This window comes from Taudactylus pleione, unplaced genomic scaffold (assembly GCF_031769625.1).
Source record: "Taudactylus pleione unplaced genomic scaffold, aTauple2 ptg000302l, whole genome shotgun sequence".
In the NCBI taxonomy this organism is placed as follows: Eukaryota; Metazoa; Chordata; class Amphibia; order Anura; family Myobatrachidae; genus Taudactylus; species Taudactylus pleione.
In genome coordinates this window covers 8,689,187-8,761,275 of record NW_028284703.1, presented here as the reverse complement: position 1 = coordinate 8,761,275, position 72,089 = coordinate 8,689,187, and positions in this window count along the sequence as shown.

Below are 72,089 nucleotides of genomic sequence, written 5' to 3'. Positions count from 1 at the left end.
CAACCTGAATATAACTGTTCTATCCCAGAAGCTTTTGGCTGAAGGCCTGTTTAGTGCCTCCGTGGGATTTTACCTGAAAACGTGTGCTTTGTGTATTTCTCGTTTCTGGAGTAACTTTCGCCAGCATGTTTATCTTGCGTGAGGCAAACACTTTCTGAGTTTGATATGATGTTACTTTTAATAAGCAAAGGCAATATAAATTTGAAAGAAAACATTACTCTGTGGCATTACTTCCTTTAAAGTGCCAGGGTACATTACAGCTGTGCCATCCTTCTCACGGCTTATCGAAGCAGGAAGTCTCAGGCCTATTCATGAACACTAAAATTAAGTTTTTAAGGACATTTTCCTTAAATAACGTTATTTTGGTATTCATGAACAGACTTAACACAGGAGATATCACAGATATCTCCTTGCTAAGTTCCCCTGCGTTAATTTCCACACTCCCCATACATTAGTACATTAGTATGGGGATATGGAAATTATGGTATTCATCAAATTCCGAAAATTATCAATTTTCGGAATTTGATGCAGTTACTATTCGCCACTGTGAGGTGGCGAATAGCAGAATCCACTAACCTGTATCAGCGTGTGCAGGTCCCCCGACGAGTCCCTCCGGCGCTCTGCTCCGTCCTCAGGCTCCGGAGGCTGGTCTGTCATGTGTGCTCCCCAGCAGAGCACAAGAAAGTTTAGAAAAACAAAAGAATTTTTTTTTTTTTTTTCTAATCTGTCATGTGGTCTGCTGGGAAACCACATGACAGACCAGCAGGACGGAGCCGGAGGCTGCTGCACGGACAGGTAAGTCGGGGGGGGGGGGAAGGTGAGCGGAGGGGGGAGAGGGGTGGGGGGGGATCAGGGGGGGTACGAAACTTAACGCATCTGTAGCCAGTGCTGCGCATGCGCTGGTTTTACAGATGTAACAGCGCATGCGCAGCACTTTTTCCAGATGCGATAAGGTAGTGTAGGCAGGGAAAAGTATCTATTTCCCGAAAAGCTGTCATCGCAAAAATGACAGCTTTTTGGAATAGATACGTATGGAGAGGTGGAATGATGAATTCCACCTATAATTAGCTAGAACTCCATGAGAGTTCTAAAGCTAATTATCTCCATTGAATTTTTATGTTTAATGAATAGGCCCCTGAGGGTCTATTTACTGAGCAGTGTTAAGAGACAGAGTGAAAAGTGATAAGGTGCCAGCCAATCAGCTCCCAACTGCCATCTCACAGGCTGTGTTTGAAAAATGACAGTTGGGAGCTGACTGGCTGGCACCTTATCACTTTCTTATCACTTTTCACTCTGTCTCCTAACACTGCTTAGTAAATAGTCCTGTTTAAACATTAAACATATTGGGGGACATGTATTATGTGGGTGGCTGCGGGCGGTACTTGTCTGGTCCCGCTTCACTGCTGGATCACAGTGAAGCGTGTGCTGCTACAGCTGTATTAATCTGGTATTTTTCAAAAAGTGAGAGCACTAAATCACCTGTGTGGTGAACCGCGCCCTCCCACGGGCGACTCCTCCTTGGCATTTAACTTTGTTCTGCTGTTTGTCTCTCAGCAGCCCCATCGCCTGTGTGCTCGCGCATGCGCAGTTAACTGGAGAGATGCCTGGACAGGAGAAAGTGTAATTGTGCGGCTGCTTCTTTCCTCCTGGACGGCTCCACTTGGCATAGCGCGATGTCATTTACCACACATCCCAACAGTAAGACGTCGGGGAGAAGTGGTATCAGCACACATAACATGCGCAAATACCACTCCTCCCCCATTTCATTCCTTCATACATCTCCCCCATTGTACTCAAATGAACACATTTTTATTTAAATGACAATTTTCCTTTAATCACTTGCCTGGCATGGTCACATCAGATGCGACCAGTCCTAAATGCCCAATAGGTGGCTGCCGGAAGATAATCTTCCAGCAGCCTCCTATGTCAGAGGGACATGCTGGTACACCCTTGGATTCCCTTCCACTGTGTCCCTACTTTAATAGAAGTAGCAGCTGCGGCTGCTGCTGTGCCCAGATTACTGTGGCCACAGTGATTGGGCAGGCTGAGGGAACTCCCTCCTGGTGTAGGCAGCGCGGCTGTGGCTGCTGTAGAAGCAGGCAGCAGATGCGGATGCTGCTCAGGGGAGCCGGAGGCTCTCCCACCCCCTCCATCCCTGGCGCGGCTGCCTACCCACCTGTGATATGTACAGAAGCAGAACCTGCGGCTACCAGAGCCGCGGGTGCAACACTATACGAGCCGGCGGCGCACGCACCCCCTCCTCTCCCGGCGCGACTGCAAGCACTGCAGCCGCGCCAGCTCCTTCTCCACCCGGAGCCCCCAGCCGCGCCAGCTACTTGAGCCGGCAGCACTCGCACTCTTTCCGCCCCAGCCGCGCCGGCTACTGCTCAACCCCTCCTCCCCCGGATGCTCTGTCCCCCCGAGGCCCTCTTCTCCCCCGGCCAGGCTACTCAGGCCAGTGCTGTCCACAGCCCCTCCTCCCGGCTACAGCTCCACCTCTACTTGTACCCCCGTGTCCCGATCACCGCTGGACACAGTGATCGGGCATTGTGCATGAATACAGTAGCGGCTCCAGGCACGGGCAAGCCGGTCCGTCGCCCGGAGCGCTACTGTTTCCGGAGGGAGCAGGAACCACCCACCCGGCGGTATAGGACATATTTAAGCACAGGGGTGAGGGATCCGAGGAGGGAAGGGGCGGCAACACAGGATGGCGCTGGGGCCGGCCCTGCATGAATATATATATATACACACAAACATAGCGGCGGCACTCGCAGACTCATAGAACTTTGGTCACAACGACCTTTAAGTTTGGAACTTAAACTTGAAGGTTGTTGAGACCAAAGTTCTATGAGTCTGCGAGAACCACCTCTACGTTTATATATTTTCCTGACGGAATTGGAAGGCACCCAGCAATATTAGAGACAGAGCAGCGTTCGGGAGTGCCGAGGGTTATGTCTTTATATATATATTAGGGATGTGCAGGCTCGGATAACTTCGAGTTTGCACGGCGAGTTCGGATTTTTCCCTCCAAAAAAACGGAACTCAGAAAGAGGCAAAACGTCATCATTCCTGGACTTTATATATATATATATATATTTATATATATATATATTATATATACATGTATATATATATGAGAAAGAAAAGGGGGAACAAAGAAAAGCGCCTGATAGTGTAGTAGTTAATTACACCGTGGAAAATGTATATAAATATTATTATGCGCATACCGTGAATATACTTGTATATTAAGCATATAGAAACAATCCTTTAGAATGCAGTCATAGGATCCCACATCGGATATAGCCTGCAGCTTTTGTCTCTCCACCCCACAATAGCCAGGAAATCACTGACCGGACTGTTATAACCTTTTTGGAACAGAATAATTTGCTTCCATAGTGTGGTATGTTTAATAAATTTTTAATTTTAATTTAACAAAATACACATATCACACATAATACAAAGAAAGGTAGCTTATCTTATGGGTCATAAAAGGTCTGTTCCTGTTGGGGTACCTCCAGATGACATCAGTATAAGTCCTCTCAAAGGGCCTGATTCAGAGACGGATGCTCTGAAAGAGCGCTCACTCTGAATCAGGGCGGTTTTTTTTGCGAACATTAGCAAAATGGCTGCACGTTTTTGTACGGCCTCCTGGCCGCTCGCTTAGCTGTGGGTGACCACCAATTTCCAGATTGGGGATACTTTTGCACATCCCCACACAGGTAAATTGATTAAAATACATCATGTATTAACGTGCTCTAGTCGCTTTGTAATCTATATTCTTAGATGTCCTTGTGGATTGATCTATGTGGGCAAAACCACAAGACAATTCAAGGAGCGAATGGCCTTACACCGTTCGGCCATCCGCCAAGCACTAGAAGGGAAAAATAATGATCAGCCCGTTGCACGTCATTTTAAAGCATGTAATCATAATTTAGCCACTGTCTGGTATAAAATGATTGACCATGTAAGGGCATCTCCCAGAGGAGGAGACAGAGAGAAGGCTCTCTTGCGGTTGGAGGCCAGGTGGATTCATCGTTTGAACACGGTGCATCCCTCTGGTCTCAATGAACAATTGTCATTTTCCTGTTTTTTGTAAATTGTGCAGTCATTTTTTTATATTGTCTGATTAGTTACTGTGCACTAAGGCCCTGATTCAGAGCCGGACGCTCTGACCAGAGCGCTCGCTCTGAATCAGGGCCCACCTCCATAACTATGGAGCGTCCTCCTGGACGCTCGTATAGCTGTGGATCACCACCCACAGCCTATACGAGCGTGCAGGATGATGGTCGCGATGGTCTTGACCATCGCGACCATCGCCAGTGCGAACAGAAGCCTGCGGTTGAGTTTTTCAACCACAAGGCCAGGAGTGATTTTGGCTCTATCAGAGCCAAAATCACTCCCACTGACATCACTAGCGATGTCAGTGGGGCCGGCCTCTGACGGTAGGCGTTCCCTTGGGAACGCCTCCATCTGGCAGGCACGCCCACCAAAGGGGGCGTGCTGTCAATCAACATCGACAGCACGCCCCCTTTGATCAGACACAACGAGCGAAGGAAAGTCCTTCGCTCGTCGCGTCTCGCGCATGTGCACGACGGAGCTCCCTCCGTCGTGCGCATGCGCAGTGCACACCATCGACCCACTTGCGAGCGGACAGCCGCTCGCGAGTGGGTCTGAATCAGGCCCTAAGTTATACTTCAGCTGTATCTCCCTGCTGCCATTCTATATCTGATGACTCTGGATCGCTATCTTCTTATTTTGGTGGTGGTATGCTTTATTTTCACTATTTCCTTGTTTGTTTTCAGTTCCTATGGCAACCCCAGCCGGGACGGACACGTCATCACTAGGACGCATTGACATGATGTCAGTGGCAGGCGCCGATCCCGGAAATGGACTGCCTTTCCTCATTCTGCACCGGTGGTGTCTCTTCTATTTAAGGTAATTTCATTTTTGTATTTGCTAAGTCCTTGACAAAGGTATTAAACCGAAACGTTGGACTAACTGCGTGTGGTAGCAGTTCTTTACATGGATTACAAGACCCGGAGTGCCATCCGATATTTCCTCTATATTATACGATCATTTTCGTTTGGAAGGGCACCCAGGCAACCTATATACTATACACCTGAGTGCTGGTTCTGGCTGCTGACATATATATATGTATATATGTGTGTATATATATATATATATATATATATATGTGTGTGCATATATGTATATATATATATATATATATAGTATATATGTGTATAAAATATATACATGCGTGGCGGTCCGGTATCATTGTGGGGTCCGACCTGCGTTTTGGGTGTCCAGCAGCGTCTGTGGCAAGGTGTAGGGTGGGTCCAGCAGCTGGGTGCATGGGGTCCGGCAGGGGTGCGGGAGGGTCCACTGGCGTCCGCAGGGAGCTCCAGCACTGTCGAGGAGAAGTAGCCGGTGAGAGAATGGCTGCAAAGCCACTCCCACGCCGGCAGTCATTGGATACAGTAGATATACAGTAAATTAGGGATGGCCACCGACCACCGATGGTTTGCCCCCAACCAATGTTAATGAAACATTGTTGGCTGTGGTCTCAAACAATGGTACAGCTGTCAACGGCCATCAGTACAGTATACCATAAAAATTGCTATTTTTATGGTATACAGTGTTTTTTTAAAAAAAAAACTATATAAAATCGCATTGGATAAGTTTTAAGAAGATGTTCTTGTCCTAATTCAGTCATAAAAAAAAACCCGACAATTTCTGAGCGGTTCTTGGAAAAAAAATTAGTCAGTTAAGTGGTTAAGAAAACCAAAAAACTTGCTTCAGTATAATGTGTCCATCTTACACAAGTACCCTGAGGGTCTCGGCTGACAGTATGAGCCATCATTAGAGGATTTCTCCATTTAATGGATAACAAACTGACCAATATAGAAATGCTGAACAGCGTGATTCCATCAATTAGTAATGGATGTCACATCCTGCCTGGTGCCTTAGGCAACTTGCCTTCTTTTTCTTAGTATGTATAAAATATAAATAGCATGCATTTAGATTCAGTTCTCAGAAAAACATGGCCACCAAGAGCTCCACCACTTCTGGGGAAAGCTTAGAAATATTCTCTTTGGGAGTGAGGTCAGGTGTCAGGGCTTAGGTCACCTATGGTACGTCAACAGGAAAATCAAGAAGTGTTGGAGTTCCACAGATTGTCTTTTTCTGCATAATATAACAAATATGTTTTACAGTCTTATAATATGAGAAATAAATTAAAGATGGGCAAGGATATACATATTGTGATAGAAGCGCTGGTGAAGTGCTAAATGGAGTATACATTTGTCCCAGATTCCTATCCTATGTGCTTTAAAATCCTCAGTAAATGCCTGTGCTTGTGCTTAAGAGAGTTGGGCTTTGAGTTAAAGCCGGATAATGGGTCCTGGGGGTGTGGATGTGAGAGAGAAGGGAGGGCTCCATCCATGGGGCCATTTCAGGAGTTTGGGCCTTTCAGCCTGAGAGCAGGCTTAGTGATTGCACCTGGAAGAGGCTCATATAAGCTGTGTCAGGGTATAGCTCAGGGTCTCACACCTGGGGAAAACAAGCAGGCAGGCTTGTTCAGAGACACTGTGTTATACTTATTGTAAGTACTGTGCATATGCCTATGTTTCTGTGGAGGGCAATAGGCCCTACCATTTTTGAGAGCGGGGATCTGTTGTGTAGTTAGTGCCCAGACGGGCTAGGATTTATTTTTATTTATTTCTGTTTTTATACTGCACAATAAAAACTAGCTGCGGCTAGCTTGCATGAAAACCTGGACTGGTGTGCTGTTTCCTGGCTGCTGTGTGTTAGGAGGTGTCTATTTACCCCATGAAAGGGACCTCCTACCCTGATCTTATTACAATATATTATCATCTTTTATTTGTAAGGTGCCATACATAGTAGTTGAACAGAGAACACATGAAATAGTATCGAACAATGCATAGACACAACAAATAATATATTTCCACAATATAAAATTATACAATAAGCACACAGCAACAAAGTGACTAAGGAGAAACAGAACATAAAATTGCAGATCCAACTATTGACAAGACAGAAACATCAGTGATAAGTTTCCCCAGCATGAGAATAATCATATTTATAAAGGGTGCAGTTTGTGTGGTGCACACGTGCCCCGCACTGCACATCTTGCACCCATAATACACTTACTTTGTGCCAGCAAGTGGGTCCCTTCACCTCTACAGTGCCGGAAGATGGCGCCGCGCAGGGAAAGCAAAGACTCTGGCACAGTGCCAGAGCCTTTACCCTCTGGTGCGCATACACCATCTTCCCGAATATCACTGGGAAGATGGTGGCGTGGGGGACGAGGGACCCGCTTGGCGGCACAAGGTAAGAAGAGAGGCTTTGGGGAGGACCACTGCTCAGAGGAGGAGATCCCTCGGGCGTTAATACTCACCTGAGCATGAGCAATACCTGACTAAGGTATCCAGCCACCATAGACTACTACACTTGTAGCGCCCCAATATCACATCCATCATTACAATGTAACGTTCTGCACTGTGTCATACCCTACATTATGTGTCTCCCCTGCTTGTGTCAGACAATGCGCTTTGGGGGAAGGGGGGGACAAATCTCCAAACTTTTAGTAGAAATCGAGACAGAAATATCATCGTCACAAACCCCGCATTGGATGCTGACAATCACACATTCCTTTATTGAGGATCTTGCACATGGCGATCATGCAGGATTTTCTGGAAGAAAAAAAACCCAATAGTGACACAGACAAGCACAGCACCATTATCCTAAAGCACAAGCATCAGCTCCAATAAGTCTGTGGGACACTAATGACCACTGCTCAACATTTCTGTATCTGGAGACCTCAATGTGACAATACACCAAGTGGCCAAATCATTATTAGCATCAGGAGTAGCTATTCTGCAGATGGTGCTGATGTAGGAGAATCTGTAGAAGAACAGAAAGGTGAAGGTACAGTATGTAGAGACTAATGAAGTGTAGCGCTCATGAATTAATGAGTAAACAATGCGATCTGATGGACTTTGAACGTGGGATGATTGTTGGTGCACGCAGCAGCGGTGCGAACATTAGCAAAATGGCTGCACGGGCAATTTGTTCTAAGGTGGCAGTTGTGTTCTAAGGTGGCAGTTGTTATAGTGTACCGGGGACGTGCAGTCAGGGTGGGCAGAGCCTCCCCTGTCATACTCCCTGTCAGACTGCAGAGTTTTGACTATAAAAATGATTAGAATAATACTAAGAAGATATATATAACGTATAAATATTCCTTTGTAATATTCTGATCATTTCTATAGGCAAAACTAACCAAACTTGCAGCACTCCCTGGGAGGGATGAGAGAGTAAAGAGCTCAGCTTCTCCTCTGTTTGCTCAAACACTGCCTGGAGCTGGGGACTGGACCACAAAGCAGCTACTAAGAAAAAGCAACATTGAGGCATGGGTGCAGTGTAAGGAAAGAAAACACAAGAAAGAGGACCCAGCTAGAGAGAAGGGATAGATAAAAAAACATTGGCACATAGTGCGGAGTAGAGATGGAATTTAAGGCAGAATAGTTAGACTTGAATAAAGTGGTAGGTTTTGAGGACACGGTTGAAGACTTGGAGACCAGTGGATAATATAATAGGATGTTGGACTGTGATTCATTGGTCAGGACCAGCACGGGCATATACTGCAGGTGACAGTGCGGCGAGGTAATCGCGTGGTAGTGAATTGGTAGTCATTGGGAGAGCAGATGGGGTGGGAGGGAGTGTAGATAGAAAGGACCTAGAGGTTTTAAAACTGGAAGGTGGCCATGTCTTTCCCCCCTGTGTGCATGCACAGAACATCATAAGATTCTGGCAATGTGCCTGTTTCTTCTGTGCAGACACCATATTTCTGTTCATTACTTCAGCAATATGGTGCCAGTGACATATTTCCAAAAATGGAATAATGGTGCAGGCAGCAGCAGGATGGGCAGGAGGTAAATAACTGAATTATAGCTACACCACTACAAATGAGGTTGGAGATGTAGGCAGAATAGGAGTGACTGAGGGTTGTGTAGGTCAGAGTGAGGAGCTTGAATTTGCTCCTCACTCTGTCAGTGTAACAAATGGCAGAGAGGGTCAGTTGAGGTAGATCGCAGAGAGAGGAACATAAGGTGGGGAATGTCATGTAGGATGGTTTGAATAGGGCCGAGGTGGGACTTGGGAAGACCTGAGAGAAGGAAATGACATTAATACAAAGCGAGAGATAATGAGGGAGTGAATGAGAGTTTTAGTTGCTTCCAGTGATGAAGGACTGGATCCTGGAAATGTTGCGAAGGTGGAATCATTAGGAATGAGAGAGGGACTCAATGTAATGAAGGAAAGGTAGGTGCTGAGGGTGAACCCCATGCATCATTTTTGAGACAGAGTATTGCCCTTAAAGGACAGGAAGAGTAAGGGAGGTGAAGGGATTTGAAAGGGAGAGAATTATTTCAGTTTGAGACCTTTTGAGCATCTGAAAAAGATAACTGAACACATGAAACAGGAGGCAGGGAGAGAGATCAAGAAAGGAGAATTAAATTTGGGGGTCATCAGCGTACAGGTTATACTGGAGGCCAGAAGAGCTAATGCCATCACCAAGGGAGGAGATGTAGAGAAAAAAGGAGAGGGGACTAAGAACACATCCTCGAGGGACTCCAATAGGCAAGGAAGAGGGGGGGGAGTAAAGAAAAGAAGGAGGTTGGATAGGTAGTAGGTAAACAGGAGAGGACAGAATGATAAAGGCCAATGGAATGGTGAAAGGTAATTTACCTACAGTTAACTGGGTAAGAGCAGGGAGGCAGAGGGGCTTGAGTCTTACTCTGTTTTAACAGATATTAGAAGGATCTAAACATTACATTTATAGTTTATATAATGAATTATGGAATGTTAGCACAACTTGGAAACAACAGAAATGCCAAGAAAATCACTGACAAAAATCTAATATTAATTCACTGAACAATGAGAAAAGGAAACACCCAGAGGGGATTGTATTGCAGATACAGAAATACTGCATGAGAAACTGAGCATGGAAAATTACATGTTTTAATTATTTAATAAATCTATATTTAGAGGGGGTGAAAAAACTTATCGATCCATCTAGTAGCTGGTTCCCCTCCCCCTGAAGTATCCCTCAGAATATCTGGTGCACTTTCTATTGAGAGTGATCCCTCAATCCAAGCTTTTATACTTTTGCTCCACGGGAGGGTTCCGTCCTCTCTGAGCTCGCCCTAGGACACCTGCGTTATGGTTTGACAGTTGTACCGCCCCAGTCAAATGTTTGTGATTTACAGTAACACGTTGGCATTGTGGTTTTGTTTTCAAGTTTAAACACACGGATTTGGGGATGATTGGGAAAAGTCGGGCAGAACACGTTTAGTTCAGGTTCATTGTACAAGTGCGCTTAAGTGGAAAGACAGGACTTTACATTGTGAGCTTGGATTAATTAAGTTACTTTTATGGGAATGCATACTGTCTTTCCCACTCACAAAACTTGACAATTGGATTTCCTAGCTAGTCAGAGGTGCCACAAACCCAACGATGTCCCATGAGACTAATTTTGCACACTCTATCAGAAATGCGTATTTCTAAATGTGCTTCAGCTAATGTAAGAAACAATCAAACAGTCATACAGACATATACTGCATATGATAAAGACTGTCCTGACCTCTCCTGACTTTCATGATAAGTTTAAGAAATAAACGAGGCAAAACCACATCACACTTTTGCATAAAAACACAAAACTATAAATAAAAAATGGGGCGTTCATAAAATAAAAGTGAGGCTTATGATGTTTCTATAATGTACATTATATAGACCATGCACCTAACTTTACAGACGTGGGTTACATGAAAAAACAGGGACATGAGCAAACAATTAGGTGCACTTGCGCAAACAAACAAGCCATGATCATCCCCAATTTCTCAGTTCATAAATGTCCATATACTGTATGACATATAAATAATAAACTAAAATCATGCATTATGCTTTTGGACAACACTCTTGGAATATTTTTGAATGCTAAACTTGGAAAGTCTAGCACTTGTAAGTCCATTAGTAAAAGGGTTGCCTATTATTTGTTATAATCAGATTATAGTCTTAAAAACAGGGGAATCCAGGGCAGAAAACAATACCAGGTCCTTCAACAATCGGATTATGCCACTTAATATATAATACATCATATCTGCCGTACAAAAGTACTTGCACTAAAGACACACAAAAATATGATAGAAAAAGGTTGGTGAAGAAACAATTAGGATGAAGATAACATACAGCTAGAGATGTGCGGGTTCGTTTCACAGAGAACCGACAATATTCATTTAGAGGGGAGTTCGAGTGCGGAATCACTTTGGGGTACTGAGCTGAACCAAGTCCTGGGTTCGGATCTTCCCATGGTCCAGAACTCGGATTTTAAAATGGAACTAAATTTTTTTTTTTTTTTTTTTTTTAATTAAATCGAAAACCAAACCCAAAACACTTGAGTGTGGGTTTTACAAAACCAAAACAGAAAGAGGAAGCTGAATCCAAAACCAAAAAACGGGGGTCTGCACACATCTCTGCATACCACCAATGAATTATATCTCTTAGAGTAGGGCATTTTAGTAGTCCAATTTAAATAGTTTAGACACTGATAAGTTTAGGAAATGGTTGGTTGTTTTAAGGCAAATTAATGCTAAAAAGTAATGTGATAAATCACATCGTTTTATCTGAGCCTTATGTCAAAGTTATTCTTTTTTTAAACATTTTTATCAAACTTCGAGCTCCATGTTTTTCAGTCTGGTGAATGAAAGAACTGTCGTTGACTTTGGATGATTGTATAGATTGCCATATTAGCAGCCAATTATATTTACAACTTCTATTTTATAATTGTTTTGGAAATGTCTTTGATCAGAGCCATGACAACTGTCTTTGAGAAAGATCATCTCATCCGTGAGTCATCGATGGCTGTTGGAAAGCCAACATTACGTTATCCATTGCACATTTCCAATAGTATAAATAAATGGCAATTACATGGTGCTTTGATATACTGTATGTATTATATTTTCATTTGGGTATGTTTATGTACTTCTTAGGAAACAGATGAAAGGTTAGCAAGTGCATTATCTAGGCCCTGATCTTGCTTTTTTTTAACCATTATTTCTTCATTTATTAGCATCAGGAATTGTTTGCAAACAATCCTCGGATAGAATGGATGCAAAAAATGTAACAAAAATCTCTTCTGATACTTAATTCACACACATAGTTATCCTCCAATGACCATAACGGGTTTGGTATAAAAGATAGACAGTAGTTAGATAGACAGGCAATAGGTAGACAGGGAAAAAATGTCAACACAGAAAAGGTCGCCATGGATAAAGGTCAACAGGTTCAAAATGTCGACACAAAAAGTGGTCGACATAATTTTGTAGAAAAAATTTCAAGCCCTAATCTTCACACTAACCCTAACCCTTTCCTTGGTGCATAACCTTAACCCTCCATCCTGGTGCCTAACTGTAACCGTCGGGGTAAGTGCCAAACCCTAATCCTCCGGTGAGTGCCTAACCTTAAAAAAATAAAAATATTATTAATATTATTATATTATGGCAGCATCACTGTACTCAGTGGCGGTTCTAGGGGCAGGCTAACAGGGCCATCGCCCGAAGCGTTGGCCCCTAGAGGGCCCCACTGAGTCCTCAGGAGAGAGGAAAAAAAAAATCTCTGAAAAAAAAAAAAACAGCGCCGCTTTCCCCCCCCGCTAGCCGGCGCCTCAGGGAGGCTGCATTTGCCGGGCGCCCGCTGATATTTGTTATTAGCAGGCACATGGCTCCCTCCCTGCAGCGGCAGCCGAAAGCCAGAGCTCACTCCTGAGCTCCTGCTCTCGCAGAGAGCACTATGGGAGGGACGTAATGACGTCTCTCCCATAGATACATGGTGGAGCCGTGGTCAGACCAGACAGCAGCGGACTCAGGAGCGGGGCTTAAGGTAAGTATTATGTTTGTATTTTAATTGTTTTTTTTGTTTTTTTTCAGAAGCACCAGCACTGGGGGCTTGGCTATAGGGGGCATGGCTACAGGGGGCATGGCTATAGGGGAGCATTACTACTGGGGGCATGGCTATAGGGGGCATTACTACTATGGGCATTACTACTGGGGGCATGGCTATAAGGGGCATTACTACTGGGGGCATGGCTACAGGGGGGCATTACTACTGGGGGCATGGCTATAAGGGGCATTACTACTGGGGGCATGGCTATAAGGGGCATGGCTACAGGGGGCATGGCTATAGGGGGGCATTACTACTGGGGGCATGGCTATAGGGGGCATTACTACTGAGGGAAATGGCTATAGGGGGCATTACTACTAGGGGCATGACTATAGGGGAGCATTACTACTGGGGGCATGGCTATAGGGGGACATTACTACTGGAGGCATTACAACAGGGGACATTACTACTGGAGGCACATCTATAGGGGGGGCACTACTATAGGGGACATTACCAATGGGGGCATTAACACTGTGGGCATTACCACTGCGGGCACTACTAATGAGGGCACTGCATGGGGGGCACCGCTACTGGGTCATTGTGTAAGGGGCACTACTGCTGTGGGCATTGTATTAGGGGCACTGCTACTGTGGGCCTTGTGTATAAGCGGCACTAATTTGGGCATTGTGTAAAAGGGGCACCACTGTGTGTCATAACATGAATAAGGGACTTCTGTGTGGCGTAATTCGAATTGGGGATAATGTATTATAAAGGGAATTACTGCGTGTGGCACAATGTATTATACAGGACATAACTGCATTTGGTATAATGTATTATACAGGGCATTACTGCGTGTGGCATAATGTGTTATACAGGTTATTACTGCGTGTGGCATAATGTGTTATACAGGGCATTACTGCATGTGGCATAATGTGTTATACAGGGCATTACTGCATGTGGCATAATGTGTTATACAGGGCATTACTGTGTGTGGCATAATGTATTATAAAGGGCATTACTGCATGTGGCATAATGTATTATACAGGACATTACTGCGTGTGGCATAATGTATTATACAGGGCATTACTGCGTGTGGCATAATGTGTTATACAGGGCATTACTGCGTGTGGCATAATGTGTTATACAGGCCATTACTGTGTGTGGCATAATGTGTTATACAGGCCATTACTGCGTGACATAATTTGTTATACAGGGCATTACTGCGTGTGGCATAATGTGTTATACAAGGCATTACTGCATGTGATATAATGTGTTATACAGGGCATTACTGCGTGTGGCATAATGTGTTATAAAGGGCATTACTGCGTGTGGCATAATGTGTTATAAAGGGCATTACTGTGTGTGGCATAATGTGTTATACAAGGCATTACTGCAAGTGGCATAATGTGTTATACAGGGCATTACTGCATGTGGCATAATGTGTTATACAGGCAATTACTGTGTGTGGCATAATGTATTATAAAGGGCATTACTGCGTGTGGCATAATGTGTTATACAGGGCATTACTGCGTGTGGCATAATGTGTTATACAGGCCATTACTGTGTGTGGCATAATGTGTTATACAGGCCATTACTGCGTGACATAATTTGTTATACAGGGCATTACTGCGTGTGGCATAATGTGTTATACAAGGCATTACTGCATGTGATATAATGTGTTATACAGGGTATTACTGCGTGTGGCATAATGTGTTATAAAGGGCATTACTGCGTGTGGCATAATGTGTTATAAAGGGCATTACTGTGTGTGGCATAATGTGTTATACAAGGCATTACTGCAAGTGGCATAATGTGTTATACAGGGCATTACTGCATGTGGCATAATGTGTTATACAGGCCATTACTGTGTGTGGCATAATGTATTATAAAGGGCATTACTGCGTGTGGCATAATGTATTATACAGGACATTACTGTGTGTGGCATAATGTATTATAAAGGGCATTACTGCGTGTGGCATAATGTATTATAAAGGGCATTACTGCGTGTGGCATTATGTATTATACAGGACATTACTGTGTGTGGCATAATGTATTATAAAGGGCATTACTGCGTGTGACATAATTTGTTATACAGGGCATTACTGCGTGTGGCATAATGTGTTATACAGGGCATTACTGCATGTGATATAATGTGTTATACAGGGCATTACCGCGTGTGGCATAATGTGTTATAAAGGGCATTACTGCGTGTGGCATAATGTGTTATAAAGGGCATTACTGTGTGTGGAATAATGTGTTATACAAGGCATTACTGCAAGTGGCATAATGTGTTATACAGGGCATTACTGCATGTGGCATAATGTGTTATACAGGCCATTACTGTGTGTGGCATAATGTGTCATACAGTGCATTACTGTGTGTGGCATAATGTGTTATAAAGGTCATTACTGCGTGTGGGATAATGTGTTATACAGGGCATTACTGCGTGTGGCATAATGTGTTATACAAGGCATTACTGCGAGTGGCATAATGTGTTATACAGGGCATTACTGCATGTGGCATAATGTGTTATACAGGCCATTACTGTGTGTGGCATAATGTGTTATACAGTGCATTACTGCGTGTGGCATAATGTGTTATACAGGGCATTACTGCGTGTGACATAATTTGTTATACAGGGCATTACTGCGTGTGGCATAATGTGTTATACAAGGCATTACTGCGTGTGACATAATGTGTTATACAGGGCATTACTGCGTGTGGCATAATGTGTTATAAAGGGCATTACTGCGTGTGGCATAATGTGTTATAAAGGGCATTACTGCGTGTGGCATAATGTGTTATACAAGGCATTACTGCGAGTGGCATAATGTGTTATACAGGGCATTACTGCATGTGGCATAATGTGTTATACAGGCCATTACTGTGTTTGGCATAATGTGTTATACAGTGCATTACTGTGTGTGGCATAATGTATTATAAAGGCCATTACTGTGTGTGGCATAATGTGTTATAAAGGCCATTACTGTGTGTGGCATAATGTGTTATAAAGGGCATTACTGCGTGTGGCATAATGTGTTATACAGGGCATTACTGCGTGTGGCATAATGTGTTATACAGGGCATTACTGCGTGTGGCATAATGTGTTATACAGGGCATTACTGTGTGTCACATAATGTGTTATACAGGCCATTACTGTGTGTCGCATAATGTGTTATACAGGCCATTACTGTGTGTCGCATAATGTGTTATACAGGGCATTACTGCGTGTCGCATAATGTGTTATAAAGGGCATTACTGTGTGTCGCATAATGTGTTATACAGGCCATTACTGTGTGTCGCATAATGTGTTACTGCATGTGGCATAATGTGCTATAAAGGGCATTACTGTGTAAGACATACTGTGTAAGGTGCATTACTGCACATAGCAATTATTCGCCATGAGGGGAGAGCTTGGGGGAAGCCCAGCACCTTCGTAAGTACTGGTCACGCCCCACAGTGTGATGAATTGAGGGTGTTCCGCAAGGACACGCCCTCTTTCCGGAAGCTCTCGCGCTTTCAGCACGTGCAGAGGAATACCATTTAAAAAAAGTATTTTTTGGGGGGAGGTGGGGCACAACTGGGAACTTTCGCCCTGAGCTCCTCAATGTCTAGAACCGTCCCTGACTGTACTGTGTGTGAATTGTAGCCATTGAGGCTTATAAATATTGTGCTGTATCAGGAGACAAGTGAATGATGAGGCAAGCTTGGCTAGTAATGGGTCTCATGTCTTGTGCCTATCAATGAATTCAGTGCAAAGAAGCCTGTGAAATGAGATTGGCAATAGTGATTGTGCGGTGTGGCTAGCAATATTAATTGCCAACTGTCCATAATTTCATTATTCCCATGGAGTGTCTCAGATTTGTTTTGATTTTCAAAATTCTGAATTCTGCACAATATAATTTTCTTTATTCCGTAATAAGATGAATTTATCAGGATCTGCACTTATTTTCTGAGCTTTATAACTTAGTATGTACTACATACGAAGCATAATATACAGGAAAATAACTTTATAAATACATTCATTGAACATATTATGAGGTTGTACATCAAGATCACCTAGACAGTGTCATGCACAGAGGGCAGGGGCGTATCTATAACGGGAGCAGGGTGTGCGGTGCAAGTAACTGTGCATCTTTATAAAGCTAATCTGTACTGCGGTGGGGGGGGGGGGGGGGCAGATGTAAAATGTGGAAAGAGGTTTAGATTTAGGATTGATGCAGTGGCGTAAGTTTATCCCAGACGCCCGGAGGCAAGTTATAATTTGGTGCCCCCCCCCCTCCGTCCACACCCCACCGTCGCAGCCGCTGACACTGTAATGTAGACAGGCTATAGATAGACGAAGGCAGCAGCTGATGGTCTGACAGGGAGCTCTCCACTAGTGTTTGCTGGCTTCTAAGGTGCCGGGAAGAGGTGCCATGAATTGGGCGGCCGTGACGGTACACTCCGGGTACATAATTACAGCCCTAAGGGAGTGAATATGTTGTGGAAAATGGAGGAGGTGCCCCTTCAGAGCTGGAGCCCGGCGGCAGGCGCCTCCATTGTCTCCCATAGTTCTGCCCCTGGATTGATGTGTCCAAGTTTAAATCTATCCTGCAGTGTAAAACAAAGCTGTCCAGCATTTGCAGTTTACATGCAAAAGCAGCTGGTATTTATCCTGCATGCGGAAAAAGTAAATGAATGGATTTTCATCCTTTGTATCGCAGGATGGCAAATTTACCTACTCTCCCAGAAGTTGCGAGAGGCTCTCCAATTTTTGGGGTGCCCCCGCACCCTCGGAAGAGTATCCGGATCTCCCGCTTCCTGCCCATTTCCTAGTGAAGTGGGCAGGATGGGAAGATAATTGGCAAAAATCGCAACATAATTGCGGCTGCGTATGGAGGGGGCGGGGCAAAATGACACGAAACACGTTGCTTTGCCCCTCTCCATTCTTGCGCTCCTGTGATTAGCGGCAGTTTGTCTGATGGGGTGGGGCCTAGGGAATAGATACCCGGTCCCTCCCCCCAAATTGGCCATCTGTGTCTGCTCTCCGGGCATCTCCCGGGGATCAGATACTAAATGTCGGTAAGTATACAGCATGGTTTGTCTAGTTATGTACTTTGTTTTACTTTGTTCCCAACTCAGATTCAGGTCCTGTGTACTCAGATGCTCCTGCCTAGCATCAAATTGTAATTAATAGTATATTCTATTCATGTTTCCAACTCTGCAAAGTCAGTCATGTGAGGTCAGATTTAGGGTCTGATTCAGATACACTCGCTAGATGCGTTTGCATTGCACGCAGCTGTCTGCTGTTAAGTATGCTAATCTCGCGATCGCACAGCAAGACATTAGCACTTGCCGTGCAATTGCGGTGTGTATTTAGATGCCCACCAGTCTGTCATAGGACGCCCACTTTCCCTTAGTAATACACATCATCTCCAGGAAGTGTATACAACAACCGGTAACATCGAGTAACATCGGACCCATACGCAGCACTTGTGACTGACCATATCCTACCACAAGCACTGCGAGTACTACTGTGTGTAATTCAGCCATGTGACATGTATTATGATGCTGCATCTTAATTATACATGCCCCTGAAACAGCGTTAAGATGCACAGGCACGCCTGTATTCGCACCACCACACCTCCGTTTCCATCGACCAACCCCTGTCACCATCCACAAACGTCTCGTCCTGTCAATCATTCTAGCGGTGCGTCTATGCAGGCCCAGCAACAGAGGGGGACTAAGGGGACACCCATACCGGGACCCGAGGTCCAGAGGGGCCCCAAGGACCGGACGGGCACAAATCGGGGCAGCCCACGGCAGACCCTGTTCCAGCCGGCGGGCCCCATAGCGGCCGCCCAGCCACAACTCCAAGTCCCTACTCCCTTGTAGCCTGGCCTGGGCAGCGCTGGGCTCTTCCAGGTGGCTCAGCTGCGACCCAGGCCTGACCTTTAAACAGCACGGCGTAATGACGTCATAGGTCACGTCACTGCACGTCAGGCAAGCTGCGGTGTGGAGGGGATGCGGAAGGGGAAGATGGTGGGACCTACATATGGAACGGAAGAAGGTGAAGAGGGCATACAGTAGGAAGTTGACTGGCTGGGGGCAGAGGAAGGTGATAGGGGCTGGAGGTAGAAGGGGACACGGGCTGGGGGCAGAGGAAGGTGATGGGGGCTGGAGGTAGAAGGTGACTTGGGCTGGGGGCAGAGGAAGGTGATGGGGGCTGGAGGTAGAAGGTGACATGGGCTGGGGGCAGAGGAAAGTGATGGGGGCTGGAGGTAGAAGGTGACACGGGCTGGGGGCAGAGGAAGGTGATGGGGCTGGGGTCAGAAGGTGACATGGGTTGGGGGCAGAGGAAGGTGATGGGGGCTGGAGGTAGAAGGTGACTTGGGCTGGGGGCAGAGGAAGGTGATGGGGGCTGGAGCTAGAAGGTGACACGGGCTGGGGGCAGAGGAAGGTGATGGGGGCTGGGGTCAGAAGGTGACATGGGCTGGGGCAGAGGAAGGTGAAGGGGGCTGGGGCAAAAGGTGACATGGTCTGGGGGCAGAAGAAGGTGATGGGGGCTGGGGGCAGAGAAAGGTGATGGGGCAGAGGATGGTGATGAGAGGCTGAATTAGAGGAAGGTTATGACTATTGTGGATGGCGGACTGCAGACACCATCCCTCCTACCCCTGAGGCATCCACAGCACTGTCATCAAGAAGACCTTGCAAGAGACGGCAGACAAGAACAACAGCCTGCATCATCAGTGACAGAGAGACCGTGTGGTAAGTATAGTGTATTTTTACTCTTTTTAAAGGCTGGCATATCTTTCAGTTAACATTGTCATGCTTCACATATCACACATGCAGGGGGGGGATGTGCAGGATCGTGTGTGGTGGTGGTAAGGTAGGGCCCCCAGAAACATCAGATTTCTGTTGCCGGCCCTGCGTCTATGTACAGGCTGCGAACGCTTCCCGATCGCATGGACTAGTTCGCGCACGCGCACTGTCTTGTACACATGCGCACATTGTAAACATCAGCAGGCTATGTGCGAACGCAGCCTAGCGAGCGGGTCTGAATCAGCACTGTATTTATTCAGTTTCATGCCAGGTAAAGACTGGCTTCTTTTGCATTTAGAGAACAAATACTGGGCAGCTTTTTTGTATTCAAATGTAGAATTAAGGCCCTGATTCAGAGCCGTACGCTCTGACCAGAGCGCTCGCTCTGAATCAGGGCCCACCTCCATTAATATGGAGCGTTCTCCTGGACGCTCGTATAGCTGTGGGTCACCACCCACAGCATATACGAGCGTGCAGGATGATGGTCGCGATGGTCAAGACCATCGCGACCATCGAAACTGCGAGCAGAAGCCTGCGGTTGAGTTTTTCAACCGCAAGGCCAGGAGTGATTTTGGCTCTATCAGAGCCAAAATCACTCCCACTGACATCACTAGTGATGTCAGTGGGGCCGGCTTCAGATGGTAGGCGTTCCCTTGGGAACGCCTCCGTCTGGCAGGCACGCCCCCGGCACGCCCACCAAAGGGGGCGTGCTGTCAGTCAACATCGACAGCACGCCCCCTTTGATGAGACACTCAGGCCTGATTCAGAGCCGGACGGTATTTGCGGAAGGTCGTTCCAAAAAAGGGGCTGGCTATTTAAATTGAGCGCTCACTCTTTGCGGTTTGTTGATGCCTTTATGTCTGAGCGAGCAAACGAAAAATGCGCTCTCTATTTTGTAAAGATGCCCCTTTGCCGTTCGCATCACACGTCATCTCCGGTATTTATTACATTAATCGGGTATATCGAAAGGCATCTGAACTGCTCGAAGTGCTTGTGGTAGGTTTTTCTTACCGCAATCACTGCGAGCAGTTCAGTCTAAAAGACAACCAAGTGACGATGGTCGATGACGCTCCTTTACTAATTATGCACTCCCATTAAACGAACGAGCGGCAGCTTACGAGCGGCTCTGAATCAGGCCCTCAGTCAGGCCCAATTTGCTCACTAAAATATAGTGTGGCATATACAGAATTTGCACAAAGGCCCTCATTCAGAGCCGTACGCTCTGAGCAGAGCGCACGCTCTGAATGAGGGCCGGGCTCCATTTTCATGGAGCGTCCTCCTGGACGCTCGTATAGCTGTGGGTCACCACCCACAGGCTATACGAGCGTGCTTTTTGATGGCCGCGATGGTCGAGACCATCGCGACCATCGAAATTGCGAGCCGGAGCCTGCGGTTGAGGTTTTCAACCGCAAGCTCCGGAGTGATTTTGGCTCTATCAGAGCCAAAATCACTCTCACTGACATCACTAGTGATGTCAGTGGGCCGGCTTCTGACGGGAGGCATTCCCGTGGGAACGCCCCCGTCAGGGAGGCACGCCCCCGGCACGCCCACCAAAGGGGGCGTGCTGTCAATCAACCTTGACAGCACGCCCCCTTTGATCGGACACAACGAGCGAAGGACTTTCCTTCGCTCGTCGCGTCTAGCGCATGCGCACGACGGAGCTCCCTCCGTCGTGCGCATGCTCAGTGCATAACATCGACCCACTTGCGAGCGGACAGCCGCTCGCGAGTGGGTCTGAATCAGGCCCAAAGACAAGTATAAACCATTTTAATACACAATATTAAATATATAGAACAGACTTGTCACAGCAGGGGGCATGGCATTAGCATAGGAGGGCGGGGCAGGGGGTGGTGGCGCTGCGATTGCTTCATCATGGCCCCGCCCCCACTATACAGACCAGCTATTACAGGCATTGTAAAGATGGAGGTGGGGCTACGATGATGCAATTCAGCAACATCGGCCCCCCTGGACCACCCACTTTTGCTCAGTAAGTGGGCAACTAGCTGCAGGGGATTGTAGGCAACTATGGGGAGGAGGTGCGGGCAGATAGTGATCCACCCTATTTTCGGGAGCCTCCAGCCGTTCCGCGAGAGTAAGCAAGTCTGTCATAGAGGCCAATTTATAATTGTCCCTGTAAACAATTGTTTATTATCGCCACATATCACAGCAAAAATAAATTCTTTTTAATTCCTATTTATTAGAATAAACTTGTCAGAAGTGGTTACAATAGGAGCCTCTCCCACCTAAGAGGTTGACAGTACAGTAATCGCTATCACCTTACTACCTGTGCATGCTCAGTATCATATTGGGAAAAGCAGCTGTGGAGGCTGCCAGGAAGGGATCAGAAAAATACCTCTGGCAATAATGAATCCATAGGGACAAAGTGGCTAACTCCATGTGAAGATGGCATCAGCTGATGGACCAAGCATTTCATGGCTTGGTAAATTAGGTCAGAATGCATTTCCCATTAAGAATAATCTTCAGTGTTAGTTAAGGTGCATACACACGGACAGGTATATCGTTACGATATGAATGATAAAGATATCGTTTAACGATATATCGTTCATTTTTATGCAGTGAACGACCAACGATGCGCGTTCCCGCATGAACGATAACGATATCTATGATTGTCCGTGCTTGCAGGCCAATCTATACGATATCGTCAACTTTGCATGTTCAGAGATGTGGCAGGACGACTCACTGAAAGACATCTTTCATGTCGTTGGTGGTACAGATCGTCCCGCGTGTACGCACCTTTAGCCTAATGTAGCAGATATCTCTGATTTGTTTTACTTTTTACTGTATTAGGTTATTCTTAAACAGCCCAGACACTTTAATCATGTGGAGGATTTTTGGGAAAAAAAGGTCTGGTAAGTAGCCCCCATTTAGTGCTGAACACAGATTCCCTGCTTTTACAATCAAGTTTTGGTACCTGATAAACAAAGGAATGGTACAAAATTACAAGCAGGGATGGCGGTAGTGGATAGTCCCATAGACCACCACCCCATCTTTCTGGGGTGCTACTTTTAGACGCTGGTCTACGTCCACGCGTTTCACTTTGGGTGGAGCTTCTTCTTCTTAGACGCTGGACTATCACAAGTGCTGAACACTCACAGCATGTAATCGGTTGACCACTGCTCCTTCATGTCAGTGGCCAGGTCATGGTGTGGAAGCACAAGAAAAAAAACTAGCAACAATGGGAGCAATTTAATAAAATGTTATATTGGGATGCATTGTGTAAATCCTTACGGTAGCAAAGCATTGCTAATTTTATTGCCTCACCTCTATGGCAGTACGAGGTAAAATGAACAATGTTGCTGACATTACGAGTATTCCCACACTGTTCTGATGGCACATCTGCAACATCGCATCAACTCTACTGCAATTTTGTATGCCGGACGTGATCGGAATTCTAGTGTAAGCCTTCTCCTGTATTTTGAGTCAGCCCTCTGTCTGCTAGAGCAGTTGTCATCAGTTTTATCAGCTCTCACACCGACCCCATGTTGGGTGCAAGAGATGTGACCGAAAATAGCACTCACTTGCTGCATGCAATACCCAATTGATGGATGGAGAGAAAGACTGTCTGACTCAGTAGCATCCAGCGATATGCCAAGATGTGTATGTGTACTGTAGCACACGTGCAGTTTGCTAAAACTCACTAGATATGCAACCACTCAAACTATGTGTTTGAGGTACCATAACTGACTGCCTTGGTTGGTCAAGTGCAGTGGTCGCCAACCTTAATTGGAGTGTGAGCTACTCGAGACAAATTAAACCTCCTAAAATTAAAGAAAAGAAAAAACTGGCTAATAACCGAACAATTGAAGGTCATTTAATGAAAATTAAAAAAATGTTTCATAGAAAACAACAATGCATTGAATGAATACAGTGATATTGTTGCAGTTTGTAAATACAGTTAAAGAACAGACACATTTCATTGTGAATTACTGGCTCCAAGGAGGTAAGTGCAGTAGAGGAGCAAAGATATAGGCAGGGCTGCTGTGTGATTTTCAGGCAGGGCTGGGCAGGAGTTACTTGCAGTGTTTGTCATGTATTGTGCAGCTCCACCGTGGCGTAGATGCCGTGGCTGGAACCTTGGGGAAGCACGTCAGGTGATCATAGCAGCTATGACAATCAATTGACTCGCTTTCCTGTGGCTCCACCCACAATGTCGATGCCACAGGGGAGTGTGCATCAGAGGTCACTTCCACCTAGTTGGCTCCTAGCTGACTCGGCAGTACTGCCGCTAGGCGAGCTACCAAAATTAAGACTACGAGCTACTAGTAGCTTGTGAGCTATAGGTTGGAGACCACTGGTCTAGTGGTAGCATTGGCCCTGGTCATGATGATAACAGGTACTTTCCTTTCAGTTCTCGTTTTGAGCATGCATGTTCTCATGTGTAAAAAAATTAAACAAAATGTGGCTATAGTGTAACTCAGTATAAAATACAAAATGTATTCCTTCAAACAAGAGAGCAAGGATAAAACCACATAAAAAGAAAAGAATTTTAGCATAAAAGTGGCTACTAGCTCAGAATGAGAGCAAAACAACAAAATCACAATCAATGCATAGGATAGTTCAATAAAGCATCCGTATCAGAAGAAGATGTTATAAGGCGATGGTGTGCACACGGTATACAATCGGGAAGCCGGCTGCCTTAATACCGGCAGTCGGCTTCCCGACTGTCATATCCCGGCGAGGGTGAAATGGCGGGCGTCTATATCTAGACGTCTGTCATTTCCCCGACGTCGGGAGACAGGCGCCCGGCATCCCGATCAAAAGGGATGCCAGGCGCCGCGAGCGGACAGCCATGGGGGGGAGGGTTCGGTTTAGGGCACCCGGTGGGGGGACTTAGTGGTGGGCACTCCCCCGGGAGGGTTAGGGTTAGGCTAGGGGTAAGGTGGGTTAGGGTTAGGCAGCGGGGAAAGGGGGGATTAGGGTTAGACACAGGGGGGAGGTTAGGGTTAGGCACCCCTAAGGAGGGTTAGGGTTAGGGGGGTTAGGTTAGTAGATACTTACCTTAGGGCGATAGGGATCTCCAGCGCTGTCGGGCTTCCGCTGCGGGGCTCTGCTAGTTTGTCGGGCTGCCACTGCTGGGATTCGAACTACCGGCCATGCAGCAGCCGGGATATCATACCGATTCCGCGCACACTATGCAGTCAACAGGATACTGCACAGTGTGTCTAACAATACCTTTGGCTTCAATTGGATCTGGATGTCAGGTAGACAGCTTGCAGTATACTGTAGGCCTAACGCATGTTAAGCTACTAGGCTCTTTGTCAAAGGCATAATGCAAGCTGTCCTATGACCTCTCTTAAATAGGCCGGGAAAATCTGAAAAGAAAAACACAGATTGGAAGTGACGCGAACGGCACTTCCGGTTCTGCGGAAATCAGACAGTGAATCTAAAATACAGTCTTTGGCCATTCTTAACATAAGTCCATCTTAAAACATTATCAACCATCATGGGGGATCCTTCACAGTAGGGAGAAATAAATAACCGGTGTAGCTACTTCCAGTCCGCGATGTAGACCGGTAGTACATCGTGACTGTTGGTCTGAGCTAAGCATAATCATGGAGCTACTAAACGAAGTCCCCTTTTCAGATGGAGCATATCACATTAACTTCAGTTAGAGGTGGATCTGCTGGATGGGGAATAGTGGAAGCGGTCATCAAACTTCCGGTCCTCGGAAAACCAGAAGTATGTGTCCAACTTCCAGTCTGCGTTGATACCGGAAAAGAATGAAGTTCAGTTTCTCACAGTCCTCCTTCCTGATTGGATATTTCTTTTTACTCATAATTATCCAGCATGTTCATAAAAATCCAGAGTGGTTATATAAAGGGGGACAACAAGATATATTTTAGACAAATACATAAGTATATGTGAACAGATAAATCAGTATATCAAAGATGTGAAATACTAATAAGGCAGAGAAGACTGACTGAAAGAGGTGGGGGCCTAAAAATATGTGACAAAATATTAAAACAAGGATGTCATAAAGAAGCATTGTAGATATCAGGTCCAATGTAATAATGTAATAAAAAGGACAAAGAACCAAAAAACTTTAAAAAACCAATAAAACTTAAAAGGATTAATAAAACTTTAAAGGATCGATACAACTATAAAAACCATTTAAGTTCAAAATCCTTGTTTAAACCTTCGGGCATTAAGATTTTAAGTTTGAATATTCATCGCATTTCATTTCTTGCAAGTTTGGATTCTATGTCTCTGACCCTCCAGGTTGATTTCACATGTTCTATTCCAATAAAACTGTGAATGTGCGTGGTGGAGGTGTTGTGTATTCTTCTAAAATGGTCTGAGAGTGAGTGTCCAGTCCTTTCCTAATATTGTGTAGGTGCTCGCCCATTCTTGTTTTTAGTGCCCTTGATGTCCGACCTACATAATAAAGGCCACATGAACACTCTATAATGTAAATAATGTTCGTAGTATGGCATGTAATAAAATATTTTACCATATAGGTTTTGCCCTTAATAGAGAAATGAGTGGCCTTGGATGGTTGTTTCTGGCGCTTCTTACGAGCTTGTTATTGAGATTGTTAGCTCTTCTGTAAATAAAGCTCATTCTCTTTGGTAAAGCGCAAGATAAGATAGGGTCCTTTTGTAGCAGATGGCAATGGCATTTAAATATTCTCTCAATTTGAGTATGGTGACTTCAATAGGTGGTAATGAAGGCCCATTCCTTTTTGGAATGAGGAGGGGATCCCTATCCATAATCGTGACTTCCTCTCTTACTTTATTAATATGTTCTTTATTGTAACCTTTTGCTAGGAAGTTCTCACTCATTGTCTTTGTCTGTTCCAGGTAGGTTTCCTGGTTACTGCAATTTCTTTTCACCCTTAGAAATTGGCCTTTGGATACACCATCAAGCCATCTGTTCAGGCTCTCACTTTCCTCACAATGTAGCTATTTGTATATTTTGGTTTGTGATATCCTTTTGTGTGTAGGGAGTTGTTTTCAATGTATACAGTTAAATCAAGGAAATGGCATTCTGTCTTACTTATGCTGAATGTAAAGACCACATTCAGTAGGTTATTATTGATTTCGGTGCAGAAATATCCTAGGTTGACCTTGGATCCTCTCCAGAAAAACAACACATTATCTATGTATCTAAACCAGGCCACCAAGTTCATCCTCCAGTATGTGCTGCTTCATATGTTCTCTTCCTCCCATTTGGTGAGAAATAAATTTGCATAACTGGGGACAAACTTGGTGCCCATAACGGTTCCAATGCATTGTACAAAATAATCACTGTTAAAAAAGAAATGATTATGGGCAAGGATAAATTCAATGCCTTTTGTGAGAAAAGAGATTTTGGCAGGGTCTAATTCAGTTTTTTCCAAATGCTAAGTCATGGCTTCAGTACCTTTCACATGCTCAATGACAGTGTATAGAGATGTGATAGCACCTGAAATCATAAACATTTCTTCATCCCAGTCAATATATTTAATTTTGTGCAGAACATCCTAGGTGTCCCTAAGATAGGACTTGCTCTGTGTGACCATAGGTTGAAGATGATGGTCAATATATTCTGATAAACAGCTGGTGAGACTGTTAGTCCTTGCTATAATAGGACGGGCCGGTGGGTTGTGTTCATCCTTGTGGACCTTGGGGAGGATGTATACTGTCAGCATCGTAGGGTTGGTAATATCTAACTTTTACACTTTTGATAGGTTGAAGTATTCAGTTGACGGTAGATTTCATTCTCATAATCCTTTTTATTCATTATGACGATCCCACCTCCTTTGTCTGAGGGTTTAATTACAATATTTCTATCAATTTGTAGGTCCTTAATTGATGTTCTTTCTTTTTTAGTCAGATTCCAATTCTTAATTTCTTAATATATTTTTTATTTTCAATACTTTCTATATCATCTAAAACAAGTCTCGTAAAACTGTCTATAAAACTGCCTTTCACAGGGTAAAATTATGATTTTTTTTCTGATTAATCAGTTTCCTGATTAAGAAAAAAACATTTTTAACATCACCTTCTTAATACATTTTTGTACATCAATAAAAGTGAGAAACTGAACTTCATTCTTTTCCGGTATCAACACAGACCGGAAGTTGGACACATACAGCAGATCCATCTCTAACTGAACTTAATATCGACCTTACATCCAAGGAGATAGGTTTCATCTGAAAAGGGAACTTCGTTTAGTAGCACCATGATTATGCTTAGCTCAGACCAGAAGTCACAGTGTACTTCGAGTCTACATCGTGGGCCGGAAGTAGCTACACCGGTAATTTCTCCCTACTTTGAAGGATCCTCCATGATGGTCAATACTATTTTTAGATGGACTTAAGTTAAGAATGGCCATAGACTGGATTTTAGATTCACTGTCTGATTTCCGCAGAACTGGAAGTGCCATTCGCATCACTTCCGATTCCATGTTTTTTTCAGATTTTCAAGGCCTATTTAAGAGAGAACATAGGACAGCTTGCATTATGCCTTTGACAAAGAGCTTAGTAGCTCAAAACGCATCAGGCCTATACTGCAAGCTGTCTACCTAACATCCAGATCCAGGTGAAGCCGAAGGTATTGTTAGACACACTGTGCAGTATCCGGAGACTGTATAGTGTGCACACCATCGCCTTATAACATCTTCTTCTGGCACGGATGCTTTATTGAACTATCCTATGCATTGATTGTGATTTTGTTGTTTTGCTCCCATCCTGAGCTAGTAGTCACTTTTATGCTAAAGTTCTTTTCTTTTTACGTGGTTTTATCCTTGCTCATTTGTTTGAAGGAATTCACTTTGTATTTTATACTGAATTACACTATGGCCACATTTTGTTTAATTTTTTACATGTGAGAACATCCACGGTCAAAACGAGAACTGAAAGGAAAGTACCTGTTATCATTATCATCACTTCTATTTTATTTTATTTATTTATATATTTATTATTTCTTTGTGAGTGAGACGCGCCACTGTATAGTCACTTACTTTTTCCTATATCCACTTACCACTGGGGATTTAGGGTTTCCCCTTAGTATTTATACGCAGGCTGCATCTATGGTTTTTGCTAGGATTATCAGCAACTTTAGAACAAGGAGTCAAGTGTCCATCAGAGACCTTAAGGGGTTGATGTATAAAGGTGTGAAAAGAGTGTAGAAATTGACCAGTGCAGAAGATGCCAATAGCAACCAATTAGATCTGAGGTAACATTTATAAGGTCTATTCTATAAAATGATAGGTAGATGCTGATTGGTTGCTATGAGGAACTAGGAACTTCTCCACATGTCCACTCTTTTCACTGCTTGATACATCGACCTACTGTATAAGTGTAATCTATTCCTAGACACTGATAACACTTGATTGAGAAATTCTGTGTACAGCACCATACCTCGTAGGATTCCTAACTGCAAAATAGGGACAAATAAGGTCATATACTTAATAAACCCAAGCCATGTCCTGATCCAATTGGACATGCCCACAATCCGCCCCCGGCTGTGCCCAATATTGATAGATGACTTTGCTTTTGCTATTATTGCCACTGTCTTGGGAAAGCACCATATTAGAAAAGTAATTAAAACAAATTATGCAATATCTTAATCTTTTATATATTGACAAATTATTTAAAAGCATTATATTTTTAACTCAGTTTATACCAAAAGCAGATTACAGTGTTTTGTTGCCATGTAAACCCAGCAATTTGTTCATTTAATGCAGCCAGTTCCAGATTACAAATTCCTTTTGCATTGCTTAATCTTATCAGAACAGAGAGAATTTTATAAACTGCCTGCTGTAATGAGAGATATTGTTTATATATAAGACACATTGTCCAAGATATCATAAATGTTACGCCTTATTAAAAGAAGGCAAGCATCGTGCCAGCCACTTAATTGCAGGAACATGCAGCAATGAAGGTCCTGTAAGAATTTTTAAAGCTGCAGATATTGAGAATATTGCACAAAATAGGACTTGAAATGGTCAATGAGATGTACTGTATCGAGCTTTCTAAAAGTGTAGACGTTGTCCATAGCAACCAATCATCTTCTGCCTATGATTTTATAGCATGGGCAGGCTGGACAGGAGGGCAGGGTGCTATCTGTCCCCCTGGACCAGTACAATTCTACAACTGCGTGGCCGCAGGCACCCCCAGTATGCTTGATGACCAGGGAGAATCCTCTGCTTCAAGCTATTACCTGGCGCCACGGTCCTGTGCCCTAGCTTCCTGCAGTGACTTTCGGCACCAGGCTGAGCTCCCTGCAATGTGATGACTTCTGTGTAGTGGAGAGGAGCCAGGAGCCAGCCAACCATGCAGTGCAGACAGCCGAGGAGAAACACCAAGAAGAAGAGGAGCGGAATCAGAGACAGTGAAAGAGATAGTAAGAAGGAGAGAAGAGTAAGAGCTGAGAAATCCTGAGGAAGGGGGGGGGGGCAGTTTGGGAGTGACTATGGTACATTTGTTATTTTAGCATTACAATCAGTGGTAGTACATGTACAGAAGTTGCAGTTACAGCGGTATTGCTGGCCCCAGACAAATAAAAATAGAAAGAAGGGCCAGCACTCTAAATGCAATACAAATTTTGTCTAGAATAGTGCAAAATGTGACCAGGGTAGGATTCTGGCTTTTTGTTTTAGCATCACAGTGAGGAACAGAGGAGGGACCGCAATCGGTCAGTCGTCGGCTGCATGAAGTGATTAAGGTCGTCTATTTAAAAAATATATTTTTTGTCAGTAGCGTAAATGAACATATCATATTGCATAGCATAGATGCAATGTACAAATGTGTCCTCTTGCATCTTTGCCGCGTTCTCCATATTATTGCATGGTTCAAACACAGCTCGCGGCATGGCATAGCGTGGTGCTTGTACCCGCGGCTAATCGCATGGAGGAAATGGAGAAGCGACAAGTCAAGAGGAGAAGATGGGGAAGCAAAAGGTCGGGAGGAGGAGATGGGAAGCGACAGGTCAGGAGGAGAAGATGGGCAAGTGACAGGTTAGGAGGAGGAGATGGGGAAGCGACAGGTTGGGAGGAGAAGATGGGGAAGGGAAAGGTCGGAGGAGGAGATGGGGAGGTGACAGGTAGGGAGGATGAGATGGGAAAGTGACAAGTTAGGAGGAAGAGATGTGGAAGTGACAGGTTGGGAGAAGGAGATGCGGAAGGGACAGGTCGGGAGGAGAAGATGGGTAAGGGAAAGGTCTGGAGAAGATGGGGAAGTGACTTGGTTGGGAGGAGGAGATGGGAAGCGACAGGTCGGGAGGAGAAGATGGGTAAGGGAAAGGTTGGGAGGAAGAGATGGGGAATCGAGAGGTCAGGAGGAGAAGATGGGGAAGCGATAGGTCAGAAAGAGATGGGGACAAGTCGGGAGGAGATGGGAAAGTGACAGGTGGGGAGGAGGAGATGGGAAGCGACAGGTTGTGAGGAGCAGATAGGGAAGTGACAGGTTGGTAGGAGGAGATGGGGAAGTGACAGGTTGGTAGGTGGAGATGTGGAAACGACAGGTTGGTAGGAGGAGATGGGGAAGCAACAAGTCAGGAGGAGGAGATGGGAAAGCGACAAGTGGGGAGGAGGAGATAGGGATGTGACAGTTTGGGATGAGGAGATAGGGAAGAGAGAGGTTGGGAGGAGGAGATGTGGAAGCGACAGGTCTGGAGCAGGAGGTGATAGGGAAGCGACAGGTCAGGATGAGGAGATGGAGAAAATACAAGTCAGGAGAGGGAGATTGAGAAGAGACAGGTCATGAGGAGGAGATGGGCAAGTGACAGGTTGTTAGGAGAAGATGGGCAAGTGACAGGTTGTTAGGAGAAGATGGGGAAATGAGAATTTGGGGCAAATATTTAGAGCGGCACCTTGGTGTTAGTAATCGAATAATGTCTGGTTTGATGTTGGTGGTCATTCATGAGAGATGATTTGCTACATTGTGCAAGCTAAAAGTAGTGGCAGGCTCTGGATCTCATCACTTAGTCTGTGAGTGTTTGTTTATATGTTGCTTGTTGACTATGCTGGTGTATGCATGTGCACACTCTAGAAGATAGATGTTATTATAGACATAGTCAATGTGTATGGAACCTGGCCAGCACAAGCTGATATGTGTATCTCATGCAACAAATCTGGGTAGGTAGAGGGGGTACATATCACTTATTTATTACTTATCTGGACTTGGTCCCAATAGTTATAATTTCTTATAAACACTTATTGCAGCAATAAGAAATTAAGGATTATGTATTAATAGTAACACGCAGAGATCATCTCTGCTCCATCTCCCGTAGGCTACAATGGCTAACACCATCTGAAGATGGCATTAGCTACCGGGTCAGTCTCTGCATTCTGGAATTTGGTTAATTCTGCAATCAAGCAGCCACCATAGAAACCTATGGGAGCTGCTTTTGCATTAGAAAATGAGGGATCTCAGCATATATGTTCAATTATATGTTCAATACATCCAGATGGTACTTAATATTTGCAGGTACCTGAAAAGAATATCCCGCAAATAATTTCTAATACATATATCCCATAATGTGAAGGTGTACACAGGGGCTTTCAGAATTTTTTCAGGGACACTCTAAATTCCCAATACTTCCCTTGAATATCAATCACTAGAATAGTGCCAGTATTTTATTTGGTTCTTTTTGTTGCTCTCTGTGATGTATATCCACTTCACATCCAAAATTGACTCCATACCGTCGGCTGATAGAGGGGAGATTGGATGTCCTGACGTATGGAGTCAATTTTAGATGTGAGGTGGATATACATCTTTTTTTTAATAATTCTTGTGCAGGTGAACTAAAGGTACTAGAGGGAACTTAATGGCCCACATAAAGGTGCTTGTGGTTTTCCAAGTACCAGTATCTGGAGGAGGCTTGCTGGGACCTCCTAGTTCTCCTGTAAAGGACAATATTATTTTATCTGTCTTTTGCACAATCAATCCGGCACCCACTGCTCAAGCCTGGAGTGCCCTGGAGAGGGAGGACACCTGTATTGGGGGGTCCTCATATTCCCAAGGATCCCCGGTCTGGGCTAACTACCTCGGGGTGATGAATGCTTTGGCTGGGGGACCCCATTAAGTGGGTCCCAGGGCTGCGGAATTACACTCCCTCTAGAAAGAGTCTGGTGCAGGTTGTGGGTAATATGGAGGGACCCCTACTCATTTTGTCTCACATTTTTCCACAACCAGGATCAGCTCACTGAGCTTGATGCTGGTTGTTGAAAATACATGGGGAACGCTATGTCTTTCCCCCCCCATATTTTCACAACCAGCTCATAAAGCCCGGTGCTAGCTGTGCTTTGAGCGGTGGACCCCATGTCACATATTTTTTTTTATTTTAACAATTTCATAGCTTTTTCACACAGAATCCTTCAAGGATCTGTCTAACTCGCACCTGCTCAGGTTATACTCGCTAGCCTGAAGCAGGTCTATAGTTTTATGAAAATCATTTTGTGCGATTTAAAAATTTGGATTCTATTACATTGACCGTGTTGTATGTTTTTCATGGGCAAGTAGCTGGATGTGAGTTTCTTCATTGCGAGTTGTGGAAATGCGAGTAACATGCGAGTTAGCATGTTCTCGCATCCTATTACATTGGGTGAGTTGCAATATATTCGCACTTTTAATGAACTCGCACCCTATTACATTTAGACCTTGGTAGCAGAAGTTGCTGCCACTGGGCATACGATGCAACTCAAATCCAGCTCTTATTCTATAAGTTGTGCCGTACCTCTAATAAAATCGTATTGAGTTGAGCCGCTGCCTCGAAAGAGGGTGTGTGTGTGGGGGGGGGGGAATCGGGTGACTGGATATCCCCAATGCATTTATCTACGAATAGAATAGTGCAGGAAAGGATAATGCAGCATTCTACAGCATTCTATGAATTACTTTAAAGAAAAGAATTGTTGTCACCTTTATTAACTAAAAAGTGTCATTACAAGACAGTGCTATTACATTAACACAAAACAGAATACATTATAGTTTGAACATCACCAATTGTGCTAAGACATGGTGGCGGTGCGGCCCTTCGGAAATCAGCTTGTATGTGCTTTCCTCCTTTCACCTTTGATTCTAAAGCTCCATTAAAGATCACGTCACTTAAAACAAATGTACACCTTCAGACAGTTTTAGTTTGCATTTCCTCCTTCACCTTTTACAGACTGAATACATTGCTTTATCTTTGTGGCTTCTGTGCTCTTTTTTAATCAAACCCCATGTATCATCGAAGCATCTGTATTTGCATTCTACACAGTTCCGCTCTCTGGGCCTGATTCAGCGATGGATGCAAATGACATCGCAGCTGCAATCTCTCACGGATTGCAATTGTGAATTAGTGCAAATGACTCACTCGTCTTCCAATGCTTAGAGGCGCCCACTGACAGCATCTCACATCCGCCACTTATGCACAAAACCGGAAACATCGAACGCAGATCTGGCCGCCATCAGCCTTCTGAGTAAGTCTAATCTGCTGCCGACACAGTGGGTCTCCAGATACGCAGGGGGCTCTCCTGCTGCCAGCAAGGACTCAGGGCCTGATTCAGCAAGAACCGCAGTTGCTAATAGGCAAGCCCGATTGTTGCGTACTGCGCATGTGTATGCATTACAGTGCACGTGCGCAAACCGGCCACTGCAATTAAGACTGTGATCGCAGTGACCACACAGACCCAATACACAGGCACGATGTCCTGTGTATAGGGTGTAACGATGTTCGCAGAGGAGTTATTTCTGTTGAATGAAAGGACAGTAGGAAAATAAGAATATAAGTGACTTTGCTGAAAAGTACAGGGGGTGATCAATCAATAAACACTTCTCCTTTTGCAATGTTTCAGTTTTGCTGCAATACATTCACCAGGTTTACTTATTGATTGAATGGTGCAACAAGTCCCCGAGTGCCTCCATCCCTGGTGGTTTATGTATATTTCATTACAGCGCAGACAGATTCAGCAGCGATCGCAGTGCCAATGTTTGCTCAGTTTGAGCAATTTTTTGCAATTGCGCATGCCTGTAAGTCGCACTGTGCACATGCAGCATTTGCATTGTGATTACGCACGCACAGAGTACCCACTTGCAAAGTGAATGACAAGTAGTCAGCGTTTGGGGGAGGTAACGGGGCGTGGTTAGAAAAACGCAGGCATGTATGACCGTTTAAATACCGTTTCATGAGTGTGCATAAATTAGGCATGGCGATCTCTTTAGCAGCATGAGAGCTCCCTGCGTGTCAGGAGAGCTGTAGAGTCTGCGGCTGGTCAGACCTGCCACAGATGAAGTACAGTATGGCTGCCTGCTGTACGCCAATGTTACCTATGTGAATGTTGTTGGGCGTTGTTGGACAAGTTTAAGAAGGCAGCAGTGGGCATCCCTATGCCTGGATGTGTTTTGGAAAGCATTAGCATATTTTCGCAACAGCGATCCATTAGCGACTGCAGTTGCCATTGCATTTGCATCCGCTGCTGAATCAGACGCACAATGACATGACAGCGGTACGTTGTAGAAAACTACTCAAAAGTTTCTAAAAAAGGAATGCAGGAACAAGGCAATAAACAACTGGAAACTAAGTACAAGTATTATGCCTTTATATTTACTAAGGGGAGAAAAAACATTTCTTCGGTGAAAATGGGCCTTTTCCACAGACATAAGGCTTCTCCTTATTCATCAATGCCCCCTGGGTCTCTCCAGTGAAGGCTTCATCATGCACAACAGAGGCACATCTATAATGGGTGCAGAGTGTGCATTGTACAAGGGCCCACACCGCACACCCTGCACCCATTTATTAAATACTTACCTCTCCGGAGTCCCGCGTCGGCGGTAGCATCGCTATACAAGTCGCCTGGAAAATGGCCGTCATGGGTTTTTTCCTCTGAGTTTTGCTCAGGAGCAGTAGACTCTGGCATACCACTAGAGTCTACTCTAGTGCCCGGAGTCTGCTGCGCTCAGTGCGCTGCCGGGTAGAGAGGAGGGGGTCCGCGTGAAGTCACTTAATATGCCCCTGATGCACAACATGATGAAGCAAGCACAGAGGCTTTACAAGTACCATTAACTGTCCTCTCTATTTTTTGTTTTGTGAAAAGTGGAACTGAAATCACAAGTCTGGACTTCCAGGCATGTGTGAGTCGATACATTGGTCACACATGCATAAGGCTTCAAAGGCCAGCTGGGCTTAGCAAAACTTTCATGGTAAATTGGATGTAAAAATATTTTCTATCATTGCATTCATTGACAATAATAAATAGGTCCATTGATGATGTCAGCAGAGCTACATTGTTCTCACTCAAAAATTTGTGTCTACATCCCTAAAGAAAATAATGAAAATAAAGTTTATACCTTTTTTTATATTTTGCTAACAAATGTAAAATAAATTTACCATCATCACTGGTAGGCAATTCCTTGGAACCAACATGTATCAGGGCTGGCCCCAGATCGACTAACACCCTGTGCAAAAAATACCGTCTACATCGGAATCAAGGGTTTGTTCCTAGATGCATTATTTCTAAGATCCCTGAGAGTGGCATACAAGCAAGTCAAGACTGTAAGAAGACATGTAATTGGGATCAAGGGCAGAAACACTTCGCTTTTAACAGGCATAAAAACACCACAACACATTTATAGAACCTGACAGGGCGATGCCTACATACCTTGCACATGAATCCAAACCTAGTGCTGTAATAATATTCAGCCTTGCTTGAATTAGTTACCTAAATCAATGCTGTAAGTCATAAGTGGTTCCTCCCAATTACCTCTGTTTATTGAAGAAGCAGAAATTCTTGCCTGGGTTAATAGCACAACACCAGAAAACCTTAAGAGCAAAGACCTGGAGACTCGCCTGGTGTGAATGGATGGCAACAATCAGTCACAAAGCCTACAATTAACCTGCTATTAGGGAACTATGCAGCAGCAAATACTGTATATCTAACTTGACATTGATGGCTATGCACCATCGGCAGTGCCAAATACAGCACTTTCCTCCTGACACTTCCAGCCTGCAGATAAAAGGGACTTACAGTAAGTGATGTCAAGTCCAAGACGGTGCAAAACGGAGGCTCAGAACATCACATATTCAGTGGATGGCAGGGTTTTTAATACTTTAATGGCCACCTGGCAGATCAGTGTCTGTTCCAGGCCAGGAAACTTTTCATAAACATCCAGGCAGTGACACCTCATCTATTAAGCATTTGCCATTTTATGATAATCCACCCAACACCTTAATTTAGAAACACAAGTATCAGTGTACTCCCAACGTTGCTCTGTTTATACTGCATCCCTTTCAATGCATAACTTACAACATGGGAAGCGTGTGAGGTCCCTGCAGCTTTTGGGGAACTATAGAACCCTATATATACGATACAGCTCTGTCCTGTATCACTGCCTGAAGGTATATAAACAGGGGACAGCTGGGAGGATAATTGTTTTAATGGAGTGTATGGTTTGATTTACTTATTCTGCACAGAAATACAATATTGCCTGTATAGGTGGTATGCGTAGCGTTAGCCATGGTTGCCCACAAGAATACATAAATGTATCAATAAAATAAGGCAGATTTTTATTTTTGTTTTTAATTTTTAATTTTTTTTATTAGAATTTTTTCAATCTTTTTTCTTAACACCATATTGCAAGCACTATTTGATCCACTTTTGATAACATATTGCCTCTACAGTCTGGTTGCAGGAGCATAAATGAAAGTAAATGATAAGATATATTTATAACAAATGACTTTGATAATTTGGCAGAACATACACTACCTGGCACGTATTAAACCGATTTGTTTAATCTCCAGTTATTTCAAACTATCTAAGTCCACCGTTGTTTTTTAACCTGTTATATTAAAGGAGACATTTTTATTTTTGATTCTGCTGAAATTGTTATTTGTCAGAATGAGGAGTAAAATAAGCAGCATATGAAGACTGGCGTTGAAGTGGACCCACCCAACAGGAAGTCTGCACCCATCACTTAGCTATTTCTAGTGGGAACAATAACAAACACCCATGTATCAGCTGAACTGAAGCAATTACAGAAATTTGCATTCTGGCTTCCAAAATCATGATTTATAGCCCCTCTGATTGTCTATGATTTAATGAATTGATGGTTGTTTCCCGAATATATAAACCAGAGAGTTGGCCTGTCAACTTGGATGCTGTGACTAAGACTCTGAGCAATTTGAAAACCTGTTAAATGCTGGTAAATGTTTGGTATCCTCTTGTACTGGATCATAGGCCCGCTACCACAGAACTACATGTATTATCAACATTTTGAAAATGTAAGTTTAATACATTCAAACCAGTGGCAAACGCAGGATAGAGGGGGGTTTCAAAATGCTTGATTTTAAAGCAAGTGTGGCCAGTCCATGAAGAGGGCATAATTAGCACTTAACCAGCTGTAATATACATCATACGAAGTATAGTATATTCTGACACATACAGGACCAGCAATCACAGAATATGCAGAAGTAAGGCCAACCTGTCTGGTCTGAATGTTTTTATTTCAGATGTGGGCTCCATTACAGATTATTTGCACAACTTCAGGAGTCTTGTGGCAGGGGGGCGATAGCAAAAGAACCTTGCACTGCTCTGGACATATATGTACAGACTGGTCTCCTTATGTACTGGATACTGTAGTATTATACAGTAATAATTTTTCAGCTCTCCTAGTTGGTCCACAAGTGTATTCATTAGTGGCTCACACATTTTAAAATATCAACAGGTGATGCAAATTATTTAATTTGTGCCACTGAGAGGATTTTAAAAATATGCAACTTTTGTATTACATACTATTTCTATTGTGGTCATCATTGTGTGGGCTGGGGAAGGGGGTTTCCAGGCAACCCAAAACTCCCCCTGCATTTGCCTATGCAAACACTCACAGCCTAATCCTAACCTCCCTCTCACAGCCTAGCCCTAACCTCCTTCTCACAGCCTAGCCCTAACCTCCTTCTCACAGCCTAGCCCTAACCACCTTCTCACAGCCTAGCCCTAACATTATTCTCACAGCCTAGCCCTAACCTCCCTCTCACAGCCTAACACTAACCTCCCTCTCACAGCCTAACACTAATCTCCCTCTCAAAGCCTAGCCCTAAAATTCCTCTCACAGCCTAGCCCTAACCTCCCTCTCACAGCCTAGCCCTAACCTCCCTCTCACAGCCTAACACTAATCTCCCTCTCAAAGCCTAGCCCTAATATTCCTCTCACAGCCTAGCCATAAGCTCCTTGTCACAGCCTAGCCCTGACCTCCTTGTCGAAGCCTAGCCCTAACCTCCTTGTCACAGCCTAGCCCTAACCTCCTTGTCACAGCCTAACCCTAACCTCCTTGTCACAGCCTAGCCCTAACCTCCCTCTCACAGACTAACCCTAACCTTCCTCTCACAGTCCAATCCTATACTCCCTCTCACAGCCTAGCCCTAACCTCCTTCTGACAGTCTAGCCCTAACCACCCTTTCACAGCCTAGCCGTAACCTCCCTCTCACAGACTAACCCTAACCTTCCTCTCACAGTCCAATCCTATACTCCCTCTCACAGCCTAGCCCTAACATCCTTCTGACAGTCTAGCCCTAACCACCCTTTCACAGCCTAGCCCTAACATTCCTGTCACAGCCTAACCCTAACCTCCTTGTCTAAGTCTAACCCTAACCTTTTTTTTATCACTGCCACAGTCTAACCCTAACCTCCTTCTCACAGCCTAGCCATAACCTCTTTCTCACAGGTTAACCCTAAGGTAGAGATTTAATAACTTATTTACCTCCAAACATATTTTTCGCCTAACATCGCACTTTTTTTATTCTTATTTAATAGAAATTTGGTGCCGGGACAGCCAAAGCGAAAACGGGCTGTCCTGGAGATATCTGCATATTTGCGATATTTGTTTTTTTAATGTAGTGCGCATGTGCAGCCTGCTGCAGCATGACAAAGTTCCTTCCTGCCGGCTATCACTCCAACCTCCCTGCCCAACAGGCAGCGGCATCAGCCTTCCTCCCCAGCCCAGCAAGCGCTGAAACCTAAATGGCAGGTAAGCACAATTTTCTGATTTTGATCATTTGTACAGGAAACTTTTAGGAGGAGATTCAATTAAGTGTGAAGTTCCGTCTGTGCACATAACGTTATTACAGTGGTAAAAGGTGCTACTTTTTTCTAGCCGGATGACCAGCGATGCATTAGTGCTTGAGACTCCGACTGAACCTGGCCGCTAATTAAATGTTCCCCTAGGGGTGCTACCACCAAATAACTGAGGGCTTAAGGTCATTGTGAACAGAGGGCCTAATGCTGCAACTGCTGCATCTGTGTACGCAGCAGCTGTGTTGAAAATATGCAAATGTCGCAGCCAACGGGATTTGTATTGAGACGCCCACCTGCAAATTTGCAAACCCATGCATCTGCGTACAAAGACGCAGAATCCGTCGTAGATCATTGTATTATCACAGTTCTGAGTAACCCTGCATCTACTCAGGATGGGTGCGGGAACTGAGACGCTGGAGCCATTTTCACTGCTCATGGGATTGCAGATGCGGGCTGTGACATGCCCCGGAAATAATATCCTAAAAAAATCCACAGACATACAAACAAAAAATGTAAATTGAATTAGTGTCACAGAACGCTGTATTGCAGGCTACGGGTGTAGTAGGTATTACCGCCGGCCGCAGCGGAAGCCCGGCAGGGATGAAGATCCCGATCACTAATTAAGGTAAGTACCGCTAAGCTAATTCCCTACCCTAACCCTCCTCAGGGGTGCCTAACCCTAACCTCCCAACCTAGTGCCTAACCCTAACACCCCCTTCCCCGAAGCCTAAACCTAAGTCTCCCAGGGGGGTGCCTAACCCTAACCTACCCTCGGGGGTGCCTAACCCTAACCTCCCCCCGGGGGTGCCTAACCCTAATCCCCCCTTCCCCTAGCCTAAACCTAACCCTCCCGGGGGGTGCCTAACCCTAAGTCCCCCTGGGAGCCCTAACACCTAACCCTCCCCCCAATGGCTGTCCGCACCCGGCGCTCAGCTTACCTTCATTCGGTATGCCGGGCATCGGACTCCCGGCGTAGGTCTAATGACAGGTGTCGGGATTTCGACGCCTGTCATTAATACCTTGCCTGGATTAGACAGTCGGGAAGCAAGCGGTCGGCATTTAGACCGTCGGCTTCCTGACTACATCCCCAGGCTACACATCTACGGCCCGATTCCCTGTTCTGATTACGCTGAGCCACCACCACGTGAACGGATACTCACCTCGGCACCAACTGGACATTGAAAGAGCCGCTCCCAGCCACGGACTTTGGGCACCTAGTGGTAGGTAAGCATCCACCCTCCTCACCAGTAAGGGATGCCACCAACTGGGAGTATCCCCGAACACCACAACCAGGGCATCCCAGTTCACAAGTCTGTCGACCAAAGGTCCAGCAGGGGTACACAGACACCACCCAGTGGCAAACGCAGGATTTCTAGAGGGGGGTTTCCAAATGCTTGATTTTAGAGCGAGTCTGGCCAGTCCATGAAGAGGGTATAATTAGTACTTATCCAGCTCTAATATGTTACATACAAAGTATATTGTGTTGCATAATTCTAGCATATAGAGGACCAGCAATCACAGTAAGCCATTAGATGCGGCAGTAGGTCCATCCTGACTGAGCAGAATGTATTTCTTCAGATGTGGGCACCATTCCAGAGCATTGGAGCAAGTCCGGGAGACTGAGGGAGCAGCAGAAGAACCTAGCACTGCCCTGGACATATATATGTACATATTGGTCTCCATATGTACTGGATAGTGTATTATTATACAGTATTAATAACTATTGATGGTCTATAGCAGTGCACCCCTAACAGTGCATGTTTTCTACATGTCCTAGTTGGTGCACAGGTGTATTTATTACTGGCTGATACATTTTAAAATATCCACAGGTGGTGCTAATCATTTCATTTGCGATACTGAGAAGAACATGCAGCGCTAGTAACATTCTATTATATTACTATTTCTATTATAGTCATGTTGTGTGCTGGGGAGAGTGGTTTCCAGGCAGACGGAAACCCTCCCTGTGTTTGCCTATGCACCCTATTCGCCCAGCATCCATAAGACGAGCGCACCCGACCTACTACACTCAGCAATTAGATAGTGTGTGAATAATAATGATGGTAGTTATATTATAAAAATCCTTTTTTCTATGATAGTACACTGTTTAATTCAATGTAATGCCACAGACCAAACATGCCCAGTTTTACATTCATTATGTGGAGTAAAGGCCATAAGAAAGTGGATGCACAGAAAGCAAGTGTAGGTACACTGTCATATATGTATGTATATGTGTAGTGGGAGGTGGGGCATGCACTCCAATGGCTACCACTTCTAGGGAGATGGGACGGACCAAGGAGAGGAGGAGAACCCACGAGACGGAGCATGTGTGTGTATAATGTGTGTATATATATATATTTTATACACACACCCACATATTCAACATAAGTTCCTGTAGTAATAAAAAGCTAAATATATCCACATTTATAATTGACATATCTAGTATGTAGGAGGTTTTAATATACCTCTTGTCATAATGCATGTGACGATGTGAATGAGAGCAAATTAGTAAACTAACAACACGTTAGTCAAAAAAAGTAGAGCAATAATAGAAGTCATAATTAGTCATAAATAGAAGTATTAAAAACAAGTTGGGTGTAGTCGTAAACAAGATCCCCACCCTGCTGTGCCATCTGTGACTTAATTCACTGCATTAGGAAGTCAGATTCCTGGCTCCTTATTAACAGGAGAGTTTAAGAAAATCATAGTAACGAATCGGATGAGCACTGTGTAAAGAATTCCTGCAGTAATAGCCCTGGGAGAACCACTAAGCATTGTTCTATATCAAAGTGTAAGAAGTGGGGACGGTTTCTGGAAGACCATTTTGCAGAAACAGATTTTGCAGAACTAAAGTAAAAATAGCTTTCAGGATACGAAGCTTAGAATAAGATGCCTACTAAAATGTGACATGTCACCAACACACAATGTAGCAGGGGCTCCATTAAATTGGCAGCACTGAAAGTTACTGTGCATGCCCAGATCGGGCAAGCACTGCGCTGTTAATGCTGTCCGTCCTTGTCAGTGCAGTGGGCACATACAGCCCTCTGCACACAGAGGAGAGCAGGATTCAGGACACCTGTATTCTGTGCATGAAGCTGTGGACAATGTTTTATGATGATACGCAGAACCGTAACTAGGGCAGTGCAGCCAATACCCCTTTTTCGGGTGGTTTATGTCCCTATTTTAAAATAGGGGGGGCGTCAATGCTCTGTGTGGCACAGGGTACCAAAAAGTCTAGTTACGGCTCTGATGATACGCACATCTTCATGCTCAGCTCCATCTCTGCTACAAGCTCTGTTGCCAAGGCCACCACCCATTGAATAGTAGCAGTAAAAAGTACACATTAAGGACCAGATTCTGTGCTACTGGCTAGCCCGCTCTGCAGACTGATCTGGCGATCATTAGCTCTGCATCAGAGCCTACGTACGCGTCTTTGAGCAACTGCTGAGCTATTCAGAGTCCTGAGCATCTCCACTAGGTGACTGAGTGACTGCAACTGGGCAACAGCAGGGTGTTTGCACCTAAGGTGTGTTCTGCAGATGTGTTGTGTGTGTGTGTGTGTGTGTGTAGATGGGATTTTGTGCTTTTCAGCGTATGCAGAGATCCACCTGATTTCAGATGTATCTCAGGCACCAAGGATAGGGCTGGTGCATATCTGCACTGGCAGTGATGGTGGTTATTGTTGCATGCAGATGGTTGGGGCGGCCACATAGATAGAAACTGGAATACAGAAGTATATTCACATTTACTTCAAATCACACAATTAGGCCCTTGCTGCATTCTCAAAAATATTTGTACTGTACATAACAAAAGAAAAAACACGAGATCACCAATATTGATGTCATACAGATTTTACATATACTGTACAGCCTGAATGCAGTATAAACGTAACCCACAAAATATGTCCAGCAATATAGGACACATGCAACTTAAATGACGGTATATAGAGTGACTGCAGCCAATACACACTATGGAGTAATGATATAGCTGGGGTAGGGATACACCATAGATGCTGCCATATAGTACGTCGATATACCAATGCCAGTAAGGGCATTTTCAAAGTTGTAAGATCAGCAAAGTCAGAATGCTCTTGGTAGCATTACACCCATATTGGAATACTGGCGGCCACATTGTCATGTTAAAAAAGTCACTGTGTGAACCTAGTGACAGCCAACCTAACGCACATATACTTACTGCAAAAATGACTGGTGAGCGGGCCGTGGCTGATTTACTCTACAGTATGACATGGGGACTGCATGCTGCGGATCTCTGCATTATTATGGGACCAGCACAGCTTGGCATGGCCTGGTGCTGGTTACTGCTTCTGCAGGGGGCTCGTTTGGCCCCTGCTAATGCGGTAACTTACCCCAGGCTATACCAGTGGTGCCAGATGTTTATTCGGAGGAGGGGCATGCCACTAACTTTACAAGGTTTGTCCTACACTTACTTGAGCAACCCCTTACTTTACTGATCTTTCAAATACATGTATCCGGTCTGCCTTCAGGTTCAAGCTGTTGCAAGTTCAAAATGCTAAATTTCAGGAGTATCCAGAATTTTTTTCTAAATCTGACCTATAGTATGACCTTCACTTATTGATTGGCACAGCCATACTATTGTACATAACCTGTATTTTGTTTATATATAGCCCTATACAGCAAGTCCACCAACCTCACCAGTTCATGTGCCTATCTTCTAGGTCCCACATGCCCGTCTTCACACCTACTTGTGTCCCTCATACCACCCACACTTTTTTGTATGACTCATCTTCCAGTCTCTACCCTACATTTCACTTACTCAACAGATTGAGCCAGGCATGCCATCATGTGTTTGTACCCCCATCCCTTCCTCACTTTATTGTACCCCACATGCTGTGTTCCTCATAATATGTTCACCTCTCCAGTCTTCCCCCACTTTCCCCTCAACACCAGTCTGAGTTTTACCTGTTGGTGTCTCATATTCCACTCTCCTTACCCTGTAATCTCTGTATCATGTTACTAGAGTACTGTTACAAGTACCAGTCACAACTTGTCTCCTTCGTGCAGTTTACCCAGTCAGAACAGGGTTACTCCAGTTTTTCCTGTTGCTAGGCGATCGGCACGCCTCAGGAAGTGCAGCGTGATTGATGGTTCTTCCTAAATGTAAACATTGGACTTTTGCCGCCTCGCCGACTATAGCATATCTGTGAGTTCTCTCGGCTTGGCTGCATGGTCAGCATTCTGTACCTCATGGTGCAGATTTTGGCCTTCCCGAAGCGGCATCCATGCTATCTCCACCTCTCCAGTTTCCCTACGGCTTCATAGCTGCACCTATACTACCCTGCTGTCATGGGCTCTCCAAGCCGCAGCACCGACTACCTATGCCTCTACCTTCGGCTCTTGCCGCACCTTCGGCATATTTGCCGGACCAACAGCTTCCGTGCTGTCCCTGACTCTCCAGCTTCTTCTACGGCTTCCAAGCTGCACCTATACCACCTTGCTGCCATTGGCTCTCCAAGCCGCAGCACCAACTACCTACTCCTCTACCTTCAGCTCTTGCTGCACCTTTGGCACATTTGCCTCACCAACAGATTCTGTGCTGTCCTCGGCTCTCCAGCTTCTTCCAAGCTGCACCTACACCACCATGCTGCCATCGGCTCTGCAAGCCGCAGCATTTACTGTTTACTGTCTACCACCAGCTATTGCCGCATCATTTACACACAAGCCACACCTTCGGCACATTTTCCACACCATCGGCTTCCAAAGCCACAGCATTACTATTGACTGCCTACCACCAGCTATTGCCGCACCATCGGCACACAAGCCGCACCATCGGCTCCCAAAGCCACAGCATTACTATTTACTGTCTACCACCAGCTATTGCCATACAATCGGCACACAAGTCACACCTTCGGACATTTGCTGCATCATCGGCACATTTGCCGCACCATCAGCTCCCAGAGCCACAGCATTACTATTGACTGTCTACCACTGGCTATTGCTGCACCATCAGCACACAAGCCGCACCAATTGCCTTCCAAAGTTATAGCATTACTATTTACTGTCTATCACCGTCTATTGCCACACCATCAGCACACAAGCTGCACCATCGGCACACAAGCCGCACCATTGGCACACTTCCCAAGCCGCATCTCTCCAACTGTATCATTTGTTCTTCCTGTACAAGACTCTTTCCTTTCATCTCAGGATTCCAGTCGACACTCCTGTAAGTTGCTACTATTACTCCGAGCAGTGAGTCCAAGAGGCCGCCTAAGTACCGGTGAGCAATTCATCTCTAAGGGAACAATGGGTGGTTGTTAGTGGCGGAAGAGTTCTAGATGGCTTACTAGGAGTGGTCACTGAAAAACGTAACAAGTACTCATTTGATATGGGGATGTCATGGTGACATAGGAACATCCTTAACATGATACTGTATTAATTATCAACAGCACTGGAGTTCCTGGGCCTGAAATAACAAGTGCAGGGGAGAGCATTCCTTTAGATCCCTGGACCACTTTAGCTGTGTCAAATGGTGCCAATTAGATTTTGAGGGCCCCTGTTGCAGGGAGCTTCTGGACCAAGCCAATTCGAAAGGCTATCTCATTTCTCAGTGATGCCACTACCTAATGATTTAATAGCCTGCCAGTGATTTCACTAATACATTTGTGGAAAGGTCACAAGGCAGTAGAAATATAGGAGTGTCACACTGAAGTTTGATTCATTTTATACTATCTCTATCTCTCTCTCTCTCTCTCTCTCTCTCTCTCTCTCTCTCTCTCTCTCTCTCTCTCTGTACAGATGTTATGTATTTTGTATACAATCTGTTTTTATTGAAAAAAAAAAGTAGAATAGTACACAGGCAACTTATATGATGAGTACAAGGGTTAGGTACGGGATCCCAACGGTCAAAATCCAAATGGTTTTTGGTAAGTATTCTAACCCCAATGCTAGCCTACTCCTCCCGGCAGCCTGACTCTAACCATCCCCTACCGCATCCTAACCCTAACCCTCCCCATAGTGTCTAACCCTGAACCTAACCCTAATACTCACCATCGGAATTTGTCGGAATTGTGACCAACGGCATTCTGACTGCTGGAATCCTGATTACATCTGGAGTACTAAACCAACAAGGCATGAACATAGGACAAGCACCATACTCTACAAGGCCGTGGTATGATATATGAACATTAATAATGTCCACATAAGAATATCAATATGGTCATAATCAGAGTCGGCTCTAACCAATTTGATGCCCTAGGCAAGATTCTGGCTGGTGGAGCCCCCCTCAATGTGGGACCCGCATAGGCCTCAACAAATGGACATGGCCTCATTACAGTGGGTGACTGGGGAGGCATAGGGTATCAGTATCTCCAGCCATCAAATCTCTCCCCCTTGTGTCTCTAGTCATCAAATATCTCCCCCTTTTGACTCCAGCCATTAAATATCTCCCCCTTGTGTGTCTCCAGCCATCAAATCTTTCCCCCTTGTGTGTCTTCAGCCATTAAATATCTCCCCCTTGTGTGTCTCCAGCCATCAAATCTCTCCATCTTGTGTATCTCGAGCCATTACATTTCTCCACCTTGTGTCCCACCTATCAAATCTTTCCCTCTTGTGTCTCCCCCTATCAAATCTCTCCCCCTTGTGTGTCGCCAGCAATCAAATCTTTCCCCCTTGTGTGTCTCCAGCCATCAAATCTCTCCCCCTTGTGTGTCTCCAGCCATTAAATCTCTCCACCTTGTGTCTCCACCTATCAAATCTCTCCCCCTTGTGTGTCTCCAGCCATTAAATCTCTCCACCTTGTGTCTCCACCTATCAAATCTCTCCCCCTTGTGTGTCTCCAGCAATCCAGTCCCCAGCCTATCTCTTTAACAATCGCTCATAATTTACTTTGCTGTCTTGCCTCAGCTTCTCTCCTACATGGCGTGCTCTCTGCTGTGCATGACGATGAAAGTGGCCTTAGGTGACGTCAGCGTCAAACTGATGGAAGCTGCAGGAGCTGTATGATTAGCACTGGGCTGTACAGGCTTTCTGCTGCTGCCTGTCATATGATATAACAGACAATGGCGCAGCAGTGCCGGAAAGCCTGTACATCCCATCGGAGGACATCCACTGTCAGCTGGGACTTCTGAAATCTAGAGCTGGCGCAGCGGAGCTTAGATGTCCAGCCTGCCCAGTTTCCCCTTGGATTTTCCAGATGCCCCTAGGCATTTGAATATACTGCCTATGCCAGCTCTAGTCATGATGTCGACTTAGACCATGTCAACTATTATCATGTAGTCACTGATGAAATCTCGGTGTTACCCCGCAGTTGCACGGTATCAGTTGGGGACCTGTCCGACCCACAGATAGTACCCCGTCATTGCAGACAGTTGCTTTACAGGCGACAACGCCCACCTCATAAGAGATGAGATCCCACTAGAATGAGGCCATTTTGGAGAAGGGAGTATAGGCCAGTGACAATTTTAATAAAGTTTTTTTTTTTTTTAAATGTACGGTTGGAGAGAGGAGAGGTGAATGGCAGGTATTGCTAGCAGGCTGAGGAGCAGCTCCCAGATTCTGAGAACAGCAATTAACAGTGAATTGTAACATGCTGAGGAGACGCTGCTCCCTGTGAAAGGAAAAGAGTTCAAATAAATAAATAAATAGTGTTTAATAAAACTATATTTATTGGGTATAAAGGAACAAACGGTATCCTTAGCTCTCCGCCTGTCTGGATAGACTGCTTTCATCCAAGTTGAGATCTGGCGCGAAATAGAAGCGAAGTCCCTGTGTTACCGTGAGCATAACCTTCTGATTATCTTCAAGAGGAACTCATCAGGATATTACATGTCGACATGGTCCAGTGGTGACATAATCTGCTCCCAATGGCTGCAACGGCTCCAGTCACATCTTCCGGGTCTCGGAGGTCATATGATTGCCAATTTCGGCTGAATTACCTGAAGGAGCGGCGTTCCTGTGAGTATACTGACCCTTTCCTTAACCCTAATCCCTACCCCTCCCTCTATTGCTTAGACGCAGCTGCTGTGTGTACTGTGTACACCTCTGAATCAGCCCAATGGGTAAATTTACTAAAGTGAGAGTTTTTGGAAGTGGAAATGTTGCCCATAGCAACCAATCAGATTCTACTTAACATTTAACTAGCACCTTCTAGAACAGGGGTCTTCAACCCGTGTCCCGCGGAGCTCTGTCGGGTGGCCCCACAGCCAGCCAACAGGCTCCATTTGCTGGGTGCCCGCTGAGATTTTGTTACCAGTGGGCGCCTGGCTCCCTACCTGCACTGCACCGCCAGCCGGAGACTGGAGCTCACTCTTCAGCTCCGGCTTCTGGCTCCCACAGTGTGTGCGGTGCACTATGGGAGAGACTTCATGACGTCTCTCCCATAGTCCAGACAGAAGAGCAGCTGGGTGGACCGGAGGCAGCAGATGTGGGAGCGGGGTTTAAGGTAAGTAGTAGTATTTTTTTTCTGTAAGAGACTTCACTACTGGGGGCAATACTACTAGGGGCACTAATACTGGGGCACCACTAATGGGGGCATTGCATAGGGGGCACTGCAGAAGGGGCACCACTCCTGGGGGCACTACATAAGGGGCACTACCACTACTGGGGACACTGCATAAGGGGCATTACCACTGTGGGCTCTACATAAGGGGCAGCACTACTGGGGGACTGAATAAGGGGTACTACCACTACTGGTGGCACTACATAAGCGGCATTATCACTGTGGGGACTGAATAATGGGCAGCAGTACTGGGGGCACTGAATAAGGGGTACTACCACTAATGGGGGCACTACATAAGAGGTATTACCACTGTTAGCACTGTTAGAGGGGCACTGTGCTACCACTACTGGGGGTACGGCATATGGGGCACTACCACTACTGTGGGCACTGCGCATGGGGCACTACCACTACTGGGCATAAGGCACTGAGGGCACGGCATAAGGGGCACCACTGCTGGGGACACTACATAAGGGGCACTACCACTATCGGGAGCACTGCATAAGGGGCATTGTATAAGGGGCACCACTACAGTGAGCATTGCATTAGGGGCACTACTGCTGTGGGCATTATGTGTAAGGGACACTACTGCTGTAGGCATTGGGTATAAGAGTACAGATGTGGGTATTGTGTAAAAGGGGCTTCTGCTGTGTGTCATACATGAATAAGGGTCACCACTATGTGGTGTAATGTGAATTGGGTGAATAAAGATTTTGCTACTGTGTGGCATTTAGCTTAGTGGCCCTCAGGCTTCATTGAATTATTTAATGTGGCCCACACTGTGTAAAAGGTTGAAGACCCCTGTTCTAGAAGATTATAGCTATACTCTGATTGGCTTCTATGAGCAACATCTTCACTTCTAAAAACTCTCACTTTTAGTAAATTTACCCCCAAGAGTCACTAAAATTCAAACGTTTTCAGAAAATCAGCTCAATGTAGGATAATACAGATTACCTATTCAGCCAGTTGTAATGTTTATTAAATTGTGCTAAAATCCATCTATTTCAATGTAGTAATCATGGTGATAACTATATAGTAAATATGTCATTAAATGAAATTGCAGGCTGTAGAAGACTCGTGTATCTAATGCTGGGTACACACTTGTTGATATATTGTTCTTTTGATCAACAAACAATATATATCACGAGTGCATCGGCAGGTGTGTACACCCGAGTTGTCTGAGCATGGCGTGGTTCACAGACATATCAACTTCAAGTCGGCCCTGCAGCACAGCCGATGCCGATATATCTGAAAGATATTTTGGTGCATCTGTGTGTACGGGTGACCCACCGACCACCTGTACACTGACTGTAGGGACCGCCGACACTGACATCACAACTGGGTGAGCAAATTTAAATGCTCACCCAGTTGTGTCAGGCCAGATACATCGAGTGGCCAATTGGTAAGTGTGTGTAGCTTAACAATTGGCCTCTCGGATAGTGACTTTAAGAAGGGAGGGCTGCAGCAGATATCTCCGTCCCTCCATTTTGAATGCAAAAGCAGCCCCCCATAAATTGTCGAATTTACCAAGCTCCGGAAAGTGAAACATTCTGGAAATTAGCCATTATAGCTAATGCCATATTTAGATTGTTTCAGCCATTGTAGACTGCACATTGCAACATTCTTCGGGAATCCCTGGTAATCCCTGCTAACAACTGTGCAGTCAACAGACCTGGCCTGCGTCGTAAGCAAATCCGGGGTCCGAACCCAGAAGCAAAGTGATCATACTAGTGATCTCTTTACTTCCTACATATAGTAGGAATTGTACGGGCTCCTGTCATGGATGTGAATTTTGGTAAATTCTAGCAAAACGTAATTTCTTATTGCCAAGATAAATACATTATAATTATCGTACCAATTCACCATAGATGATAAAATAAGCCCTATGTCTTCTTATTTGTCCTGATTTTATTCTATAGACACAGAAATAAAATTGCACATTTCAGGAGGCAAAAATAACAAATTACAATAATATTTAGTTCACATTGCTTATAGACTGGACTGTGCCGTCTTCCTTTGGATACCATCAGAACCTCACAGAATAAGCGTTTGGGCAGCCTAAATTGTATTATACCCTAAGGTTTTTTAGAACACGGTTACCTGCTTATATTAGGTAACAGGCTCATGAATAAAGTAAAACACCTCCAACAGAGGTGCTTTCCCTAATTATGGTTTTACATTTGGTAACAGCATCTGGGGAATGCTTTTGAAAACAATAGAGAGGGACTACAGCAAATATCTGCTACAATACTCTCATCATATAAATGGCAGCACTGCATCCCTTACCACACATGACCTACTGCGCCATGTTCTCATATAAATAAACAATGCTGACAGTTGACACTAATATCACTGCACTGATAATAACACAGTCCTTGTGGGCCTATAATATACAGCCAAGAGAGCGTTTAATGCAAAATGACAATCCATTTGTTTTATCATTCAAACTAAAACAAGCTTATTGCTGTGGTTAACCTGAAAGGTGTATTGTACTTTCAGACATAAACATCTGTCATATAAAAAAGGATTTCATGACACGGCTACAGAATCACAATAATATAGGCTCTTCTTGAGTTGGCTTAAAGCTTTAATCTGCTGAAAATAACAACCTGTAACGGTGATGGTCAAAAGATTTTGTGTTCCATGTTATATAAGTAACACAACACTGACAGATTATACAATGTTAATGCTGTATAGCAGATAGCTAGAGGATCGCTATTATTTGTCAAGTTGCATATTTTAACAATTCATCATCATAATCATCTATTTGCAAGGTGCCAAAAAAGGGTTGAGTACGAGATGCTGACGTTTGGGATCCCGGCGGTCAGAATCCTGATGCCGGCATCCCGACCAGGTTACAACCCGATGCCTCCAGGTAAGTAAACCTAACCTAACCCCCAACCCTACCGCTAACGTTATCCCTCCCTGCCATCTAAACCTAACCCCCCCTAGTGCCTAAACCTAACCCTCCCTCCCCGCAGCCTAAACCTAACCCTCCCCCTAGTGCCTAAACCCTAACCCTCCCCCTAATACCTTCGGGATCCTGGCGATCAGGATGGCGTCTCCGGTATTCTGATAAGTGTTGGGATTCCGGCATCGGGCTTTCTGAACGCTGAACCGCATCCTGCCACAAAACTCTGCAAAGTCGGAAAGTGGGTGTAATAAATAATAAATAAAACAAATCCTATAGGAAAAGTAAAACAACATACTGTATACATAAAACAGAACAAGTAGATGCAGGGTTGATGAAGAAGGCACAGACACGAGATAGAGGGTAGACAGTGCCTTGCTTAACGCTTACTGTCTAAGCAGTGGTTCACAAACTTTCTCATATCTCGTATCACAACTCCATAGAGTACCAGCATATTTCCCATGGCACCCCTAAGCCAAAAGTTTCCTATTTTATTCCTCCCCACTGTTCCACTTTTCTGGAACTTTCCTGCTTCATGGTGTCCCACCCACAGTGTTCCATGGAAAGGAGGGGGGGGGGTAAGTTTGAGGGAGCACACACCTCTGCTCTGCATAGAAGTGCAGCGGTTGAATATATGCATGTGCATGGCATCTACACGGTGCAGGTAGGGTCTCTAGGGGCAGCCTAGCATCTCCAGGAGTGCCACGCACGCCCCCAGAGTGATTAAAGCGGGGTAGGTGTACAGGTAGTCCCAATTTATAAAGCAAAGCTGTTGGGAGGTAAGCTATTTAGATATACAGCAAAAATTATTAGAATAAGATAATTATGTTTACTTGTCACCCTTAGGTTGATTTACATGGTGGTTGGAGAAAGCTGCGCTTCTGTTTGCCACGTGGCTTCTGATTGCCAGCTACAGCAGTAGTTTTGCCTATCACATTAAAAAGGGGAGAAGTGGAAGGCAAGGGGGGAGAAGGTGTAGTGTAATTAGACAGCGGTTTGTGGGAGCAGACAGGAGAAAAATTAGGAGACACACGTGGAATGTGGGGATAATGGGAGACATACACACAAATGGGGGGACAGGCCCACATGGGAACCAGAGAGACGGGTACACTTATAGAGAGACGGGTGTTCATACAGGTTGGAGACAGAAGGCCTGAGTCGTTATATGGCCACAAATAGCAAGTTTCAGCGATCTGCGCATTTGAAGCAAACAAATCAGCAAATTGTTGCATATCTCCAGCCAATTCTGTTTAGGACAGATCGTGGTTGGATCTTTTTTGTGTGAAATTAGCGTTTTTCTGGGCCATTGCATACAAGAGATGTGTCTCATGGGAGTGTACTTGGTGTCTAGCTATATTTTGATGCTATTTTATTGAGTCGCATGTACAATGAAGGGAAACTTGTTTCCGATGGATGTCTTGCACTCGTGATAGGGCGGGTGCAATTGGCGATACTACTGATGGCAGTTGCGCCTTACTGCTTGAATCCTTGCATAAGCCTTATAGATTCTGGCGTTAGGATAATGAAGTAGGACAGGTTGCCGTGGCTTCAAGGAAATACAGCCACTTTGTGGGGTATATTTACTAAAGTGAGAGTTTTTAGAAGTGGAGATGTTGCCCATATCAACCAATCAGATTCTACTTAACATATAAATAGCACCTTCTAAAAGATAGTAGCTAGAATCTGATTGGTTGCTATGAGCAACATCTCCATTAAAGAGACGGTCATGTGCTCGAGACGGTCGTTGGATTAAAACTTATTTGCATTAGACAAGACGTGGAGTGCCGCCACTTGTTGTACCATATATGCATATATATATATACAGTATATTAACAAATGTTCAGGGGTCACTAGCCCTATTTGTCATATCACTGTTCCTTTTTTAAGACATCTTGTTTCTTTACTCTTCTCCATAATCCCTTTATCTCCTCCCCAGAGCTCTCCTGTCAATCTTACTTAATGGTGATAATCCTCTCAGAATACAATGACTTGCAGGAGTGAACTAGTTGTAAGGGATAAGTGTGACATCACTGGGCGGGGTGTGACATAATTGGGGGCATGGTTAGGTCAGGAAAGGTAGCTTGGACAAAGATTCTTTATTGCTCTAAATGTGCTATGTCATTGATAGGCTGGAAAATAATGTAAACTTAATGTCCCTGTACACAAACTCTATTTCTGACAAGTGTTTGCTTTGCCTCACTTTTTAACACACACCTATGAGAATGTGCCATTGGAAAGCAAACAACATGACACCTTTGACCTAATGTCTGACCACATTGAATGCTGCAGGGTAACTATCAGATACATTCCTTAGGCAGACAGGAGGCCTTTTCTGAATGTTTCCACATGGTACAATGCATCAAGAGGGCATCAAAAACGTAACTAATCAAATAATGGCTGCAATTCAATTAAATGCGATGTTGAACAGCCCTGAGACAGAGCTCCCTGAGCTATTCAATTTAGCGCGCTGTTAATTTGGAGAATGCCGGTTGTCACGACTTAACATGCATGTTTAATCGGCGGCCAAACGGCTGTCATCGCCGCGCTAAGCCAGAAAAAAGTTGTGCGGCCGGCACTTTTGTCGGATTTCTCCTCGCATCCCAGGAGGGTGTGAGAAGAAATCATTTAGCCTGACCAAACATCGCATTAATCATCGCCCCTAATGCCTCCATTGGAATACATTTTCATACACATATTGGGATCAAAAAAATTACCCGCGAGTCCCCTCGTAGCAGCACAGCCACTCACCCACTGTCCCTGCATCTGGCTAGCAGGGTGCCTGGAACAGCACCCTTCAGCCAGAATTGCAGCTACAGTTATAGCAGACAGCAGCCATAACAGCCCTCCAGAGCATCCTGAGGATGCTCCAGGCAGCGCTGTTGTTCCGATTGCTGGCATCCGTGCCCCATGCGGCAGGACGTCATGACATCATGCGCTGAAGGGGCGTGGCCAGCACCAGACGCTGTAACTCAAAGTTACGGCGCTGACGATCAACATTCGCTTCTGATTGACTGAAGGCATCTGAATTCCTCCCGTTGTTGCTAACAGTACTATAGTATACTTTCTGCTGCAATCTGTTCACATTATTACAGTGAAATGATCAATCGGTCAGCCTTAATAAGCATATTTACATTTGATATTTTAAAGGGGAAGCTGTGGATTGTATGAACTTAATAAAAATGATTATTTAACACTGCCCGGCCCTACACTGTATTGTGTATGAATTGTGTACTGTATTTTTAGCATTTACTACTACCATAGTGAAATCACACCTCTTGGCGCACATACACTATCATTGTTCTCTTTTATTTATAAGGTGCCCCAAAAATTCCATAGTGTAGTAGATTGGGCTGTCAGTGTCTTTCCCATGTGAATCACTCGGGGAGAGCGTACACATCCTTCTGTTGCTGTTATCTTGCCTGAGTGCCTTATTGTATAGACTAGAGTGGGAAGAATCCCACACTGGATAAGACGCCCACAGTAATATGTGCACTGAGTCAACATCTACATATTGTGTTTGGATAGCTTCCATAACACTTTAGATATAATAAAGGCGTGTGCTATTACACTATATTGTTTTCTATGAAGTTATGAATGTCAAATTAACCAATTTTTATTCCCTCACTCCATCCTACATTGTAAACCGCAGATTGTTTAAGGTAAAAGCTTTATCACTTTTAATTCCAATAATTGCACCATGCAACAATGAAACTAAGCTCTATGTGCTGTAATAAATAGCTTCTTCCGTGTGGTAGTAACCCAGTAATCGATCATTTAATTGCTGTTTTTTGTTTCTTCAGTAGATGTAGTGAATGTATTTTACCATTTAATTATCTTGTTTTTGTTTTGATATGAAACATCAATTGCTTCCCCGTGTTTATAGAGTAACCTCTTAGTTGTTAAATATATTCTTTCCTGTTCTCTTGAGAGAATCTTAAAGCTGCACTGCCAACTAGCAAAATATTTCACTAACATGCCCCTCCGCCCAAATCATAGCCCCAGGAGAAACCGTTGCATACCGTACCAGCCTGCAGGGCTCTGTAATACAGAACCAGCAAATCAATTAAGTTAAGCATCTTTAAATGGCAGGGAGGAGTGAAGAGGAGGACTAATCACAAGCCACAATTTCTGGAATGTGGCTTGTGATTGGTCCTTCTGCTTACACCCCCTCGGTTTTAGTAGAGGGATAGGGATAGGGATAAAGAAAGAAATGAAAAGAAAGAAAGAAAGAAAGAAAGAAAGAAAGAAAGAAAGAAAGAAAGAAAGAAAGAAAGAAAGAAAAAAGAAAGTAAGTAAGTTGAAGAAGGAGAGAGAGCATGTTCAGTATAGGTTCAATCAACAAATCCCTGACTTGTAACCACACTGTCTAAACTAGTGAGACACCTAATGGCTACATCCAGAATAACAAATCTTGCTACATCTTGCATTGTCTTTAGCAGAAGAATACTGTCATAACAAACTAGACAGATTCCATGTATAACATAAACAAGTAAGTGCAATGTCCTATGCTGTAATGTTACATTAGGTGAGCAGGCTTTCATATAATCCTTAGAAAATAGGATAAGTGCCAATAAGACAACCTAATGTTACAAAGAAAGCTCAACTTCATTAATCACATCCTAAAGTCTATGGAAATCCCAGATGTTTCCCAAACGATGTGTTGAAAAGGTACCAACTATGGTGCAGATAGAACTTGGAAATCAAAGGATATACAGAACTGTGCAAAAGTTTTAGGCAGGTGTGGAAAAATAAACCAAAATTCTAATTCTTAACGCTAATATAATGTTAAAAAACAATTGGAACAAATATGGATAGATAATGGGTGACTTTTATATAGAGAGCATCAAAAAAATCTTTCTATTATAAGCAGCAGATTGAATCAATGTGCATGTGGCAGCACACTAAAATACACCTGGAGACCTGGTGTACCAAAAATGTACAAAATGAGCTCAATACCTTCGCTATGAAATGCTATAAATAATATGTAGAATATGAAGCATAGAGATTCCAAAAGAGATGATATGAGCAGAACACCATACAAACAAAAATTTGTAATATAAAAAATAATTTTACTATGATAAATTCGTTATGACCGGTCAAAAATAAGAAAACAAAATAGAACTGAAAATAGAAAATATATATACACATACAAAATAAGCAATTGCAATGTTAAAAGTTGATTGGCTGTTAAGTTACTATATTATCCCAAAATAACTCACAAAAATAATAATAGTAATAATCAGAAAAATCACTGGAGGAGGTGGATCCAAAAAATATTTTTAAAAACATAAATAATAATCCATATTGTTCGCATCTATGTTAAATTGTCCTCAGTCTCACCAGAGATAATTTGTTACAAAGTCACAGCAGCCTGTGTCCTTACTCGTAGCAAGCTTGTGTGGAAAAATGCTGCAAAGTGAGAATGCTTTCAAAAATAGAAGTGTTAATAGTTTATTTCTATCAATTAACAAAATGCAAAGCGAATGAACAGAAAAGAAATCTAAATAAAATCAATATTTGGTATGACCATCCTTTGCCTTCAAAACAGCATCAATTCTTCAATTCTTCTAGGTACACTTGCACACAGTTTTTGAAGGAACTCGGCAGGGAGGTTGTTCCAAACATCTTGGAGAACTAACCACATCTTCTGTGGATGTAGGCTTGCTCAAATCCCTTTGTCTCTTCATGTAATTCCAGACACACATGATGATGTTGAGATCAGGGCTCTGTGGGGGCCATATCATAACTTCCAGGACTCCTTGTTCTTCTTTATGCTGAAAATAGTTCTTAATGACATTGGCTGTATGTTTGGGGTCGTTGTTCTGCTGCAGAATAAATTTGGAGCCAATCATTCTTACTTTGCAGCTTTTTTTTCACACCTATACAATGGAAACAATATAAACAAAAAGCCAAAGCGCTGTATGAGAGCAGCCGGTAAAGGGGTGTCAGCCCCTCGGAGTATAAATAGAAAAAAGAGTGGAATACCAGCACTACAATACACCACTACACTAGGTAATGATTATACGGACAATTTCTTTAAAAATAATCTAAATGTTTAATATAACAATAGCACAATTATCAACATCTATAAGGGACATAAAACTGTTCAGTAGGTAAACCAATGTATATAATAAATGGTAAGTCATATAGGACAACCATGCAGGAAACTGTTAAGTCTCAGTTGTATTGAGTCTAACTCCTTGGTATTGTTGGTAAGACTTATACGGCAGCACAATATTACCGGGTTGGAAATGGCAAAAGTCCATTCAGTCCTTTAGCAGGGTTACCGCAAAGATGTAGGCTGATGTGAATCCTCCGGATGCTGTTAGTTGCTGCCAATAACTGGTGTAATTCAGTCCAGAGTCAAATGGATATCCAAGTGGAGTTAAAAATGGTGTGTCCAAAAGGCAGGTATATAGGCGCTCAACGCGTTTCACTGGAAGTATTTAGGGTCCAGCTTCCTCAGGAGCATATAAGGATCTATGTTCAAATGGTCTTTTTATACCTGTAGTATGTCCACTGATTAAATGCATCTGTGTACAATTAACACCCAAGTTAAGTAATGTGTACAATTAACACCCAAGTAGTGAAACCGTCCATTAAAACTTATAACTTATAACAATTTGTCTCATAAGAAGACAATCCTACTTAATCATATAGTATTTATAATACAAAGCTAAAACAATAAATATATTACCTTTATTAGTGTGTTTGTTTAAAAATCGCCGTTTGTAGGATCCGTCCACGTGATCACTCCCGATCACGTGACCCGCGAGAGCCTCATTCATTAGAGAAGAGTGAGGAAACATAGGGCCTGATTCAGAGCCGCACACAAAAAGCGTGAATCAGGGCAGCTTCATGTTTTTTTAAATCCGGCCTCCTGGCCGCTCGCATAGCTGTGGATGACCACCCACAGCTTTTGCGAGCGGCCAGGTGATGGTCTTGATGGTCACGACCATCACGGCCATCGGGATTGCGACGAGACCCTTGTGGTAGGGTCTCGTTCCCACAAGCCCCAGTGAGCTGGCTCTAATAGAGCCGGAAACTCACCACTGACATCACTCGTGATGTCAGTGGGGCCGCCCCCAAACGGCGGGCGTTCCTTCGGGAACGCCTCCATTTGGCAAGCCACCCCCCTGACCCGCCTACCAAATGGGGCGAGTTGTCGATCAACATCGACAGCCGCCCCTTTTGGATGCGAGCGCCGGAGCGAGTGATTTCTTGCTTGCTCCGGGGCTCGCGCACGTGCAGTGTGCGCGCCGTGTGTGCGCACTGCCTAACAATCAATCCGCTTGCGAGAGGGTCTGAATCAGGCCCATAGTCCGGTGAGTTGGACGGAGTCATGTGGTCGCGAATCATGTGATCGCAAATCACATGATCACGGACACATGATGCCCCCAAGTCATAGGTAGTCATGGTGAATAAACAATAGTAAAGGTGTCATTGATTCTCATTATTGAGAGATGTTTATTATAGACATCCGTCCATGTGATCCCACCCGATCACATGACCCGGGGAGGCTCTAAGAAACAGAGAGATATATAATTAGTTGTACTTATAGACTTACGTAATCACAAACATACATCTAGATAAGATATATTGAGAAACACAAATTCTTATACTAATAAATAATATTAATAATATTAATATAATATAATATAATGTGAAAATATTAATAAATTCAATAGTTTAATAAAAACAGATAATGTATGTATACATATTGTAAACACTGAATATCAATAAACATTTATCAAATAAAAATAAATACAAATATATAAGGAAAAAAGGAATACCAAAATGTAATATTTAAAAGTAGGCTCTACATAAACATCATGTTTCTATTCCATTGAGAACCCAAAAGGATAATAATAATCCATAAATATGGATATGAGACACCAAAAGTGACATATAATATCACAGAAACAATCCCACCCATATAACAAGACAAAAGAGACCAAAGGGTATAGAATTCTCTACAGACGGACACCGGTCTCATCTTAAGGTATAAGATACTAAACCTAATGTGTCTTAACAATAGAAGACTGGCTAGTGTTGGATTACTGAATTTAATTCTATTGTTTCGTTCAGTCCATCCGGATGAAGAGAATTAAATTTAAGCATCCAGAATACCTCTCTACAGCATAGTTTGTTAAATCTATTACTACCACGTTCCATGGGGGGAATTGATTCCAAACCGATAATGGATAAACAAGCTGGATTGCTATCATGTTTATTAATAAAGTGTCTCGAAACGCTATGTAGCCTTTTCTGATTCAGAATATTCCGACGATGCTCCATAAATTTGACCCGTAAAGATCTCGTTGTCCTCCCTATATAGTATATGTTGCATTCACAACTCAATACGTATATTATGAATTTAGAGTCACAGTTGATGAAAGAGGTCAGCTTATACGTTTCAGAAAGTGTAGGTATCTGCACCTCAATCATTCTCCTTGACATATGAGAGCATGTAGTGCATCGTGATTTACCGCACCTATAGAAGCCACAAGGTTTAATACTTAATCAAATAGAACCATTTGTTGTTTCTTTTACTTTAGTACTACTAAAGTGGCTGGGTGCCAAAAATGTTTTAAGAGATCTATTTTTCCAGAATGTGACAAGTGGTTTAATTGGAAGAATAGTTTGTAACATATTATCCTGTCTGAGAGGCCTATAGTTCCTAGTGATAATGTTTTTAATTTCACTGGAACTATTATTGTATTTACACATGAAGGCCATTTCCCTAGTATCCCCCATAATGTTTTCCTGATTATCAGACCCCCTTTGTTTCTCAGATTTTTCAAGTAGACATCTCCTATCCATAGAGAAGACTTCTTTATAAGATTCCTCCAATAATTTATATTATTTTAAAGAAACCGTCCATATAATCATTACCTAGTGTAGTGGTGTATTGTAGCACTGGTATTCCACTATTTTTTTCACACCTGCCTAAAACTTTTGCACAGTACTGTATATATTAGAGATGTGCATGGAACCCTGTGTTTTGGTTTTGGATCTTGTTTCATCTTCGTGTTTTGGATTCGGATAAAAATCGATAAAAAATCGATAAAAACAGCTAAAATGTCCGAATCCAATCTGAATCCAAAACCCGAGTTCAGTTTTTAAATCTGAGTTCCGAACGGGCAACAGATCCGAACCATCACACAAAAGTATGTATATATCTCATACTCAAGCTCACCCATCAGTGGTGATGAAGCCTGGACACTTCCTTGGTATACTGAAGGACCACAAACATGAAATATATCTTTCCACAGGTGTTGTAACCGAATAACCAAATGTATATATATATATATATATATATATATATATATATATATATTAGCGGTGTGCACCGGCCACTTTTCGTGTTTTGTGTTTTGGTTTTGGATCTGGATCTTTCTTCGTGTTTTGGATCTGGATTGGTTTTGCCAAAACCACCCTTCGGTGTTTTGGGTTCTGGGTTTTGTGTTTTGGATCTGTATTTTTTTGAAAAAAAGCATAAAAACAGCTAAAATCACAGAATTTGTAGGTTTTTCTGCTCCTATGCTATTATTAACCTCAATAACCTTAATTTCCACTCATTTCCAGTCTATTCTGAACACCTCACACCTCACAATAGTGTTTTTATGTCCAAAAGGTTGCACCGAGGTAGCTGGATGACTATGCTAAGCGACACGAGTGGGCGGCACAAACACGTGACCCATCTAGGCGTGATACTGCAGTGGCAGACAGGATGGCAGTTTGAAAAAATAGGCCCCAAACTGTACATAATGCAAAGAAAAAAAAGAGGTGCAAGATGGAATTGTCCTTGGGCCCTCCCACCCACCCTTATGTTGTATAAACAGGACATGCACACTTTAACAAACCAATCATTTCAGCGCCAGGGTCTGCCACACAACTGTGGCTGAAATGATTGGTTCGTTTGGGCCCCCACAAAACATGCTGGCAATTAATCTGTCCCTGCACAAACTGGCTCTACGGAGGCAAGATGTCATCCTCATCCTCCTCATCCACCGATTCCTCACCCTCTTCAGTGTGTACATCCTCATCCTCACAAAGTATTAACTTGTCCCCTCTTGAATCCACCACCACAGGTCCCTCTGTACGTTCTGGAGGCTGGTCTCCCTGGAAGAGCTGATAATTCATTTTGATGAACATCATCTTCTCCACATTCTGTGGAAGCAACCTCCTACGCCTTTCGCTGACAAGGTTCCCGCCTGCATTAAACACTCTTTCGGAGTACACACTGGAGGGGGGGCAACTCAGGTAAAATAGAGCCAGTTTGTACAGGGGTCTCCAAATTGCCTCTTTTTCCTGCCAGTACAGGTATGGACTGTCTGACATGCCTACTTGGATGCTGTCACCGATGTAATCCTCCACCATTCTGTCAATGGTGACAGTATCATATGCAGTGACAGTAGACATGTCAGAAATTGTTGCCAGGTCCTTCAGTCCGGACCAGATGTCCAAACTTGGTCCTGCCTGCCCTGCATCACCGCCAGCGGGTTGCTTAGGATACCTAAGTTTTTTCCTGGCAGCCCCAGTTGCGGGAGAAAATGAAGAAGGAGCTGTTGACGTGTCACGTTCCGCTTCAGCTGACAGTGTGTTCACCAGCAGGTCTTTGCACCTCTGCAGGCTTGTGTCGGCCGGAAAGAGAGACACCACATAGGCTTTAAACCTAGGATCGAGCACGGTGGCCAAAATGTAGTGGTCTGATTTCAACAGATTGACCACCCTGGAATCCTGGCAAAGCGAATGAAGGGCTTCATCCACAAGTCCAACATGCAGAGCGGAATCGCTCCGTCTTAGCTCCTCCTTCACTTTCTCCAGCTGCTTCTGCAAAAGCCTGATGAGGGGAATGACCTGACTCAAGCTGGCAGTGTCTGAACTGACTTCACGTGTGGCAAGTTCGAAGGGCTGGAGAACCTTGCACAACACGGAAATCATTCTCCACTGCGCTTGAGTCAGGTGCATACCCCCTCCTTTGCCTATGTCATAGGTGGATGTATAGGCTTGAATGGCCTTTTGCTGCTCCTCCATCCTCTGAAGCATATAGAGGGTTGAGTTCCACCGCGTCACAACCTCTTGCTTCAGGTGATGGCGGGGCAGGTTCAAGAGTGTTTGCTGGCGCTCCAGTCTTCGGCATGCAGTCGCTGAATGGCGAAAGTGGCCAGAAATTTTTCGGCCCACCCAAAGCGTCTCCTGCACACCCCTGTCGCTTTTCAGCAAATTCTGAACCACCAAGTTTATTGTGTGAGCAAAACATGGGACGTGCTGGAATTTGCCCAGATGTAATGCCCGCACAATATTGGTGGCGTTGTCAGATATCACAAATCCCCAGGAGAGTCTAAGTGGGGTAAGCCACTGGGCGATGATTTCCCTCAGTTTCTCTAAGAGGTTGTCGGCGGTGTGCCTCTTACTGAAACCGGTGATACACAGCGTAGCCTGCCTTGGAACGAGCTGGCGTTTCTGAGATGCTGCGACTGGTGACGCTGCTGCTGTTGCTGCGTAAGGTGATACATCTACCCAGTGGGCTGTCACAGTCATATAGTCCTTAGTCTGCCCTGTTCCACTTGTCCACATGTCCGTGGTTAAGTGGACATTGGGTACAACGGCATTTTTCAGGATACTGACGACACTTTTTCTGACGTTTCTGTACAGTCTCGGTATCGCCTGCCTAGTGAAGTGGAATCTAGACGGGATTTGGAACCGGGGACACACTACCTCCATCAATTGTCTAAATCCCACTGCACTAATGGCGGATACCGGACGCACGTCTAACACCAACATAGCAGTCAAGGCCTCAGTTATACGTTTTGCTTCAGGATGACTGCTGTCGTACTTCATCCTCCTCGCTAAGGACTGTTGGAGGGTCAATTGTTTAGTAAAAGTAGTGGTGTTCCTACTTCCTCTCTGGGATGATGAACGACTCCCAGCAGCAGCAACAGCAGCAGCGAAAGCAGGAGGCGTAGCAATGCAGGATCATCCGGAGGAATCCCGGATAGGAGAGTCAGTCATGCCAGTGACATGGCCTGCAGGACTACTTCCGATCCTGACTAAGGAGGAAATTGAAGAGGAGGGAGTTGACGGTGTGGTTTGCAGGCGCTTGGATACAACAGGACAACGGGATTTAGGTGTCCCTGGACTGCTTACGGTCTTAGCCAAAGTTTCTGAACTTGACAGTAACTTATTATGAACGCGCTGCAGGTGCCGTATAAGGGAGGATGTTCCTAGGTGGTTAACGTCCCTACCCCTACTATTCCACCTTTACATAAGGTACATATGGCAAGACAGTTGTTGTCCGGATTTGGATAGAAATATTGCCAGACCAAAGAGGTGGAATGCTTGGTCTTCTGCCCAGGCATGACCGTGATGGGCTTTTTCATCCCACGGACAACAACTGTCTCCCCCGGAGCCTGATTTAAACAAACCACATCACCATCAGAATCCTCCTCGCCAACTTCCTCCTCAGCGCCAGCTACACCAGTATCCTCATCCTGTTGTACTTCAACAGTGACATCTTCAATTTGCATATCAGCAAGTGGACTGTGGGTGCTCCTTTCAGCACTTGCAGGGGGCGTGCAAATGGTGGAAAGAGCCACCTCTTCCCGTCCAGTGCTGGGAAGGTCAGGCATCGCAACTGCCACCACACTTGGACTCTCCTTGGGGATTTGTGATATCTTCTTAGAACGCACAGTTCTTCGCTGTGCTTTTGCCAGCTTAACTCGTTTGATTTTTTTAGTGGGAGGAGGGCTTCCATCGTCATGTGAAGCTGAACCACTAGTCATGAACATAGGGAAAGACCTTAGCCGTTCCTTGCCACTACGTGTCATAAATGGCATATTGGCAAGTTTACGTTTCTCTTCAGATGATTTAAATGTTTTTTTAAGGTCATTTTCCTGAACTTTGTCATTTGGGATTGTATGTGGCTTCTACTATGACATTGGGCATCGGCCTTGGCAGACGACGTTGATGGCATGTTATCGTCTATGTCATGACTAATGGCAGCAGCTTCAGCACTAAGAGGAAGTGGTTCTTGATCTTTCTCTATTTTATTTTTATCAGAGAAAGTTTGGTCCTCCATTTATGTTATATCGATTTGATATATACGTGCTGCTAAGGCGCACACAAACACAGAAAATATTTTTTTATTTTTGCTGGAGAGTAGTGCACTTTGTGGGTTACACCACCCTTTAAGAAATGAGCCAGCCGGCTCTTTACTTATGGGACACAGGCGCACGCTTGGCGCTGCTCCTTTGTTGATGCACGTGCGGCTACTGCGCACACAATTCACAAACACAGAAAATATTTTTTTATTTTGTTTGGAGTGTACTTTGGGGGTTACAGCACCCTTTAATTGTCAAGCCAGCCGGCCCTTTACTTATGACACAGGCGCATGCTTGGCACTACTTTGTTGATGCACGTGCGGCTACTGCGCACACAATTCACAAACTCAGAAAAAATATTTTGTTATTTGATTTGGAGTGTACTTTGGGGGTTACAGCACCCTTTAACGGTCAAGCCAGCCGGCCCTTTACTTATGACACAGGCGCACGCTTGGCAATACTTTGTTGATGCACGTGCGGCTACTGCGCACACAATTCACAAACACAGAAAAAATATTTGGTTATTTGGTTTGGAGTGTACTTTAGGGGTTACAGCACCCTTTAACGGTCAAGCCAGCCGGCCCTTTACTTATGACACAGGCGCACGCTTGGCACTACTTTGTTGATGCACGTGCGGCTACTGCGCACACAATTCACAAACACAGAAAAAATATTTTGTTATTTGGTTTGGAGTGTACTTTGGGGGTTACAGCACCCTTTAATGGTCAAGCCAGCCGGTCCTTTACTTATGACACAGGCGCACGCTTGGCACTACTTTGTTGATGCACGTGCGGCTACTGCGCACACAATTCACAAACACAGAAAAAATATTTTGTTATTTGGTTTGGAGTGTACTTTGGGGGTTACAGCACCCTTTAACGGTCAAGCCAGCCGGCCCTTTACTTATGACACAGGCGCACGCTTGGCACTACTTTGTTGATGCACGTGCGGCTACTGCGCACACAATTCACAAACACAGAAAAAATATTTTGTTATTTGGTTTGGAGTGTACTTTGGGGGTTACAGCACCCTTTAACGGTCAAGCCAGCCGGCCCTTTACTTATGACACAGGCGCACGCTTGGCAATACTTTGTTGATGCACGTGCGGCTACTGCGCACACAATTCACAAACACAGAAAAAATATTTTGTTATTTGGTTTGGAGTGTACTTTGGGGGTTACAGCACCCTTTAACGGTCAAGCCAGCCGGCCCTTTACTTATGACACAGGCGCACGCTTGGCACTACTTTGTTGATGCACGTGCGGCTACTGCGCACACAATTCGCAAACACAGAAAATATATATTTTTTTGGTTTGGACTGGAGTGTACTTTGGGGGTTACAGCACCCTTTAACGGTCAAGCCAGCCGGCCCTTTACTTATGACACAGGCGCACGCTTGGCACTACTTTGTTGATGCACGTGCGGCTACTGCGCACACAATTCACAAACACAGAAAAAATATTTTGTTATTTGGTTTGGAGTGTACTTTGGGGGTTACAGCACCCTTTAACGGTCAAGCCAGCTGGCCCTTTACTTATGACACAGGCGCACGCTTGGCAATACTTTGTTGATGCACGTGCGGCTACTGCGCACACAATTCACAAACACAGAAAAATTATTTTGTTATTTGGTTTGGAGTGTACTTTGGGGGTTACAGCACCCTTTAACGGTCAAGCCAGCCGGCCCTTTACTTATGACACAGGCGCACGCTTGGCACTACTTTGTTGATGCACGTGCGGCTACTGCGCACACAATTCACAAACACAGAAAATATTTTCTCGTTTGGTTTGGACTGGAGTGTACTTTGGGGGTTACAGCACCCTTTAACGGTCAAGCCAGCCGGCCCTTTACTTATGACACAGGCGCACGCTTGGCACTACTTTGTTGATGCACGTGCGGCTACTGCGCACACAATTCACAAACACAGAAAATATTTTTTTTTTGGTTTGGACTGGAGTGTACTTTGGGGGTTACAGCACCCTTTAATGGTCAAGTCAGCCGGCCCTTTACTTATGACACAGGCGCACGCTTGGCACTACTTTGTTGATGCACGTGCGGCTACTGCGCACACAATTCACAAACACAGAAAAAATATTATTTTTTTAGCACTTGGGGGGAGCACCCCTGATGGACAGAGCACCCCCTGGACAACACTACAGCACACCTTTAGGACTGGGACACTGCACAGGACTTTGGAGTGGACACAGCCCCTATGGAGAACTGACTGCACAACACAGTCCAGCCAGCCCCTATGGACTTTGAAGTAGTGGACACAGCCCTATTAACAACAGCAGCACAGCACAACACAGCCAGCCCCTATGGACTTTGAAGTAGTGGACACAGCCCCTATGGACAACAGCAGCACAGCGCAGCACAGCACAGCACAACACTACTCTGCACTACACTACACTACACTACACAGCCCAGCCAGCCCTAACTTCCACCCTCCCTCTTCACTGTCCACAGCCGAGTGAGAAAATGGCGCCGACGCGGGTACCTTATATAGGATCCAAAACCCGCGAGACCCGGAAGGCGGGATGATGACGTTTTGCCTCGATTTCAGATCCGAGTCAGGCGGGAAAAGTCGAGCCTGACTCGGATCTGCCTCGGATCGGGGGGGCTTGGGGGGGTTCGGATTTCAGAAATCCGAACCCGCTCACCCCTAATATATATATATATATATTAGGGATGTGCAGGCTCGGTTCTACTCGGTTCCGTTCGGTTCTTTTTACCGAATCTTATTGGCTATCCAAAACTCGTGACAGCTGAAACCCAATAAGATCCGGTAAAAAGAACCGAACGGAACCGAGTAGAACCGAGCCTGCACATCCCTAATATATATATATATATATATATATATATATATATATATATATATGTTCATTGTACATAACCTACTAAGCATCAAACTAGTATTGAATAAAAGGTTCTCCAAGGTCAGGGAAGTGACATTAATAATCATTGGGCAATATGTATACACACTCCCTCAGAAAAATAGACTTATGAAAAAATTTAGGTTTTATGTGAAATGCATAGAAAGGTTTGGTGTCGAACACAGAAGTTGGGTCTGAATTGACTGGCAGAGGAGAGAGTGCAGGAACATTCGTATTACAACCATATACGACAAAGTATGGAGTATTGGAGGAGGGTTCGTGGAAAGGATTGTTGTGACAGAACTCAGTCCATGGCAGAAGATTAACCCACTCATTCTGGGATGATGACACGTACGGACGGAGGAATGTCTCAAGGTGCTGATTAACCCTTTCCGTCTGACCGTTGGACCAGGGATGTTATGCAGAGGAAAAGTTAAGCTTAATCCGTAGAGCCTGGCCGAGAGACCTCCAAAATCTTGCCACGAACTGTACTCCTCTGTCTGATACGATCTCATGGGACAGCCATGTAACTGAAAGATCTCGCTCACAAATAGTTGTGCCAAGACTGGAGCAGAGATGATGGGAATGAAATGAGTCATTTTTGAGAAGCAGTTAACTACCAACCGGATGGTATTATGGCCGTCAGATTCAGGTAAGTCTGGTTTGGTAGGAATCAGAATAGCAATGAGTTGCCCAGCAGGGGATTGGCGAGAATTCTTGTGTTGAGCACACTTGGTACAGGATGTCCAACAGTTCAATGCTGCCTGTGACTTGTTCAGCCACCAGTCTTAAAAGTACCAGCATGACCTGCAAACTTTAAGCAATGAGCCCAAAGCAGAAGTTTTTTTTACGAATTTTGTCAGGCCCAAAAGTCTTTCCCTTAGGAGGTACTTTGTTGGTCTTGATAATAGAGATTTATAATGGGTCAGTGATAGGTAAAGGTTCAGGAAAAATGTCATCCTCTTGCAAGGAACAAGATAAAACGTCAGCTTTTTGATTCTTAAAGCCTGGACGGAATGTAACATGAAGGTTTAAGTGAGAGAAAAGCAATGCCCACTGAGCTTGATGAGGAAAACTGAGCACCCTCCAGGTAATAAAGCCAAAGCGAGCTTTTTTAGTGAGTAATTCTTTGTCATCTATAGCGTAGTTTCTCTCTGCAGGAATTTCCTTGAAAATAATCCACAAGGATGCCATAGACCATCCTCAGCTTTCTGCGAAAGTACTGCCCCTACTCCTACAGAGATGCATCCACTTCTAGATAGAAAGGTGTGGCCAAATTAGGTTGATACAGAATTGGAGTGGAAGTAAAGGCATTTATGAGACTTTGGAGGGCCATAAAAGCCTTTTGAGACCACTAATGAGTATTAGCACCCTTTTTTGTGAGAGCGGTGAGAGGTGCAACAATGGTAGAATAGTTTTGGATAAACCTTCTGTAATAATTGGCGAACCCTAGAAAGCGTTGAACCAATTTCAAAGTGTTTGGTTGAGGCCAGTCAATAATTGCTTGGACTTTTTCAGAATCCATGCACAAGTCTGTATCGGAAATTATGTTCAAAATTACAGGTGTTTCTTTTTCCTCAAAAGTTGAATAACCTCCTGTACATGTTTCCGATAAGAAGTCAGTTCAGCTGAAAAAATAAGAATATCATATACAGTAGGTATGCCACCACTGAATAATACAGAAGGTCCTGAAATGTTTAGTTTATGAAGTTTTGGAAAACTGTTGGAGCATTACTGAGACCGTAGGGCATTACCAGATACTCAAAATGTCCATCTTGTGTGTTAATGGCAGTTTTCCACTCATCGCCTTGTCTGATGAGAATTAAATTGTAAGTTCCTATGAATGCACACAGTGACATCTCTATGATGGATAGGTAGCTTTTACAGGTTTATTATAGCAGTAGAGTTGGAGTTTTTGACTCTCCTGTCTGTTTGGCCCTGAGTATTGGTGTTTGGAAAACATAATTTTGCTGGTAACAAAGTCCTTGATTGTCCACTCATGAGTCTGTGTGCAGAACTCATTTCTGTCACTGGGATAGTGTGTTTCAGTTAAATAAGTAAAAATAGACAGACATTGTGCCTGCTTGTGAAATAAATCCCTTAGCTGTTTCACTGTAGACGAAATGCTCTCCAGGTGGTACTGCCCCTCCCGATCTCTTTGTTTGAGAACAGTAATTTGTCTTCAGACCAGATGGCATGGCTTCTATGGCCTGGTCTTTCAGGGGCAGGAAAAATAGGTTGGGTTTTTATTTTTCTCCTCTGCTTGCATATTCAGCAGCCTACTGTACGTGACGGGTGAGCAGTCTCTTTAAAATACCGTTATGTACGTCTTTATTGAATTACAAGATTAAGGGGACATTTGGAGGACTGTTTTATTAGCTGAGTCACTTTTTATGTATTCTAGGGCCTCACTTATCAACGAGTTTTTTCACTCAAAACGAGAGATAAAACTCTTTGTGTGTGATAAATGGTGCTCCAGCCAATCAGCTCCCAACTGTAATTTTTCAAACAGATGACAGTTTGGAGCTGAATGGCTGGAACACCATTATCATACGCAACGAGTTTGAACTCTCGTTGCGTATGATTAAAACTCGTTGATAAATGAGGCCCAAAGTGTTTTTACTACCGTGAACGTGTACAAGTTATCCAGGGCCGGTGCTAGGTTTCTCTGCACCCTAGGCAAGATTTTAGCCTACCGCCCCTCCTCCCCAAAAAAACTACTTTTCAGTTGCTCATATATGACTTTTGAAATATAAAAATAATAATTTCTACCTGCTCCTGGCTGGCAAGGCTGCAGTCCAGATACATGGATGTCTGATTAAAAATGATGTCTAGACTCCACCACTGCTGCAAGATATCTACATGGGGTTTGGGGGAGAGACTAAATGTTAGGCCATCACTTTAATTATGCCCAATCCTGCTATTATTACAGCAGTAGTAGTCCTCACATGGCGTGACTGCCTGATGACAGTCGTTTCTGTGCTATGACATCATTGTAACAACCCCAAATAACTAAACTGCAGGTTTTTAGAAGTGGAGATGTTACCCATAGCAACCAATCAGATTCTAGCTATTATCTTCTAGAAGCTGCTAGATAAATGTTAAGTAGAATCTGATTGGTTGCTATGGGCAACATCTCCACTTCTAAAAACCCGCACTTTAGTAAATATACCCCATGATATCCAGTGTACCCGGCGGGTTTCTGTATGGGTTTATATATGCAGAGGACTTGAAATTGGTCCAAAATCCCATCTCAAGTTGCTGGGAAAATGTGGTGTAATGCATACATAAGCATGCACAAATTGTGCCCATATTCCAAACTGTATAAATTATCTGCATTATGCATGGTGTTTGCCTATTCCTTGTGCTTGCATCCTCGCAGAATGAATTTTAGGATTTTGCTTTCATTGTAATGTTTTACATGTGCTGACCAGAAATGATACCCATCTAATTATAACATATTAAACATACACTTTACTAACCGCATATTATAATGTACAAAAAAAAAAAATAAATAACTGTAAAATAAAAGTTTTGCTTGGCTATCCTGTTAAAGTATTTTGTTGTTTTCCAACACAATTATGGGGCCAAAGCAGATAAATTAAGTACTTTGAACAGATTAAAAATTACTTATATATTTTACTGAAAATTATTGGCATTAATAGCAAGCAGCTAACCTCAGTATACTTTCCTTTTAACGCTAATCTGGCACGAATCACAAAAAAACAGTTACATAAATGACCAAAAGTAATAAGTTCATGTTTTATTGTGAATGAAAAGACATCCAAGTAAAATAACGCACATTACAAGTAAAAACATAACACAGTTAAATGAAGTAGCAGATATTGTCATCAGAAATCTAAACGCTGGGGATTAAGCAAACAAAACATTAAACTCACATGTACAACTGGGAATTCTGTAAGTGCACAACATAATATAATGCATAGGGTATACAGAAGTCACTAGCTTCCGGATTAT